The sequence below is a fragment of the Heloderma suspectum genome, chromosome 3 (genome assembly GCF_057233095.1).
Source record: "Heloderma suspectum isolate Gila_16-S chromosome 3, 16-S_ref, whole genome shotgun sequence".
NCBI lineage: Eukaryota > Metazoa > Chordata > Lepidosauria > Squamata > Helodermatidae > Heloderma > Heloderma suspectum.
The window spans coordinates 253,166,356-253,237,787 of NC_139460.1; the positions used below are offsets into that span (position 1 = coordinate 253,166,356).

At 44.7% G+C, this 71,432-nt stretch overlaps 1 protein-coding gene across 22 annotated transcripts; it reads left to right on the forward strand.

Annotated features, from left to right (window-relative positions):
- Positions 1-1,182: 1,182 nt before the first annotated feature.
- On the forward strand, positions 1,183-51,606 carry XPNPEP1 (X-prolyl aminopeptidase 1). 22 transcript variants are annotated; one of them, XM_084846365.1, is made up of 24 exons: positions 1,183-1,257; positions 6,011-6,101; positions 6,453-6,557; positions 7,726-7,791; positions 11,921-12,003; positions 13,012-13,132; positions 16,262-16,325; positions 19,403-19,507; positions 22,635-22,727; positions 24,863-25,006; positions 25,296-25,391; positions 28,369-28,450; positions 31,031-31,241; positions 33,168-33,257; positions 33,535-33,585; positions 36,110-36,168; positions 36,741-36,818; positions 38,975-39,046; positions 44,580-44,640; positions 45,962-46,031; positions 47,164-47,337; positions 48,492-48,568; positions 49,331-49,429; positions 50,347-51,600. In XM_084846365.1, the coding sequence occupies exons 6-24, from the start codon at positions 13,016-13,018 to the stop codon at positions 50,473-50,475; spliced, it is 1,872 nt and encodes a 623-aa protein (XP_084702491.1). In that variant the 5' UTR covers positions 1,183-1,257; positions 6,011-6,101; positions 6,453-6,557; positions 7,726-7,791; positions 11,921-12,003; positions 13,012-13,015; the 3' UTR covers positions 50,476-51,600. The 22 variants fall into 22 exon arrangements, with proteins under 22 accessions (XP_084702491.1, XP_084702477.1, XP_084702476.1 ...); XM_084846351.1 differs by lacking the exons at positions 6,011-6,101; positions 11,921-12,003 and adding an exon at positions 2,490-2,647 and having other exon boundaries at positions 50,347-50,500; positions 50,758-51,587; XM_084846350.1 differs by lacking the exons at positions 6,011-6,101; positions 11,921-12,003 and adding an exon at positions 2,490-2,647.
- Positions 51,607-71,432: the final 19,826 nt, after the last annotated feature.

A 71,432-nucleotide genomic window follows, 5' to 3' on the forward strand; every position in this document is an offset into this window, starting at 1 on the left:
ACAGGCATGCTGCCTGATTTACCTAATTATCTTCTCCAGGGGCAGCTTGCCATGCCATCCAAATCTGGCATGGGTGGGTGGCTGGGGTGGTTTGTTAACCACTCTAGTCACCACCCTTGCCGAATTCAGATGTCATGATAAACTACTCACAGCGTGGTTTATTAACCACCCTTGTGTCATGTAAACTGGGCCACTCCTTGGAGGCTCTGCTCTGAGTGACCCTACCTCCTGAGGTTTGGTTGGTGGGAACCAGGAGCAGGGCCTTTTCAATGGTGGTGCTTTGTCTCTGAAAGCCACACTCCTTAATCATTTAAGTGCCTCTATGATTTTTCAGCAGCAGGTAGAGATATTTTTTATTCTTTCCGGCCTTAAATATTTGACTTTTATGCTGTTCCCAATATGCTGTTTTATCTATTCAGTTGGGGGCAACATGCAGTCAGTGATGGAAAAAGCTTCCCATTTAAATCTCTACCCGTCACACAATCATCTTTAAAGAAACAGGAGGCTCGTGAGCCTTCCCCAACCTGGTGCCCTCCGGATGTGGACTGCAACACCCATCATTCCAACTCCACATGCCTAGTCCAACACATCAGGAAGGCACCAGGTTGGGGAAAGCTGCTGTGGCCTGTAAAAAGTTCAATTCTGCATTTTATATATAGGCTGAATGGGTAAAATCTAACGCAAGCCCTACTTAGTGTAGACCCATTGAAATGAATGGGCCTTAAGTTAGCCATCACTAACTTAAGTCAAATTCATTTCAGTGGGTCTACTCTACGTTGAAATGAATGGGTCTTACGTTAGGCATGACTAACGTTAAGTAAAATTCATTTCAGCGGTTCTACTCTGAGTAGCACTGAGGCTGGATTTTACCCAATCTCGCCTCCCCTCGCCCCCCTCTTTCTCCCTTCTTCATCTGTCTTGGATATATAACCTGCTAAGAACGTAACCAGAGCGCTTGAAGGAACAGGCAAAGCACCGGCACAGCGCAGCAGGCGGACACTGCGCAGGGTCCAGGCTTCGCAGCTGCCTCCGCCACCGCAGCCGCGAGGCGCCCGAGACGAATCCCAGCCCGCCTCTGCGGGGCGCACGAATGGGAGCCGCCGTGACGTCACTCGGCGGCGGAGCCTTTCGCGAGCTCTTCGCTTCGAGCAGGCCCCGCCCCCTTTCCGCTCTCGGTGGCTCACGGGGGCTGAGGCGTCAGCTGTGCATGGCAGCCTCCCGGAAGCGCTGAGGTGCGCGCGGGCAGGGAAGCGTCAGGTGAGGCGCCCAAGGGGTTCGAGCGCGGGGAGGCTGCTCGCACAAGCGGCGCGGCGCGGCGCGCCCGCGGAGAGGGGCGCGCTGGGCGGCCTCGGGTTGCCGGGGAGGGGGAGGAAGCACCACGTGGGGTGGGTTTCGGGGTGCTCACTAGACAATGGTAGCCGGGTGTGGTGTAGGGATAACTAAAATCAAGCACACTCAGAGTGGCCGGCCTGACGGATCCAGGCTAGTTAGTTAATAATATCCAGGAATCTAAAAAATGAATAAAATAAAAACCGTTGCAGCTCCCCGAGTTTGCAAAGAAATGGCAGAGCTTTAAGTTTCCTCTCTTAAGAGAGTCTGGCGTAGGTGTGTATTCAGAGCCCCATGTGGTGTGCATTGTGTGTGTTCATACAGAAGTAAATCTCGCTAGGTTTAGTTGGGCTTTTGCCCTACTGCATTTGCATAGGACTCTAGCTTTAAACAGATATGGATTGAACATTGTCTGTATAGGAGGGGGTTTCCGGAACCATTGCTCTCTCCTAGGGATGTCAGAGAATTCCGCCACGGATCTCGGTGAGGCCGAATGCCAGTGCATTTGGCCCCCCGAAATCCGTGGCAGAACGAAGCCCCCGGCCCCCCAACCCACAAAAGGCGCACAAAATGGAGCACTTACCTGCTGCCGTCCACGCTGACCGCTTCTTCATCATAGCTGTGATAGGCTACGTAAATACTTACATAGCCTATCACGGCTAACGCAGGGATGCCTTTTGCGTCTTTGCTGAGGCCGTGATAGGCTACGTAAGTATTTACATAGCCTATCATGGCAAGCCAAAAAAACCCAACAGCGTACGCAAATGGCGGCGGCTGCAGCGGCCGCCATTTGCGTTCCCTATTTTTAGCCGTTTTAGCCTACGTAAATACGTTGGCTATTACGGCGAAAAAAAGGGGAATGCAAATAGCGCAGTGGGGGCTATTTGCGTTCCTTTTTTTCCGCCGTAATAGCCTACGTAAATATTTACGTAGGCTAAAACGCAGGGGAAAAAAGGAACGCAAATGGTGCCCACTACGTTATTTGCGTTCCCCTTTTTTTCGCAGTAATAGCCTACGTAAGTATTTACGTAGGCTAAAACGGCTAAAAATAGGGAACGCAAATGGCGGCCGCCGTAGCCGCCGCCATTTGCGTACGCTATTGGGTTTTTTTGGCTTGCCATGATAGGCTACGTCAATACTTACGTAGCCTATCATGGCAGTTTTGCAGGACGCAAATGGCAGCCGCAGCAGCCCATCCGTGGCCGGAACTCTGGCAGCGGATGGCCCTGGCCAGCAGCTCTGCGGAGCCGGCCCAGGGCGGATTCCGGGGGGAGGGACGGAGCGCCTCCCCCCCACCACGAATCCAAGCTGCGAAAAGGTAAGTGACTTTCATACATCCCTACTCTCTCCTCTGCTGTTTTACTTCCATTTCTGGGAAAACTTTAGAAGCCTCAGATGGTGCTGAGAATAAATATGAGATTCTTTTTGAAAACACCACTGTCTTTTTAGTGAAGGTGAAACCACTTTGAGTAATGTAGAGCAAATGAGAAGATTTTTTTTTAAAATGAGCGATTAGTCCTTAAATATATGACGGGAGCTTTGGAGCAGCAACATGTTTTTGTTTATAGACACTTCAGATCAAAAATGTTAAAAAGATAGTTCTGTGCCGAGGCTATTGATAATGAATGTGTTTTGTTCCTTTTAAACAAATATACAGGAGTTTAGACTTATGGAAAAAGATCCCAGATGTGAATGGAGCTGAAAAGCAAACAGAACACAATCTATTCTTACATTGATTTAAAACCTTAAGGGCACAGTCATAAGCATGTTTAGACAGAACAGAGTCCTACAACTCCCAGCACCCCCCAGCCAGCTATGGTAGTTGTAAGACATTTTCTGTTTAAACATGGATAGGATTGCTCCCCAAGAAACCCTTCCACCAAGAAAGAGACTTGATTTGAACCTGTACTTCTTAACTTCAGGGCTTCAGGTACTTTACTGTGAAATAGAGAAACAGGAAAAACTGCACAACTTTAAATGACTGATTATCCAGTGGAAGGAGCTGTTCCATCAGTTCTACACCTCAGGTTGAAATCCTGTGTCTACCTATCTGGGAGTAAGCCATATTGAATATAGTGGGATTTACTTCTGAGTAAACATGCACAAGGGACCGTGGTGGCTTAGTGGTTAAGACGCTGAACTGCAGACTGGAAGGTCGGCAGGTCAGTTCGAGACCCGAGTGCTGCGTGACGGAGTGAGCTCCCGTCTTCAGTCCCAGCTCCTGCCAACCTAGCAGTTCGAAAGCAAGAAATTGCAAGTAGATAAATAGGTACCGCCTTGGCGGGAAAGGTAACAGCGTTCCGTGCACCTCGGTGTTCAGTCATGCCGGCCACGTGACCACGGAAGTGTCTTCGGACAGTGCTGGCTCTTCGGCTTAGAAACGGGGATGAGCACCGCACCCTAGAGTCGGACATGACTGGTTGGGGACACCTTTATCTTTACCTTTTAAACATGCACAAGACTGGACTGTAAAGTCATGACAAGGTGATCTGCCTCTCTTATTCCTATATTGCTCATATAGTAGCCATAGAGATACGTATATAGAGAAGCTATTTTACATAGTCTCCGTAATTCATGACGCATTCCCCTTCCCAGGGACTACTTTAAAGTCCTAGGATAGAAGCCAATGTTAGTCCTAAGTAGAGAGACTGATTGAAATGAATGGGACTTAAGCTAGTTGTGAGAAACTTAAGTCCCACTCATTTTAATGGGTCTACTCTGTGTAGGACTAATGTAGGATTCTACCTCTGGTGCCCTGAGGGAAGGCCAGGGAGCTCATGCCATCAGCTCCTGAAGATGCTCCCATTGGTCTGAGAACATAACTGCCATACTGGATCTGATCAAAGGCCTATCAAGTCTAGCATTCTTTTCCCTCCGTGGCCAACCAGATGCCTGTGGGAAGCCCACAATAGCACCCTGTTGCTCATGTTCCCCAGAAACTTGGTACTGAGAGGCATGCTGCCTCTGTTATGGAAGGTAATATAATGCCATCATGACTAGTTGATAACTGTATCCTCCATGAATTCCAAGTGAATTCCATAGTATAACTATGTGCTGTGTGAAGGAGTACTTCCTTTGTTTGGCCTAAATCGCCATTTAGCTTTATTGGATGACCCTGAGTTTGAATATTATGAAAGAGGGAGAAAAACATATCCCTACTCACCTCCACACCATGCATAATTTTATACATGCCTCTTATGTCCACTTGCCTTTTTCCTAAGCTAAAACCCCCCAATCTTGTAACCTTTCCTTATAAGGGCCTTGCTTTAGCTCCTTGATCAGTTTGATTGCCCTTTTCTGCACCCTTTCCTTTTTTCCTTTCCTATCCTTTTTAAGGTGCTCTTTTATTTTGTTGTTTCAACTTTTGAACTTTTATTTTTAATATTTTACGTTTGCAAACCACTTTGAATTGCTTGGCAAGAGGGCAGTATGCAGTAAGTAAATAATTTAAGTGACTTAGGGTGCAATCCTATGCATGTTTAGACAGAGAAATGGCCTACAACTCCTTGCAGGCTGGGGAATGCTGGGAGCTGTAGGCCTTTTCTCTGTCTAAACATGCATAGGATTGCACCCTTAATAATATTAGTGTGTTGCTTGTAGTGGTATTTTTTGCTAGTCTAGTCTAGTATATTTTTATGTTTTTTTACTGATTATGTGATCCTTCTGTCTTAGTTTTATTGTATTTTGTGTTTTTGTTGGAAGTTGCTTTGATTTTTTTTATTAGAAAAGCAGGGTATAAATATTAAATATGCTAAATTAGTATTGACCTCTTGTGGTTTAGTAGTTAGAGCAAGGGTGGGCAACTTGGGGGCCTCCAGATGTTTTGGCCTACAACTTCCTTCAGCCCTAGCTAGCATAACCAATAGTGAGGTCTGATGGGAGTTATAGGCTAAAAAATCTGGAGAGCCACAAGTTGCCCACCTCAGGGTTAGAATGTTTGACTGAGACTGGGGAGATCCAGGTTCGAGTCTCCATTTAGCTATGAAGCTCCTTTAGTAATACTGCTTTCTGTCCTGCCAGCCATTTTCTTTCAGCCTTCCCTACATCACAAGGCTGTTACGAGGATAAGAGCTGTAGCTCAATACTCAGGCACATGTTTTGCATGCAAAAGGTTCCAAGTTCAATTGTAGCCCTCAGAAAGGCTCCTGTCCGAAACCCTGGGGAATCACTGCCAATCAGCGTAGTCAGTACTGAGCTGGATGGGCCAATGGTCTAATTCAGGCAGCTTCCTATGAGGATAAAGTGTGTGTGTGGTGTCGTGTGAAGCTTGTAAGGTGTCCATAGCTCCATGGAAGAAGGATGGGATAAACATGTAATGAGAGAGAAGGGAAATAGCGTATCACAGGAAAAAAGGAGTTAGTTCTTTGTGATCATGTAGATGTGGCTATGGGGTGGGAGGCATGGGTGCAAGTGCTGCCCATGAACCATTTCTCAATTTTGGAGTTCCTCCCATGGGCAGTACTACATGGGACCACTGGTAAGTACTTTTTCCAGGAGCTGCAGCTGCTGAATGAGCAATTGAACTTCCTCTCTTTCTCCTAACAGCATTCATTCTCTCTCTCTCTCTCTCTCTCTCTCTCTCTCTCTCTCTCACACACACACACACACACACACACACGTGTTGCTCCCATAGAATGTACTTTGTCCCCCTTGAAGGTGTTTTTCTTTTCTTTTTTCCTAGTGTGTTTTCTAGTCTCTAGGCAGTCCACCATGAAAGTCTATGCCAGGGGCCATGCAGAAAGAGCCTGAGGGTTGCCCACCACTGGTCTGAGGTGACTATAAATGGTCTGGACCCATTCTGAAATGTATGATATTTCTACCCTTTCCTTAATGAATTCGGAGCAGCACTTATGTGGCAGTAGCTTGCTTATCGTACCTTACAGGGCTGACGTAAAGACAGACCAAGAGAGTTTGACATGCCCCCGGACCTCCTGGCGGAGGAGCGATTTTAGTCCAGGCCACCCTGTCTCCACTAGATCATACTGCTCTTTGTTCTGCTATTGCGAATTGGCACAGTCCTATTGCTACAACAATCATTACTTGCAATTAGCCTTTGTGGGAAGAGAGAGGTTATTGTGGCCAAAGTCTTTGTACCTTTGAAGTTTTGCCCTTTGCTTTTTCAGGCGCTGCCGAGTTAATGAAGAGCAAGAGGAGAGCAGAATAGTGCCTGTGCTATCCAAGGCTGGGAAATCTCATCTGGGATTCGGACGGAAGACTACCCAGGACAGGTAATGGGGGCAATGGTTCATGGTTTTGGAGACGCAAAGAGGAGTGCTTTAGAGCCTGCCTTTTGCACTGATGGGAAAATCCATTTAATTTCAGCGTTGTTTGGCTTTAAATACCAAAGGGGCAAATGATAGCAGGGGAGGTATCAAACCTACTGCCTGTTTATAATTAGTGCTGCTTAAGTACAGGAGGTAATCTGCACCCATGGGAACACAGTGGAATTGGACTAAATGACCACCCAAGGAAAATGGAAGGAAGAAAAAGGGCAGCCCTTTGCTAGAAGTTGAATAGTGCCATACCATAGGTCTTGGAGACACATAATTTGAAGTTCATGCTGGTATGGTCCTCTCAAGGCAGGAGTCAGGTGGAGGGCAGACAATATAAAGGAAATAATAATGGAAATGAGAGTGAATAAGTTGGAATTTTTTTTTACAAAATGGTACTTAGCCATCCATGAGAAAAATGAAACTGCTACAGCTTTATTCACAGCGTGTTTACTGTGAGATAAGTTTCCTCAGTTCAGTGGGACTTCTTATAAGAATGATTAGGATTGAAGCTGCAGTAGGGAACAAACTGTGAGTCTTTGTTACATTGGGCAGAAAAGTGGGAGAGACTCACAGGCATCTAGAACCCTGTTAGAAGCCCAAGGATCTAATCTTTAAAAAAAGAAGTATCTAGTTCTCATCGTTGGAGTGTTTTTAAAAAAACTTTTATACTAAGGGCTCTTTGACAGTAGAATGTTTCCTTCACAATAATGATATAAGGAACTGCTTTAGATCAGTGAGAGTAACAGTCCAGTTTTGTCAAAGGCTACTTCAGGATGTTTTGAGACAAAAGAGAGCACAATAATGGCCTATCTCATAGAGATGTTGTAAAGATGAGTAGACCTGAGGCCTATCTAGATGTTTGACATTGCAGTAGAAACAGCAAAATGGAGGTGAAGAAAATTGCATTGGGGTCACAGTGCTGGAGGAAGGGAGCGTTTCCTGATCTGAATTGCTTTGTCCAACCCTTTTTGCCCCTTGGGAAAAATATAGGTAGGAAAAAGCTGTGGGTGGTGGTAGTGGTGGTGGGGAAGGGTTAGCCTCCTTTCCTGGTGCTGAGGCCACAATCCTTTTCTTCCTCCCACCCCCTGTGTGGCTGCCTGTACCTCTGGGAAAAACCCCACAGGAGCTCTGATCACAGACCTTCCAATGTCACATTCAGTTTGGCTCTTAAAAATGAGCCACTCCATAGGTAAGTTTGCAACATTAATTACATTTCTGAAGTCTTGTAAATGGATGTATTAGCTGGTAAGAGCTATGTGTAGCCTGGTGGCACTTGCCCTTGATTTTTAATGGAATAATTAAAGCAAAGTTGCTTTAAAAAAAATCCACAAAAGTTAGAGCAGATTTGTGCACTGTTAAAACATCACCCTCTTTCCCCTGCAGCTTTGTAATACATGTATATGTTACAAACTTGTTCCAGAGGCTGCTGTGTTAGATCGCTGTATGATTCTTAAGCATATTCTTAAGGGCGCAACCCTATGGATATTCAGAAGAAAGAAGTCCTACAACTCCCAGCATTCCCCAGCCTGCCATGCTGACTGGGGAGTGCTGGGAGTTACAGGATTTTTTTCTGTCTAAACATCCATAGGACTGCACCCTAATTCTCCTTTCCAGCCAATGGAAGACAAATACCTCTCCCTGAAACTGTATTTCGGTCACATTTATTAGCAATGTTCTACTCTCTTGCAGAAGTTTGGTTAGTAGGTAGCATACCCCATTTTTTATATTGGTTTTTGCCTGCCAGAGGCACTTCCTACCCCATTAGCCGATCCATAGCCATGGTAGGGGGTGGAGGTGACTGGCACACAGCAAGTCCATCAGCAATTGAATGTCTGTCAGGCAGCAGTTGCTTCAATTGGCCTCATGCTTATCAATGCATAGCTGAATATTCAGATGGAATCCCTGGAGGAATACAGCAAAAGGGAACCCACAAGACGTTAGGTGCTTATATTCCAGGGCTTACACTTTAAGTAGTGTGAGGATGATAGAATTCCCTGGCTCAGTTTCTCTCATTGCACTGTTGGAGTAAACAACGGCATTTGCTGAATGCAGCAACCAGAAACATTGTCCCTTTCGGAATAAGGCTACTCTGACCGGATGATATGTTCCCAATGAGAAGAATGATCTTCTAGCTCTTGCATCGTGCTGAACAAAACTTGGTGGCAGCTTATTCAGGGCCAACTGCAATCTGATTTCGTTTATTATACATGCTCCCCCCCCCCCATTTCCGGCTTTCAGATGTTAATTGCTATGTATCACTCTTCCCCGACATGGTGCCTTCCAGATGTGTTGGACTGCAACTCCCATAATTCACCAGCATGGCCAGGGGAATTATGGGAGTTGCAGTCCACATCTGGAGGGCACCAGGTTAGGAAGAGCGACATATCTGAATGTACATGCACCATCCTTTATGAATGCCAAATTAATCATGCAGGTACGGCCATCGGTTGATCTGATTATGTGTCAGCATGATCGTGTAGAGCAGATGTTCTGGCTCATCACTTGCATACTGGAATGGTCCAATATGACATCAGTTTTCCAAGGAGTGAAGTTGTTCGGGAATGCACATTAGTGCCAAAGACTCCTGGTTATAATCCTGAGTTGTAGATGTGGAAACATTCCTTATGAGCACTAACCAAATTAGCCCCACAAAGAGCTACTTTAGAGCATTTGTTTTCAACTGGTGGGTCAGGACCCTCTGCTGGGTCACAGCCTGACCTAAGGTGGGTCACACCAGGAGCATACTGCCATACATACATATGGTAAAAAATTAAGAAATGGATCCCCAAATGCATGTTTGGCAAAAGATGGGCCCCGGTTTTGAAAACATTGAAGAGCACCGCTTTAGAGGAACTGGACTTTAAATTTTCAGATGACTCAGGTTTGTGTGTGCGAAAAGTGAATAATGACACTTGGTTATGTTCATCGCATAGCTGTGTTTCTTTTCTTTCTCTGCGGATCAGGTTAAGACTATCATTTCTAAATGGGATGCTAAAACACTGTTTGTTGGAAGACTAATAAGGGCATAAGTAGGATTGCCAGACATAAAATTAGGGTTTCTTTGCAATTGTGATATAATGGACTTCAGGCACAATCCTATGCATGTTTAGACAGAAAAAAGTCCTACATCTCCCAGCATTCCTGGGTTCCTTCAGTGCTGGGAGTTGTAGGACTTTTTCTGTCTAAACATGCATAGGATTGTGCTCTTAGTGTGTGCTTTCTAGAGTTGCGTTACAGAATAAAGAATGCATTACAACTATAAAGAGGACGTTTGCACCTTCCAGAGGGGAGGCACCCAGTGACAAGACATACATATTCCAGTGTTATGGTTCTTGAGCCAAACGGTTTGGGTACTACTGCTTAAGGGCACACTTTGAATTTGTACAGAACCCTGTGCCATTAAATTCTCTCCACCTTGAGTGTTCTAAAAACTGCCTGGGAACAATTCCCACTGAGCTCAGTGGGACTTATTCTGAGAAGGCATGCGTAGGGCTGCACTGTTAATTTCTTAACATCTCTTTCAATAAGATGGCGCCCCTGTGGGTTTCTGTGATCTGTGACATTTGAATTGCCAAAAGTATCTTTTACTTCTCTCTCCCACCCCCGATATTTACATTCCAGAAATCTTCTGTTGGTAACCTCTCACCTGTTTTAAACCAGAATGAGAATAACTTGTCAATTTTAGAGGTTTAATTTCTGCATGACACAGGTCCTCTGGAATCATAGAATAGTAGGGCTGGAAGGGGCCTACAAGACCATCAAGTCCAACCCCCTGCTCAGTGCAGGAATCCAAGTCAGAGCATCCCTGGCAGATGGCTGTCCAGCCTCATCCTGAATGCCTCCAGTGTGGGAGAGCCCACCACCGCCCTAGGCAATTGGTTCCATTCTCATATTGCTCTAACAGTCAGCAAGTTTTTCCTGATGTTCAGCTGGAATCTGGCTTCCTGTAACTTGAGCCCATTATTCCGTGTCCTGCAGTCTGGGATGATTGAGAAATGATCCTGGCCTTCCTCTCTGTGACAACCTTTCAAGTACTTGAAGAGCACTATCATAGCTCCCCTCAGTCTTCTTTTCTCAAAGCTAAACATGCCCAGTTCCCTCAGTCTCTCCTTATAGGGCTTTGTTTCCAGTCCCCTGATCATCTTTGTTGCCCTCCTCTGAACCCTCTCCAGTTTGTCTGCATCCTTCTTAAAGTGTGGTGCCCAGAACTGGACACAGTACTCCAGATGAGGTCTAACCAGTGCTGAGTAGAGGGGGACTAGTACTTCCTGGGATTTGGAAGCTATGCTTCTATTAATGCAGCCTAAAAGAGCATTTGCCTTTTTTGCAGCCGCATCACATTGTTGGCTCATATTCAGCTTGTGATCTACAACAATTCCAAGATTCTTCTCGCTTGTAGTGTTGTTGAGCCACGTACCCCCATCTTGTAACTGTGCATTTGATTTCTTTTTCCTAGGTGCAGAACTTGGGATTTATCCCTATTAAACGTCATTCTGTTTTCTGCCCAGCACTCCAGTCCATCAAGATCATTTTGAATTTTGTTTCTGTCTTCCAAAGTATTAACTATCCTGCCCAATTTTGTGTCATCTGCAAATTTGATCAGCATTCCCTGCACCTCCTCCTCCAAGTCATCAATAAGAATGTTGAAGAGCACTGGGCCCAGGACTGAGCCCTGCAGTACCCCGCTCGTTACCTCTCCCCAGTTTGAGAAGATCCCATTGATAAGCACTCTTTGAGTCCGATTCTGTAGCCAACTGTGGATGCACCGGATCGTAGTTTCATCTAGCCCACTTTTAGCTTGTTTTCTAATCAGGATATCATGGGGCACTTTGTCGAAAGCTTTGCTGAAGTCAAGGTATTTTATGTCCACAGCATTCCCACAGTCCACAAGCGAGGTTACCTGATCAAAAAATGAGATCAGATTCATCTGGCAGGATTTGTTCTTGACAAATCCATGTTGAAAGCACTGCATTGTATTCAAGGTGCTTACAGATGGATTGCTTTCTAATCTGCTCCAGAATTTTCCCAGGGATTTATGTCAGACTGACTGGTCTGTAGGTTTCAGGTTCCTCCTTTTTACCCTTTTTGAAGATAGGAACAACATTAGAGGAACATAACCTCTTAAGTAGAAAGGGTGAATCTGGAACCATTTGGCAGGCTCTGACTTATGCTTCAACTTAGTGCACATCTACATGTGGTGAAAAGCAGAATTGCATTGTTTTGAGGTCTGTTTGTTTTCTTTACTAATAGTTATGCTTAAAAAATCATATTGAGTTTTTTTCCTCAGCAGTGGTGTCTTCTGCTTTCTGTTAAAACAGGGCTGGGCAGCTTGCGGTCTTTCATATGTTTTGGCCTCTGAATTGTCCACCTCTGAAGTGTTAAAATAAATAAAACAAGTGAGGTATTTACTTATTTTTTTATATCCTGCTTTTCCTCCAAGGAGCTCAAGACCACATAAATAAGTTTGTCCCCATGTTTCATTTTTTCCTTACAGCAGCCTTGCGAGGTAGGTTAGCCTGAGAAATGGCAACTAGCTCAAGGTTACCCAGTGACCTTCGTGGCTGAATGGGGATTTGAACTTGGGCATTTCCAGGTCTTGTCCAACACTCTACACCACATTTCCTAGATTCTGGGAAGGGGATATGGAATGTGGCAAGGCTGGGCTTGCCAGATCCATACTTCAAAATGAACATGTTTTCTTTTTGGGACGGAAACAGTCATTGAAAAGTTGGGGGAAGACATACTGGCTGTTCCTGGCAAGAAGCTGCAATAAGGTAGAAGATAGGAAGCAGTGACTGGCTCCAGGAACATTCTCCATGACTGAAAGCACAAGCAGCAGCTTGTGAATGGCTTCCTTCCTGTTCTGTATCCTTGCCCTCCTTCCCTCATGCCTCGAAGCATCTGTTGCTCTTTATCTCCCAGTGCTTCCCTTACACAGTACTTCCTCCAATCTGCTATCCATGAGCCATCCCCTGCTGAACAATTCAAAATTAGAAATGCAAGGGCTGTAAGCGCTTGTCATGGAAGCCAGTGCAGAGCCAGCAGAAAGCCGATGGGAACCAAGATGCCCCGTATTAAGGTCCTCCTGTAGGATGAGGAATAGTGAGAGAGATGGCTCAAGCATGCTGAAGGTCCCAAGTTCGATCCCCGGCTTCTCCAGGTAGGGTGAGGAAAGAATCCTGCCTAAGACCCTGGAGAGCCGCTGCTAGTCAGTGTTGGCAATACTGGGCTAGATGGGCCAGTGGTCAGACTTGGTATAAGACAGCTTCCTGTGTTCCTATTACTCAAGCAATTTCATTTGCTGATTCTGGTCGTAGACTGTGGGATTTCTTTCTGGAATTTGAAATATTTGGGTACAAAATCTGCAGAATTGTAACTAAGACTTTTAATCTTTATTTATGTTGGATAGGAATATGGCTCCAAAGATGACTGCAGAGCTGCTTCGTCAGCTTCGGCAGGCAATGAAAAACACCAAATATGTTCCAGAGCCTATTCAGGCCTACATTGTGCCCTCAGGAGATGCACATCAGGTATGGGATTTGGTAGAACTGCTTTCTGCTAATGGAATGCCCCTTTCAAAAGAGCTAAAGCTTAAGGCTTTCCAGCCAGGAGTGTTTCATTTATCGAATATGAAAGGAAGCCAAAACAGCAAATTATAACCAAGAATGGTTTTATGTCAGGGATGTTGAACCTCTTTCAGCCTGAGGGCCAAACTGCATTTTGAGGAAGCTGGGGGGGGGGTGCATTCCAGTGGTGGGTGGGGTCAAAATCCCCAAATCCCAGCATATTTTAGCTTGAATGTGCAATCCTATGCATGTTTAGACAGAAAAAAATCCTACATCTCCCAGCATTCAGCAGCCAGCAATGGTGGCTGGGGGATGCTGGGAGTTGTAGGACTTTTTTTCTGGCTAAGCATGCATAGGATTGCACCCTAAAGCCCTTACTGCCAGTAACTAAGCCTTAGGAGAGACATTTCAAGCTTTTAGAATGGGGGAAAACCACAGAAAAGCTAGGAGACTACCAAATGATTGGTGGCTGAGGGAAAGGGGATGGGGCCAGGGAAAGGGGGTGTGGCCATTCGGGGAATCCCAGAGGGCTCGATCTGGGCCCCAAGAGGGCTGGCCTTAGTCCCTAGGCCTGCAGTTCTGCAACCCTGCTTTATACAAACAGGCATGTCTAGATGACAGCTTCCTATGCTTTGGGTGGGGGCACTGAATGGATGAGAAGCAAGTCAAGTAGATACATGATGACGCTTTTCATTGGAATGTTAGATTGGGTAGTGGAAGGGATATAGACATGTAAGACAAAAAGGGAATTGGAAATTGAGAACTGGGAACAGGAATGGGAAGAAACGGAATATTTTGTTTTATTTATTTACAGCATTTCTGTACTGCCCAATAGCCGAATAAGCAAATACTAAGTGTACGTGAATAAAGTTGCCACCACAGCCCTGTGTCGTGTCCTGAGAGCCACACAGCCACTTCAGTTTTTTAATTTTTCATCTGTTCTTTTATTGCAACCATGGCTACAAAACAGTTGGTGAAACAATTAGTACGCACTTTCTACTACATCCCAGCTTCTGTTTTAACACACAACTGCAGATGCTTAAAAAAGGTTTTGCTTATGGTAGAATGTTCAATTAGGAACATTCTAAATTAGAAGGTTAAGCCATGACTGCCCATGATGGAGAGCTTAGATGACCACATTGTCTTCTGGTTTCTTCTGGTGACCATAAAAGGCACCATGTATGGGGAAAGAAAGTTTCCCAAATGTACATTAAGTGAATTGGCCTTCAATGGGGCATTGATTCTTTCCTGTCTACTCGCTTGCACTCCACCCTGTCACTTGTCAGGGTAGAAAAAGCTGGTTTTTCATAGCATCTCTGCCCATGCAAAGGGTTGTATGCAAAGAACAAGAGTGATATCATTTGCCGGCACAAGCATTCATACTCACTTCCTCCACTCTCAGTTGCTCCTCAGTTGAGAGGTTTTTTTTTTTCTTTTGCAGCTGATACAGGTTCCTCTTTTCCTGCCTGAGGCTGCTTCTCTGTATCTCTGGTTCCACTTGCTAGACTTCTAAAATGTTCCTATGAATTCTGGAATATGACCTGCAAGATTCTTTATTGCTTTGTGTGTCTTTGGGGGAATGCAGTAATGCAAACACCTTACCTTATCCTTTTCCTGCTGGGCAAGTTTATCAAGTTATTTCTGTGCAGAGAGCTGAATGGACGTAAAACGTGCTTGTTATGTATCCACTAGGTTTACTACATAACATGACTTCAGCAAACCCTTGTCCCATATTTACAAGGTTTAAGCCATGATCCTTGTCATACCAGTGCAGGCTTTTGTTAGAGCCAGTGTGGTGTAGTGGATATATGGTGTCAGATTTTGACTAGGGACACCTAGTTCAAATCCTCACTTTGGCTGTGAAGCTCACTGGGAGACCTTGGACTAGTCACTATCTCTTGCCTAATCCACCTCACAGAATTATCGTAAGGATAAAAGAGTGGACTGATGATGTAGATCACTCTGAAGTCCTTGGAAGAAAAGTGAGATAAAAATGCAATAATGAAGTTAATAAATAAAAGGGATGAATAATCTATCTGATTTTCTTCCAACGGAGATTTTAACACTTTTGATTTAGAATTTTTATGGTAGCACTCATTCTGAGGCAAAGCTATCTATCTACCTACCTATCATCTATCATCTCATAACTTCTTTATGAGACTAGAAGGGAGCTGATGATCTAGTTCTGCCTTGTGCATTGAAAATTAAATCTGCACCAATGTGAACCATGGTTGATGATAACCAGAGCTTCCATCTTAACCAGGGTTTGAAGCTAGTTTGTAAGCTGGTTTGGTTATGGCTAACAGTGGAAGGGAGGAATGAATTCATGCCTGAGAGTAGAAAGGACACATGCAGTTCCAAGGCTGTCCACTGTTTGGAAACTATGGTTTGCATGGAGCCAGTATCATGTCTGCACGGGATCTGTGTTACCAAGTGTTTCCCTGTGAACACAGCAGTAAAGCTGCTGCTACTTTTTTTAAAGATAGATTTTGCCCTAGCAAATTACATTTTGACTTGCACAATGAAGGTTTCTAGGTCTCACCTAGCGTTTATAGAAAAGGCTGGAACAGCTCATTAATAGTGGCTGAAATTCTTAATGGGAAGCTTTCAGGGGATGGATGTTTTCAAGCACTACTTGTAAATCCCAGTTAGAGGATGTCTGTAAACCACTCAGAGTTTACAGATGGAAAACACCACAATTACAGCTTCAATGATCAGAAGATACTGAAGAAGAAAGGACTTTCTTCCGCCCATGTTGCCACATCAAAGGCCTGGCCTGTTTGGTATTGACTACGAGTATAGTAAACATCAGCACTTGGGAGAATGTTGGAGGAAAAAGTGCGGTAGATCTGAAATAAACAAATGAAGAATAATCATAGGGCTTTAAATGCCTTAGAATGCCTTAGAACTGCATTCTTAATGATATTAAGGACTTCTGGTGAAGAACATGTCAAGATTTTAAAGTATATTTCCCCCCCAGTCCTGCCGAGTAGAAGATCAAAGCTAATCTCGGTATGAGTTACGCAATGCTTTTGGTGCCTTTTTGCTGTTGTTCATCATTAGACTCACTTTTTAAAATCCTTTCTTCCCCAGAGTGAGTACATCGCACCTTGTGACTGCCGAAGGGAGTTCATCTGTGGGTTTGATGGCTCAGCAGGTATGTTTCCGGAACTGTGCTTGATCCATCGCATTTGACGCTACCTAAGCTTTGAATGCCAGGCCCTCCTCAGGGCCCCTAATGTGAACTACTACAGCTATGGAGACTTGCTGGATTGCTCTACAGCTTTGCTTTGTTTTACATCAGGTCTGGATATGCCTGTTTTAACGAACTATTTGTTACTTGCTGCACGGAGATTATCTCTGCATAGGTAGAAGTTTGTAGAGCATTGCTCACAAAAACACCACTAGATGAGCAGGAACCCCATGTGCTGTGTACCTTTTTCTGGTTTGGTACCATTTCAATCTGCAGGTGGGAGATCAAATGTTTCCATGCTCTCCAGATAAAATGCTCTTCACCAGCCTTACCCAGCCTAGTGCTTTCCAGATGTTTCGGCCTACAACTCCTATCATCCTTCAGGATTGGCTATGCTGGCTAGGGCTGATGGGATCTGTAGGTCAAACATCTGGAGAGCCACAAGTTGCCCACCCCTGAAGTAAACCCCATAAACGTCAGTGGGAGTTACTCCCAGGTAAATGTGTATAGGAATGCATCATTAGACTTAGTTTCCGCTTGGCCTCTGTGGTATTTGGTCCCCTTTAAAATAAATAAATAAATATATATATATATATATATATATATATATATATATATTCAGGGACAGATGCCAACCAAAAACCTGCTTCCTCATGCTGTAATATACTGCGGAGGGGAATTACCAGTCTAAACAACCTGACTGCTGCTGACGGTACCCTTTTATTGGAGTGAAGCCTGTGCCCTCCAGGTAGCATAAATAAATGGCTCAGCCACATTTAGTGCAGACTTGGGTTACTTCATAATACCTGCTCTGCCCGTAGGCCCATAGCAACATTTTGAATGAATTTTGCTGCTCTGTGTGTGCGTGTGCGTGAGAGAGAGAGAGAGAAAGAGAGAGAGAGAGAGTGTGTTAGGTCACTTCTGGAAAACTGTTTTGCTTTGCAATTTGCATGCTGGGTAGAAAGAGAAAGGTCTGAATTGTCCCTTCCCTATTCAGCAGCTACACCAGCTGGAATGGTGATGTAATACCAATGGAGTAAGGAGCTTTTGTCAACTCCCAGATGACCCTCCAATAAAGTAAAAATCCTGTTAACCATTTCGTACAGTGATCACAGCTCCCTTTCCTTTTTCCTCTCTGTGAGGCCAGTCAAAACAGATTGCTCGTTGTCTGGCAGATTGGGGATTAGCATTAAACAATGCAGGTTTAGCCAAGTTCAGTCTTCTTAAAAAATATTTTTTTGCAGCTGAAATGGCTGGGCATTGAAACTCCATTAATGGGTGTGTGCGCGCAGTGGAAACCCTTATCTTGCATGGAGACAACATGTTCTATTTGGCAGCAAGTCCTATGGCTTCAAACCCTGAAAAGCAGCCATGAGATCTAGATTTAATTTCAAGCTGTCCCACTGTTTAACAAGCAACATGAGCATGTCAAGTTACCTATTCTACGGAGCCCTGTTCGCCTCTTACTGTAAAATGAGGGTTCGCGCAAGCAGCCTGCTCCAGGTGTAAGCACCCAAGCGGTGTGAAAGCAATCCCCTGGGGTGGCCTAAGCACAAGGAGCCAAGTCCTGCTGTTAGTCCCCATGCCTTAATCATATGTGCCTGCCATGATGTCCCAAAATGGCATTTGTCCTTGTTTTGCTGAGGGATCCTGCTGTTGCCTCTTGTTCTGTTTTGATCTTCCGTGACTGCCTGGATCCTTTTGATCAGGTCCTTTGCTTCCTAGCCTGTGTATAATATACTGTGACTGCTGCGACGGACACGTAGGCTCTTATACGTTTGCTTTTCTTTTCAAGTATCCATTATTAAGAAACTAAGTTAAAGAAATTATTTCAGTAATTAAACTAAATGCAGGATAGACACATGGTAGAAGTTTTTAAACAACAATATTTGCAGTTTAATTTTTTGGATGAGAGAAATAAGACCATTTAACCTAGTGACAAATGTTATCATGCAGGGGTGAAAGAGGTTTGGTTGGCACCTCTATCTCTTGCTTGCACTAAAACCTATTGTAACATTTGATGCATTAACAGCATGAGAATGTTGCGAAAGCTGCTGTGTTCCTTGTTAGGGAATGGGCCAGGAAGACAGGTCATGACCCAGTTCACACGTTGTGACGATTTCTGGGTTGTTTAACCCAGGAATTATTGGGGCTGAGTGGCAGCAAGCAAGTGCGCTGCCTTGTGCGCGTTCATCACTTCCGCTCTCAACCAACAACTGAGGAGCACCCACGTCTGATCCCAGGAACTCTGGGTTGTTTAGGGAGTAAACAACCCAGAATTAACCAGATAGTTGCCCAACGTTTGTTGTTGTGATGTGTGAACTGGGTCTGTGTTACCCTGAGTGACATCCTCTGGAAATGGAGGCATGATGTAGGCCAGACTTCCCCAACCTTGTGTCCACCAGATGTGTTGGACTGCAACTCCCATAATTCCATGCTGGCACCAGGTTGGGGAAGGCTGGCCTACGTGATGCTTAACATGGTTCAGGATGGTTAGCTGGGCACCGAGATCAGGCCAGCTGAAGGATGTTGAGCTTTTGGTAACATGTTGGAGCAGGGGTGGGCAACTTGTGACTCTCCAGATGTTTTGGCCTAAAGCTCCCCTCACCTTTCACCCTTGGCTATTGTGGCTAGGGCTGATGGGAGTATTAGGCCAAAACATCTGGAGGGCCACAAGTTGCCCACTCCTGCGTTAGATAATAGGAATCTTCCAAATGTATACAGATGGTACAGATGGTTTAAAGGGCAAGGAGCAGTTTGAAATGGAGAAGAGGAAGCAAAAGCAACTGTAGGTACTACAGTTGATGAGAACTGTTCCCCTTCACAGGGGAACAGGTGGTGAATGGCTTAGGGGGCAAACAGAGGTAGTTTACTCCTGCTCAGGCCTTTTCAAGGGGAGGTTTGGCCTGGGCCTGAGATGATTAAAGCAAACAAATTCCCATCTGCTTAACCCTTTCCCCCCCTTGTATTTCTTCCAGTGACAACACTGACCATTTGTGAATAGGGCCATTACCTTGTCTGTCTTTGATGCTGCCTTTCAGGAACTGCCATTGTAACTGAGCAAGATGCAGCTATGTGGACAGATGGACGCTATTTTCTCCAGGCTGCCCAACAAATGGATACCAACTGGACACTCATGAAGATGGGTACGTGTGACTCCAGACTAGTAGATCTTTAGTTCCCTTCAGCTGTACAGTTACTTTAGTTGAGCAGTTGTGCTTCTTTATACATTGGCCTGCTCATATTCCTGTTGTAAAATGGAGGATGTTACTTTTTAAAGAGGATCTGCACCGGTCATTGAATGCTATTCTGTAAGATTTGAGAATGCTGCAGGATAGAGCCTGCTGTTTTACCTTCTCAGCATGCCTTTGTCCACCATAGAGAGTGCAATTATTTGCTGGTAGGGAGCAAAGCAAAGAATAACCTTACACTAGTATGTACACTTCACTGAATGTGATCCTTATGTGGAAAATCATAGCATTATATACACATTTTTCTTAAAACTTTGGAGAATAGTACAAGTGTAAGTCACACCTTCCTGTATGATCCCTGCAGAAGTATCTAGTGGTCTTCACTTGAATGCAGCCTGACTGATGATTGACGGCCACCCCGTAAAGGTGTTGTGGAAGTTTTGTGACTTCCTGCTGTAATGACCTTTTCAAAAGGAAAGGCTCTTTTGTGTAGAGTTAGGTCTGAGGAGTTCCAGACTGACCTCAGGGTGGAGCTGAGGTCCTGTGAACTCTGCACCCAACATTCCAAAAGCCACCCTAAAGAGAGCTGTGTCATGTATGTGGGAAGACCAGATTGGATAACTGAAAATTAGGAAAACTTTAAATATATATATTTGGTATCATTCTAGTTGCAGAAATTTCCATTTATATCAGAGGGGGTATGTAGGGAAAGGTTGAAGATCTGAAAGTGGGAGTGGTGGAGGCATCAAATGCTGAAATTAGTGCTATTGTTTTCAGCTTATTCTGAGTCAGATGTTTTGGGCTACTGGAGGCAGCAGGATGCCTATCTAGAATGTAGGATCCCCTATTCACTTCCATGAATTGGATTCACCTAACAATTAGCTTCCTTGACTCACCACCACTTCCTCTAGCACTGTAGGTTCCTCAGCTTGCTGCTACCATTTGAAGTTGCAATATGCAGGTTGTTACTTAGCTCATCTCATGGTCGCTTGCTCTCATTCTGCAAAAGTGGAATGGCCAATGCGGGAAGGGAGCTAGGAGGAGAGGCATCTGAGCCATGACAAGAGCTCACTTGACCACCCCTTCTCCATTTTCAGTTGTTCTGGAGTTGGTGGAGGCCAGCAAGGCAGGGGACATGCTCTAATCGCCTGATTCCTAGATGCTTTGCTCTTGAGGATAGTAGTAGTCATGTGCTTTGTATACAGCAGTGTATTCAGCAGTGGAGCATGTGCTTTGTATATGGAAGCTAGGTTCAAGAATGTTGGTGAGTAAAGCTGGCAAAGATCTGAGAACGTGAGGAGTCACTGCTAGTCAAGACTAGGTAATATTGGTCCATCAAGCCCAGTGGCCTGACTCTGTATGTGGCAGGTTTATATGTTCAGAAATGGGTGGCTCATGCACTCGTTTCCCATACAAAATAGTAGGATGTAGACAGGGCTATTTGGAGTGGCACCGTACCAAGATGAGAGACATTCAGTTTTGCTGAAAATCTGTTTCGTTTTCAGGAGTGAGAGAAGGAGACTGCCAGTGGCATTTGGTTTTGTAGCAATGGGAGCAGCTGGCTGGGGAATGCCAGGAGTTGTAGGACTTTTTTCTGTCTAAACATGCATAGGATTGCGCCCTTGGAGGCTTTCTGTGATATTGAAAGGGTGAGTCAATGTGGAGTCATGGTTTTAGAACATCTCTTCTGAGGGTTTTCTGTATGGTTGGTTCCCCCCTCCCCAAATAGGACCATATTCCAGTCCTGGCACTGCAGGCTAGCTTTGAGTTTCAGCGTTTCAAAGAGGCAGAGGAACTAGAGATCAAATTGCCAACATTCGCTGGATCATGGAGAAAGCACGAGAATTCCAGAAAAACGTCTATTTCTGCTTCATTGACTACGCTAAAGCCTTTGATTGTGTGGATCACAACAAACTGTGGCAAATTCTGAAAGAGATGGGAGTACCAGACCACCTTACCTGTCTCCTGAGAAACCTGTACGAGGGTCAAGAAGCAACAGTAAGAACCGGACATGGAACAACCGATTGGTTCAAAATTGGGAAAGGAGTATGACAAGGCTGTATATTGTCGCCCTGCTTATTTAATTTATATGCAGAGTACATCATGAGAAACTCTGGGTTGGATGAATCACAGGTCGGAATTAAGATTGCCGGGAGAATTATCAACAACCTCAGATACGCAGACGATACCACCCTAATGGCAGAAAGTGAAGAGGATCTAAAGAGCCTCTTGTTGAGGGTGAAAGAGGAGAGTGCAAAAGCTGGTTTGGTCAACATTAAAAAAACGAAGATCATGGCATCTGGCCCCATCACTTCCTGGCATATAGAAGGGGAAGAAATGGAAGCAGTGACAGATTTTATTTTTTTGGGCTGCAAGATCACAGCAGATGGTGACTGTAGCCATGAAATTAAAAGACGCTTGCTCCTTGGGAGGAAAGCTATGGCCAACCTAGACAGCATAGTAAGAAGCAGAGACATCACCTTGCCGACAAAGGTTCGTATAATCAAAGCTATGGTTTTCCCAGTAGCAACATATGGCTGTGAGAGCTGGACTATAAGGAAGGCTGAGCGCTGAAGAATTGATGCTTTCGAATTGTGGTGCTGGAGAAGACTCTTACGAGTCCCCTGGACTGCAATTAGGTCAAATCAGTCCATCCTAAAGGAAATCAACCCTGAGTACTCATTGGAAGGACAGATCCTGAAGCTGAAGCTCAAATATTTTGGCCACCTAATGCGAAGAGAAAACTCCCTGGAAAAAACCTTGATGCTGGGAAAGATTGAAGGCAAAAGGAGAAGGGGACGGCAGAGGATGAGGTGGCTAGATAGCATCACCGATGCAATGAATATGAACTTGAGCACACTCTGGGAGAAAGCGGAGGACAGGAAGGCCTGGCGTGCTATGGTCCATGGGGTCACGAAGAGTTGGGCATGACTGAACGACTGAACAACAACATGTTCCCTGCACTCTGTGTTGATACTGTAACTGATACCTGTCCTGTCTAATTCACTTTCCTATCAATGTCTCCATTCTTCTGTCCCTTTCTTTAATCTTTGCCATCTCTCTTATATTTGCTTTCCTTCAGGTCTAAAGGACACTCCCACGCAGGAGGACTGGCTTGTGAGTGTACTCCCTGAGGGTTCCAGAGTTGGAGTAGATCCATTTATCATTCCAGCAGGTTAGTTTGTTTCTCTGCTTCCTTCTTTGTGTGAACAGTTAGACTGGACTTCCCCAACCTGATTGCCTCCAGATGTTTTGGACCACAACTCCTGTCAGCCCCAGCCAGCATGGCCAATGATCTGGGATGATGGGAGTTGTAGTCTAAAACATCTGGAGAGCACCAGGCTGGCTTAGTTTCTTCTGACCGGCATTGCACCGCCATTCAGCCTGTTGGAGCAGTACCGGGGGTGGGATCCAGACCAAGTGAGTTGAGCTTTGTTGCCATTGAAATCAGTGGGACTGAAGTAATTACTAACTTCTCCCATTGATTTCTGTGGGACCCAAGTTGAACTAACTTAGGCTGCAATCCTATAGACAGTTACGTAGGCGTACTCCCCATTGTACTCAGCAGGGCTTTCTTTTGAGTAAACCTGTCTAGAATGTGCTGTCACTCTGGATCTAGCCCAGGGTATCCAGAATTGGACACTAAAACAACTCCTACATTCTACAGCTTCAAAATATAATTCTGCAATGCAACTTCCTTATACAGATTGGCCAAGTTTGCTTAGACTTGCTTTTATTTAGCCATTGGGGGATGGAGCTGTTGAGTGTATCCCAGTCCTTGTGACTAGCGCTGCCAGCAGGTGGGACGAAGCAAATTTTGGAGGCACAGTTAAAGGGCAGAAAATCCTCCGTTATTTAGCTTGTGTATTTACCACTATGGAAAAGTCTCATTAAAACCACTCACCACCACAAAGTATCTCAGCAGCTGGGGTGGGGAAGAGGCTAGAAATCATGGTCAACAGGAATGAGCACTTACCAGAAAGGAGACAAAGCAGTTATCTTAGCCAGCTACATCTGCAAATGAATCCAGCAGTCATGCATGGCCTGTTCAGATGGAATCAGAGGAAGTTCATGGGAATCTGTTTTCCCCGAATCTAATTGGTATGATCTGTTTTACAACTCTTTCCCCACTCTACAACCCTATTGTGGTTTGTGAGCTGTTGGCAAAAGCTGCCCATTCATCTCTAGTTTTTTCTCCAAAACTGAGCGATAAACAGACATGTTTTTTTTTTAAACGGAAAGCTATAATTGTCACAACTGATGCGGAAACCTGAGACCCTCCACATGTTGTTGGACTGCAACTCCCATCAACCCTCACTGTTGGCTATTTTGCCTAGGGCTGATGGGAGTTGTAGTCTATCAGCATCTGGAGGGCCATACATTGCTCACCTGTCCTGCAATAGGACCGACTACTACTCTCAGCCTGTATGTTTAGATGATACCATGTACTTGGTTACTCAGACTACTTGTTTTTGGTTCTATTTATAGCAGCCTTTCCAGATCTGTTCTGTTTATAAGTCCCTCCTTTATAGGTTCCTCCCAACCTTTTGGACTACAGTGGCCATCATCCCTGACCATTGGCTGTGCTGGCTAGGGCTGATAGGAATCGGAGTCCAAAATATCTGCGGGGACCCAGTTTGTGGAGTCCCAGAGGGATAGCTAGCAGGTTGGGGCTCTCAATAGCATCCTAGACAGGAGTGGGCAGCAGGTAGATCTGGATCCACTGGTAGATCTCTGGGTAACTGGCTAGGATTTCTGACTCCCAATTATTTACAAACAGCAGGAACAAAATTACTCCCCCAGCCCTGTCTTAAATTATGTTGTTGAAATGAAGAAAGCTTGGGAGTGGATTTTTGTGTGGAAGGATTGTGAACTCTGTTCAGTTCTGGTGCTCAAAAAAAATTTCTGAGTTCAGAATTCTTTAATTCTCCAGTTCCACATAGCGTCCAGTGAAGTGGGGTTGTACCCCACAAAAGCTCATGCAAATTTATTAAAACATCTGAACAACTAAGGGGCAATCCTATGCATGTTTAGACAGAAAAAGGTCCTGCAACTCCCAGCATTCCTCAGCCTGCCATGCTGGCTGGGACATGCTGGGACTTGTAGGACTTCTTTTCTGTCTAAACATGCATAGGATTGCACCCTAAAACAGTCTATATGTGTGCTGCACATACTCCTTAACTTTACGTTCAGGTCTTTTGGACTGGCTCTGCTTGGTGGATCTTGGGGCTCTAATAAAAAACAAAGTAGATCCCGCAAGCCTGAGAATTGCCCACCACTGGCCTAAGGTTCTGTCTCTGTCTTTCTCAGATCAGTGGAAGAGGATGTCCAAAGTTCTGAAAAGTGCTGGCCATGCTCTTGTGCCAGTCAAAAACAATCTGATCGATGCCGTGTGGGTGGATCGACTGCCACGGCCTTGCAAACCCCTGATGGCACTGGGCCTGAACTACACAGGTGAGCAAGATCCCACTCCTGTCTGTAGGTATACTGTTGAGAATGAACTGACAGCCTCGTCAGGCTCCCTGTTTGGTTTTGTATCGGCCAGAGCTATGGGAGAGAAAGTGGGGAAGTGTGAATATTACTGAAATTGTAGTAATTTCTTAGTATTTGTAAAAGTGTATAAAATCTATTAGGCATTCTATGTTAAATGAAAGTCAATAGCCCCTGTGTGGAGAGAACTGCTTTGTTACATCTGGCTGCAGAGTATTCAGATTGTGCTCTTAATTTTCATTGCATGTCCCAGGGATCAGCTGGAAAGACAAGATCACCGCTCTGCGGGGGAAGATGGTTGAGAGGAAGGCTGTCTGGTTTGTGGTGACAGCCTTGGACGAAGTGGCTTGTGAGTTCCCACTATCAGTCTGGTTTCTTTCAGCATTGTTCTGTTGCCACATTCACTCTCCGGTCCATGATCTCTGTGCAGAAGGAAATAAGAAACCCAGTAGCCTCTTAAGAGGATGTGTCCATTCTGCAGTAGAAGCCTACGTTGGCGTCCTCTTTCAGATGCAGAGATTACAGGAGTTGGCTGTTGACTAGCAACCCTGGACCATTTCAGTGAAGGCAGGAATGCTGGTGGGCCCAAGATCTCTAACTACCACGTTCTTTGCACGAGGGTGGGTGGAAAAACTACTCACTACCATGTGTTGTGGGCAACCATTGCCAGCTTATGATCTGCCACTATTCAGGTCCCAAGTATTATACCGTTAGCTTCCAATCTGCCACCACTTAGCTCCATGTATGTTACAGTACCAAGTGGCGAACGGTATGTCTGCCTAAAGCAGAGGTGTTGAACCTCAGGCCATGAGCCAAATCCAGGCCACCTAGGGTCCCAGTCCAGCCCTGCAGGGTTCCCCAGATGGCCATGCCTCTTTCCCCTGGTCCCACCCTCCTTCCTTCAACTGCAGATCATTTTGTAGTTTCCCAGCTTTTGCACAGTTCCTTTCCCCCATTCTTGACGGTTGCAGTGCCTCTCCTATGGCTTAATTACTGCCAATAAGAACTTTAAGCTACAATATTCTGGTATTTTTTTTGTACTTTGGGCCCTGCCCCTTTTTGCCTTTGTCCCCACCCACCGCTGAAAAGTGGCCCCTGAGAGCTTCTTTGAAATGGGATTTGGCCCTTGGGCTGAAAGAGGTTCAACCTCCTTGGCTAAATGGAGCCACCGTGTGGCCCACATGTATTGGATTTGATCTGGTGAATGCCTGCTGAGCAGAGGCCTCAGCCAGTGACCTTTAGCAGATTGCACCCTTTTAGCTTCAATTATCAGTCTGTAAAATGGCCCTCATTAGAAGGAGTCATAAAAGTAGATGCTAGTTTTTGATCTTGGGCATGCTGATTAGTGAAGGGATTGCCTGCTTTGTGTAGCCTGGCTCTTGGGGCCACCTCTTTTTTTTCTTCTTCCTCCAGGGAGATTCATTCCTGCACAGATAAGGCAGTTGCTCTATCTGCTGCCCATTTCCTGTTCCTATGGCAGAGGCCCCCCCCCCCCCCCCCAATCCTGCATGTGATGTCCTTCATCAGTTACAAAGTACACAGCTCTTCCTAGACCGGGAGAAGAAAGTTAATCGTTATGTAGACAATCTTCATTTATGAACTGGCCCTGACAGCCAAGCTCCGTGGGAAGCTGGGTTCTCAAATCCAAAGCTCAGTATCTTGCCCCTGACTTGTGTTCTTCCTCAGTTCCCTTGTTTGTCAGAAGAGCACTTGGATTTTGTTTTTCTTCTCTAAGAGAAGGATGACTTCCTGTCATCCTAGATAGGCAGGTTTTCTTTTAGTCCTTGCCATTCTAGTCTTCCTGCATTTCCAAGAAGATTCAATGTCTAGAATCCCCTGGGTCAGGGGGCAGGGCCTGCAAAAGAAGCTGGCGGGCTGGATGGGAAACCTCTATGGGCTGTATTTGGCCCATGGTCCGGAGTTTCCCCGGTACTGTGTTAAGGTTATAGCCTTCAGTGTTTTTGGTTCCACATATTTTGGCACAAATAGTGGTCTCACAAATTGAGAAGTTTACAGCAGGTAAAGAAAAGACTTGCCTATTCTACAGACCAGTACAGACATGGATTTTTCTTTCCACACAATGGTGGTTGTGATTGTGTGGCGTAAGGTAACTTGTACACTGTTATTACATAGATCTTACTTGTATACACTTGGCAACCAGAACTGTCACTTGAGGCACAGGTGAACTCAGTGGCACAGAGCACTTTTTATCTGCTTAGGCTGGTATACCAACTACGCCCTTATCTGGACAGAGATAGCCTAGCTACAGTTATCTATGCTCTGATAACTTCTCATCTGGATTACTGCAATGCGTTATACGTGGGGCTGCCTTTGAAAACGGTCCAGAAACTTCAGCTGGTCCAAAATAGGGCAGCAAGATTGTTAACAGGAACTGGCCAACGAGCTCATATTATGCCAGGACTTTTCCAGCTGCAGTGGCTGCCAGTCCATTTCTGGGCCTGATTCAAAGTGCTGGTATTAACATCCAAAGCCCTTTACAGCTTGGGGCCAGGTTACCTGAAGGATCACCTCCTCCCATATGTGCCTGCCCAGACCTCAAGATCATCCTCGGCGGCCCTTCTCCGTGAGCCCCTGCCAAAGGAAGTGAGGCGGGTGGCTACTAGGAGGAGGGCTTTTTCTGCTGTGGCACCCCGGCTCTGGAATGAGCTCCCTAGTGCCTGGCACCTACATTGTATTCTTTCTGGTGCCAGGTGAAGACCTTTTTATTTTCTTTGCTGTTTTAAATCTGTATTTTAAATCCCTGCATTGCTGCTAGGTTTTATTCTGGTTGTATTGTTATACTGTAGTTTTAATGTTTTATATATTTTATATTGTTCTGTTGTGTGCTCTCTGGTTTTAATTTTTGTGAACCACCCAGAGAGCTTCAGCTATTGGGCGGTATAGAAGTAAATAAATAAACTATTTTAGAAATCGCAGCTGCTTTTTGGAGATGCCGCAGTCATGCATTTCAGTAATATGTGTATCCACATAGTTCTCATGGACCACTGGTTCGCCGTTAACTTATTCTTACCTTATTCTTTGTGATCACGTGCACAAGGGCATGTTTTAGTGATTGTGTGGAGAAACAAAGCAGAGCAACTGTACGTGAGCCAGCCCTGCAATTGAAAGATGTTCCACCTCATCTTTTGTAGCCCGGGCTTCAAGCACCATCTTGTGGTAAAAGTCCTCATTGCCCAGTTAAGTGATATAACCTCACTAGATTGCATTGCAGCTGGATGAGGATGTCTCCCGGCCCTCCCTCGGCCTTAAAAGTAATGTTGAATTGTAATTAGGGTTGTAATACTGGGTTTTTCATTATTTTATAGGGCTCTTTAATCTCAGAGGCTCTGATGTTGAATACAATCCAGTGTTTTTTGCATATGCCATCATAGGGACCAATACGATCAGGTAATGTGAACTATGACTTTCTTGTGGTTTTGCTAACATTTGCTCTGATGGTTGTCATGTATGCATTTTTCTTTCAGAAACTGATATTCAGGGATGTTGGGGGTCTTTAAAGCCCGTTAGGCAGGAGTAGTTCTGTAGGTTTTTTGTTTTTGAAATTCTTGATTTATTTCCCACGACAGTTTCCGCTTCTCGTACCAATTTTCCTGCTACTGACTACAGTCAGTGGCAGGAAAAAAAATGGAAGGGGAGGGATGATTTAGGTCCAAGCTCTGCAAAATATCTTTTACTCTTCTGTGCTTCGGTTTTCCTGAGGAAAACTCAAATATCATAGATTTATAAGACATGCTACAAACTTTGTCTAACTGGTTGCAGGGCTGGATTAACTAATATATTTGCTATGCTGCATCTGAAAAAATGATATGTATGAGGGCGCAAAACCTTAGGGATGTCTTCGTACTTTTTTAACATAAGAGGTTGGGAATTCTGGTGGTATTTCTTCTTTCCTGCCTTCTTCTTTTGCATTTATTAGGGCCGGTTGAAATGTTCTTGCTGGGGAGGGACAGATCACTCTATTTCTGGTCTCTGTCAGTTTTGTTCATAAGTCTGTAAGTCTCTTCTGTCCTATTTCCACATTAATCTGCAAGTGAAAAAAAATCTGCACAAAAATTTGTATTTAAATACATATTTTAATGTATTCTTCACAAAATACGCATGTTTAAACATGTTTTCCCACAAAGTACACACTTCTGCATGTGTTTTATCCTAAAATACACATTTCGATATGATTTTTGAGCTGAGAACTGCATCGCAAAATTTGGGAAACGTGACAGATAACTTCGTAGCACAGGAGATGCTGATCAGCTTCGTTTGCTTCAAAGTGCGGACCAAACAAAATCCTTGGGCGTTGCTCAGTTGCATCCCTTGGTGACAACCTGCTGGAGGGGAGGAGCTGCTACACATGGTTTCAGTGCACACAATCCTGTGACTTTCTGGTGCTGGAACAGACGGTTTCCAAGGGGCTGAACCATTTTAGTTAGTAGTTTTCAAATGTTTCTATCCCTGCTCTGAGAGATTGTTGGCAGCCTCCACATGGAGTCCATAACGTCCAGAATTTTACCACTTAAACATTGTCAGGATGATTTTTGCCCATAACTTTTCCATGATGAGAATGCAGTCTCTTCCCTCTGCCTCTCTGTCATCCACACAGTATGCTCTGATATTTATTCCATTTGTTTGATTAAAACACTGCATTCATCATATGCAGTGCTTACAAGTTTTTAACTGCTGCTGGTTTTAATGAATGGGGTTTGAAGTGTGATTTTCTTGTATTTGTGTTTTGGATGTTTTCTGTGTTCTAACTCTGTGTAATTTGCCTTCTGAGGACAATGTGTACCCTAAAAGGCAGGTTTGAAATTCAAGAAATAAATAATAAATCAATTAAATACACCTGAAGTAATGTAGCTTCCATTACCTGAGGCTTGACACAACTCTCTAAAGTGTACTCCAGTCTTTGATGGAAGATTGCCTTGCTGCTGCATTATCACCTCCCTAATACACATTCTTTCCTAGGGCATGATAAATTCTGGAACACACAAGGTAGGGCTCCTTAGGGGTTAATGATGGGTTAAAGTCTTCTCAATTATCTTTCTATAACCAAAACAAATGTGGAAGTCTAGTCATAGAAAAGGGGTTGCTACCTCCTTGTTTCTAGGTCCCATCATAGTGGGTCCAGTGTAAGATTGGGTTGTATTCAGTAGTGTAGTGGTAACTTTTGAAGTGTAGGCGCCATGGCCATGCCCTGAAGGAGAGTCCAAAAATTCAGCCTGCTGTATTGACCCATATCAACAAACCAGTTCTAGCAGTTTTCATCTCCACCAGGAGCAGGGCTTTTGTAAAGTTAACGGTCTTAATTGCCCATTCAACACCAGGCCACCCCAAAATACTTTGCATTACAGCAGGGAACAATGTATTGTTGCTGGAAAAATTCATTCCCTCTCTCCGCCAGCTCTTGTGAGGATTGCAGCTAAGCTCAGAGGGAACAGGGAAGTCTGAGGGGCTTGACCGATTACATCGGTATCCCTGCTAATAAAAAAAAGCGTCTGCATCCCTGCAAGCCCTGGCTCCACTACACCACTGGTTGTATCCAGTGGTGTTAAAGATTAGGTGGCCTGCCTTGTATTCGTGGCAGTGCTTTCTGCCAGCACAAAGCCACCGTTGGGTACAGCCCAATATGTTTTTTGACTGTTAAGTTGGTCTTGGTCCAAATATAGTATCTAATGTTAGTCCAATGTTAAGAGTAGACCCATAGAAAGAATGGGGCTTAAGTTAGTCAGGACTAACTTAAGTCTCATTCATTTCAATAGGTCTACTTCGCATAGGACTAATGCTGGCTACTCCCCAAAGTGCCAGTAACCTGCCGCTCTGAGCTGCTCCTTGAAGGCCCTTGTTCAGTCATGATCCGCTCTTCATTCTCTGGGCCTAGGAAACCCTACCAGCCTCATCCTTCCTTCCTTCCTTCCTTCCTTTCTTTCTTTCTTTCTTTCTTTCTTTCTTTCTTTCTTTCTTTCTGGATTCCTCCAGGCTGTTTATCGAAGGTGATCGCATGGCAGACCCTGCAGTGAGAGCGCATCTGTTGCTGGATTCTGCTCAGGACGCCGAGTCGAGCATCCAAGTGCTGCCATACGACTCCATCCTGATGGTTCTGAAGTCCATCTGTGACACGCTGTCTCCTCAAGAGAAAGTTTGGCTCAGTGACAAAGCCAGCTATGCCTTGACCCAGGCCGTCCCCAAGGTTTGTACCCTTGGGCAGGGTGGTGAGCTTTCCTTAGCTCAGCTTCACCTGGGGACCATTTTCGCCTGGTCTGGACGCTTCTGGGTTTCTTTCCATGTGGAGGCCTTGCCCTCTGCTGGAAATCCAAGCCAGACTCCTCTCTCTCTGGGTTGTTCGTGATCAGCACAAGCTGGAGGAGATGACTAGCTCTTGGAAAGGATTTGATTTAAAAGATGGTCAGATTAGAATAAGGCAAGAATTTGAGCAAATTGGAAACATTTTGGTGTGGATAAGCCTGGGAGATGTTCTAGTGCAGAGAAATAAAATGACTTTGTTCTTACAGTTGTGAGAGGGAAGAAACACAGCATTCCCTTCTGGTATTCTGTGGGGAGGGTGTGACTTGTTATATGTGTGAGCTCCCCCCACTTTCATTTGCTGCAACTATATTGTGAATGTAAAACCTACATTAGCTAGGCCAGCCTTCCCCAACTTGGCATCTTCCAGATATGCTGGACTGCAAGTCCCATCATCCCCAGCCAGCACGGCCCTTAGCACCAACTTGGGTGGCTTTAAAGGGGGACTAGACAAATCCATGGAAGATAAGGCTAATCAGCAGCTACAAGTCATGATGGTTATATGTTATCTCCAATATTGGAGGCAGTATGCCCCTGTATGCCAGTTGCTGGGCAACGTGAGCAGGAGGTGCTGTTGCATTCATATCCTGCTTGTAGCCTCCTGTTGGGGTTGGCTGCTGTGGGAACAGATTGCTGGGCTAGATAGGCCTTTGGTCTGATCTAGCAAGGCTTTTCTTCTGCTCTTTCATCTGGAGGGTGCAAGGCTGGGAAGGGCTTTTCTAGAGCATATATTTGCTTTTAAGCATCTCAGGTGACAATGCTTTGGACGGTCTTGGAAGGTGTTTGAAACCAGCTTCGGTGCTGCTTCAGACATGTTGCTTCCTGCTTGCAAGATGGCTGGCACAGACTTGGAAACCTTCCAGATGGCACCAGTCATTTTGGTTAGATTCAAGTGGACCGTCTCCTGGAGCTTTCCTGCTTTGGAGAGTCAAGGGAAAGAACTGGAAAAGGTGCAGGAAAGGGTATGCACAGTTGTTGGGGTGGGGTGGGGTGGGGGAAGAGGCTGGAGCGTCTCCCCTGCAAGGAATGGCACTGCCATTCCGTCTTTCCAGACAGATTATACAGGAGGCTCTTGAGCACGGAGGAGGGAAAGAGATGCTCTCTCATGAACTGATGTAGCGTATTTCAAACAGTGTTCTACAGTGTCCTCCTGGTGTTCATTGGAAGCTTACTAGGAGTTCTTCAGTGGGAAGATCAGTCACCATGAGCTCCCTGGAAAGACAGCTTGCCCACTACTACCAATCCTGCCCACCACACACACTGCCTGTTGGGTCTGTCCTTGGATGCTCGGCTGGGGGATGCAGAGCAATGGTGAGGTCCAACAGGCTTGACCAGCCCTCCGTGTCAACTGAGGCTGCACCCTAGGACATGTAGAATCATCAGGGTTCCCCCAGGGTTCCCCATTGATGGTAGAGCCTGCCAGCGTGATAGTGGTGGACTTGGATGTGGGGGAAGCACAGATTCAAATTCTGGCTTGGTCACAAAGGCTTTGGATGGCTTGGACAAACCTATTTCAAGCTAACCAACCTCATAGGGTTGTTCTGAAATTAAAAGTTGGATAACACTGGAAGTCTGCCCTGAGCTTCTTTCAAGAAGAACAGGGTTCAAATGTGATAAAGGAGTGCAATCTGGGGATGGATAAACTATCAGCCTTCTAAGCCATTTGTATTGCGTGAAGCCTTTCTTTCTGACCCAGGAGGCTTGGAAGGATCTGAAAATGTAACCAACTTCCTTGGTATAGTGGCTAGACATCTCCAGGCCCAGCAGGTTGTTTGGCTTCTTGGCAAAATCTGTTTTTTCCCCCTTGCCTTAGGATCACCGCTACCTCACCCCTTACACTCCCATCTGTATTGCAAAAGCTGTGAAGAATGCGTCGGAGGCGGAAGGCATGCGGAAGGCTCATGTAAGTGACTTGCTGAGTTTAGTGAAGTGATTGCCTTCCACTTGAGGAGCTGCAGCTTATGAGCTTTGCTGATCTCTTACAAGCCTGGCTGGTGAAGTGGAGAAGTTTCTGGTTGTGGGGAGAGATGTTTTCATTAACCTTTGCTACCAGTGGTTGATGTATTTCCACCTTTAAATATTTGTGGCCAAATTTTCAAGACTGCCAGATGGATAATGCCAAAGGTGTATATTCTGATACCCCTTTTACCTTGTTTTCTCTCTTCTCATTTTAAGAACAGATTAAGGATGCTGTTGCTCTGTGTGAACTATTTAATTGGCTGGAGAAGGAGGTATGGCTTTATAGAGTGTTATTAAAAGAGAGAGAAGCGCTTGTTCCTGTATAGTGAAAGTCTGCATGAATATAAGGCTAATAGCAGTCACAAATATTTTGTTACAGCAGTATGTGTTGGAGGAGTAGCAGGCAGGAAGAAAAAAGCAACTGAGTCTTTTTTCAGTTTTTTCAGGGTATGTGTGGGTACAGCTCTGTTCTCACGTATCATATGTGATCAAAGGAGGAATGGTGAACTATTGGTAAATGTGAGAAGAAAGACAGCAGAAATTGTCACGGTGTGGTGCTGTTCAGGGAACACTGAATTTCCATTTGTCATGTGTCATAATAGTCTCATTCAGACATAATGCTAAACCATAGTTTAGTGTTAATGTAAACAAGCCTAGGTGAACCTTGGGCTTGCACAGGCCCCCTTCTCCATTCAGGCAAGGACAAAAAGAGGAGTTCGGAATCTTTTGCTTCCATTTTTAACCATTGTTTAGTGTTATGTCCAATCCTGGACAAAATATAGTCAGTCTTAACTAGGGTTTACTAAAATCTGCCAACACTAAACCTTTTTTTTTATAAAGCTGGCATGTTTCAATAAACCATAGTTAAGATTAACCACAGTTTGGGGTTCAGACGTAACACTAAACTGGGGCTAATTGAAAATTGAAGGAAAAGTTTCCACTCTCCTTGTTCCTGCGCTAGAGGAATCAGGTGGGGGTATGGAGGAGCATGCGAGCCTGAAGCTTGCCCAAGCATATTAATGGAACACTAAAGATCAAGTTTTGTGAAACAACCACCATGACATGACGTTTTCCCTTTGTGTGTCTATGGTTTTTTTCCCCTAATACCGCCCCTTGGTGAAAGTGAGATATAACTGCAGGCACTGAAAAGTAACATTGTGTTTCCTGTGGTTATTTTCATGCAGGGGACAGGAGATACAAATTCATAAGGGGAGTAAAGGGGAAATATCATCCTATAGTCACCTTTCTTCTTTTAAAAATGTGCTGTGCAAATATGGACTGCAAGAAATTGCAGCTGGGGCAGCAGGGTCGGATGGTGTGCTCCTCATCTGTCTTGCTGCTTTCCCTCCTCCCAGCCCATTAGAGCTCTGTGAAGCAGGGGAAGTAAAGGTGGAGAGGGTTCTCTTGCCCAGTGTTCCCCTGGAGATGAGGGGCAAAAGGATCCAGAGGGCCACAAGTTTCTTGGCATTAGCCAACATACTTTCCTCATCCTCCTCATTCCCCCTGCTGCTGCAGATATTCCATGCATAAAGCCTTACTTCTGGCAGGCTTTGGGGATGGGAGCCAGAAGGGAATAATCGCAACCCTCCTCTATATTTCTGCAAGGGAGGCAGGGTCTCTACCCTTGATGGAAACCCTCACCCACTCTGCAGAATCGCCTACTCTCCCCCCGCCCCCACCGCCTGATGATGCAGGTCAGTACACGGATAAGAGAGTTTTAATATATACCAAATATACAATCATGATACACTTAGGATGCTTATGGATTCCAAGAGTGACCATGTAACATTACATGATTTTGTCACTGCTTAGTAAGGCTTTCCATTGTTGTGGTTAAAGGCTGAGGAAAGCTTCCAGCTAACAGAAAAAAGTAAGGATTGCTAATGTGAAGAAGCACACAAATTAGCGATAGCTGATAAGGATATGTAAAGGTAGCATGGAGGGATGAGAAGCCAATAGTAGTCTAAAAGGGAAAAGATAGGTCAAGGGCAGGGGTGGACAACAGGCAGCATGCACCCCACAACGCCCCCCAAATTCTGTGAAACTTTCTTTAAAAGCCTCCATAGCAGCTACAAATCACCAAAAGGTTGCAATATTAGCTTGTTTGCAAGTTAATTTTGACCTGTTTAGTGCTCCATAGCCACTACAGATGCCATTTAAATTTGTTTAATTGTTTGTTTATTTTTTGGCACCTGCAGAGGGGTTACGGCCCGTTGCGGGGTGGGTTCGGTGGATGAAAATGGCCCCAGGACCTCCCGCAATTGCCCCTCCGGTCTAGGAGAATAAAATAGGCCTGATTAGGGAGGGGCTTATAAAATTTGCATAAAGTAAATATTGGGTGAGCTTGCATGTATAAATAAGCCAGCCTTCCATGGGCTTAGCATTTACGAGGAGTGTTCTAGTGTACACTGCTTGATCGGAGGGCTAAACAAACCATGGACCTTCCATCTGTGGTTTGTTTCTGGGATGTACAAACCTGGAGCTCTGGTTTGTCTCTCCCCCAACAAGCTAGAGTCCTAACACATGGTTTGTTGTTGGGTTAAAACTCTGGCATGTTGGGGAGAGACAAGCCAGAGTTCTGGGCTTGCAAGTCATGGTCAGCACACCACAGATGGAAGGTCCGTGGTTTAGCTGCTCCAGCCTGCAGCAGGAGCAATTGGGTAGTGTGCACCAACATGCTGCCTCGTTCATGATGCACTGGAATTCTTTAGTATTCCAGCTTATGTGTGCGAAGGCCATTGTGTTATGTTTTCATTACTCTTTACCACGCTAACTTAATGCAACTTTGTATGTCAGGTTTCCAAAGGCAATATTACTGAAATAACAGCTGCAGATAAAGCAGAGGAGTTCCGTAGGTAAGAGAAAAAGACCAAAGTGGAGGGTTTGTGGGTCATTGTAGTTATTTCTGTTTTATACAAACCTATGGTTTTTCCATAGGTTCACATGTGCATTTGTTTTCCGGGGACACTACCGAAAGCATGGTTCTCTCTTCAGAGGCTGGCAATTTAGAGAGGAGAAAACCTTTCTCTGCTGATTGCCTTGTCTTCTCCCTGTTTATTTTGCCTGGTTGATCTCTTACCTGTCTGTCAAACAAGGCTGAGAACAAGAAGACAAGGTTGTTGGTCTTCACACATGGCAGTTACATAATATTCTATGTGACCCACTCTTCGACTCTACTTCCAAGACAAGATTGATAAACTTGGCTGGAGAATCTATTAAGCATGCTATTATGTATGACCGGTGTACTAGAGACTGGATGCCTCCTTGTTACAGAGGACCGTAATGTTGCAAAACCTACCCAGCTGAGATCTAGCATCCTAGGCTGTGGAGAAGAGAATGGCCAGACAGGGTCCAGATCAGGAGAAGACTGGTAGGCTGCTTCTGGTGACTCAAGTGCTCTTCTTTATGAAATCTCTCTTTCTTTCAGCCAGCAAGAGAACTTCGTTGACTTGAGCTTTGCTACCATTTCAAGCACGGGCCCAAATGGTGCTATCATTCACTACAAGTAAGACCAACAAGAGCCCTTGCACTTAGCTGCTGGCTTTAGAAGGCAGGGACTGTAGCTCAGCGGCAGAGCACCTGCTTGGCATGCAGAAAGTCTCGGGTCCAATCCCTACCATGTCCAGATAGGGCTAGAAAGGAATCCTTCCTGAAAGCCTGGAGAGGTGCTACTAAGTCAGTGTCGACAGTACTGGGCTAGATGGACCAACGGTCTGACTCGGTATAAGGCGACTTCCTACGTTCCTAGAAGAGCCTCTAGCATTAACGGAGTAGTGCCTAGCTGCTTAGTCCAGATCAGGAAAGAAAACAAAACACTACTGTAAGTCAGTTTCTATGAGAAAACCTTTGCCTGAGGGTCCCAGTGCATCAGATATGTTCCCCATGCTATTTGAGGCTTACTAGAACTTAAAATGGCCATCGGAATTGACGGTGAGCATTATTCCATACTTCTGGCTATATTCCCTGTGTGGCGATAGGAAGAGAATTGGCTTAGGTCTTTTCTGACATGTTTGGGGTGGAAGCAGCAGAGAAAAAGATTTCCTGCTCCATGACCACCTACAGGTGGACGTTCTAATAACTCCAGTGGGTAGCTTCGCTAGGATTAGTTGTCCCTATTCTCCTAGCTTCCTGGCTTTTCAAACCTATTAATGAGGACAGTGCCAGGGATGGAGTCCTCGTGGGAAGAGTGGGGTTACGTGTTGCCACAGAACACAGATACAGGACTCGAGCTTATCTCGTTCAGGATTTTCTTAGGGGTTGCATGTTTCTGAGTCTGGAAAACTGCCCACATGGAAGACTCTTTAAAAAAATGCCCTGCTTGTTCACTGATTGTTCAGTGAACAACTGAACCTTGTTCAAAGTGCACGTCTCAGTGCAAAACCTGGAAAGCACACAAATTTGGCACAGCCCTAGTTTAAATGACAGTTACACGTTAAGGAAGAGGAACTACCGTGTCTAAGCAGCTTACTTTTATATATGGATTTCTTTGAGGTGTTGCATACTTGCCAGTTGCCCAGAGACCTAGTTCCTGTGTTACATGTCTTCACAGATAATGAAGCATTTTAACATGGAAAGATCAACAGGGCTGCTCACCTGGTGTGGGAGGTATATATATAGAGAGAGAAAGAGAGAGAGTGTGCAGGAGGGAGTGGGCACGTCCCTCCTCCCCCTCCCCACCATTGCACATATAAGGCAACTCATGTAAGGGCTAGAAATGCATGGTAGTTCTTTTGGAGGAAGTAAAGACATCACTAACTAGGTCTGTATGCATGCTGAGGTCTGTGTATAGCATACCTATATATAAGTATAGTACTTTGAACTGGGCCCAGAAATGGACCGGCAGCCAGTACAGATCATACAGCATGCATGGGAGACATGCCTCAGGAACGGGATTCCTCATGAGCCACCCCTGTGTGTACTTATTATTTATTTATTTATCACACTTATTTCCCGCCTTTTTTCCTCTTCAAGGAACCTAAGGTGGTGTACATAATCCTCCTCCATTTTATCCTCACAACAACCCTGTGAGGTGGGTTGGCCTAAGAGTCTGTGACTGGCCCAAAGTCACCCAGTGAGCTTCCATGGCCGAGTGGGGACTAGAACCCGGATCTCCTGACTCCCAGTCCAACACTCTAGCCACTACACCACACTGGCTCTCTACTTGTGAGTCAGTCATGAGTATGCTGATGTAGGTCAGCCTTCCCCAAATGTGGTTCCCTCTAGATGTTTTGGGTTACAGTTCACAGCATTCCTGATCATTGGCCATGCTGGTTGGGCCAGATGGGAGTTGAAGTCTAAAAGATCTGGGCAGGCCCCAGGTTGGGGAAGGCTGATGTAGACAATAAGCCCTCCCAGTGTTCTGGTGTTTGCTGTAATGTGCTTCCACCAACAGACATTGGGATGCCATGCAAAACTCAACATGCTTTAATGTAGTAAACACACATCTGTCAGGCACATGATATTAATTTAATTGGGCTGTTGATTTGATCTCGCGCACGAACATTTATTACAGACAAATGCACTCAGCCCAAAGTTAATAATCTAATTACATAATTTAAGCAGTGCCTTGCTAAGGTGTTTTGTTTTCACTTTGTTTTCACTTATTGGTTGCAGTGCAAAGGTGGTACAATACTGAGGCAATAACTTTGTTTTATTGAATAGGCCTGCCCCTGAGACAAACAGGACTTTGTCCCTGAATGAGGTCTACCTCCTGGATTCTGGAGCTCAGTACAAGTAAGTGGCCAATTACTCCTACAGTTTACGTGCTGCTTCAAATCAGTAAACCTGTGCTAAATTAAATCCCACCTTGGATCTGTATGTCAGGAGCGCCCTTGCTGCCTTCTGAAATCCTCAAGTAGCCAGAATCAACACGCAGACGATAGGGCTCTTTTCCAAGGCTTCATTTCCATTCAACCTAATGACGCTTACAGATGCTAATTGCCTAAGCCTAATGAGGGAAACTTAAGAGAACTGCCTACCAGGGTTTTCTAGCCTTAATGAATCAGTAGGTCTCCGTTTGGAGGGAAAAGGCGGGAAGCCTCTGAACTTAAGGGCTAGGAGGCAAAAGTTCACCCCTTTCCTGTGGGGCATCGGGGCACAGCTGTTGACGTTGCGCCAAGTGGGCTGAGCGCCTCCTCTCGGCACCCTCCATCTCCTGCTTGTCCCTGCGCTGGTGCCTAGCATCCCGAAGCTCCAGTCGTCCCTCCCCCTGCCTGCCAGGGTCGCTGCCACTCTCAGGAATGTGAGCAGGGAGGGGCTGTCCCTCCGGTGGCACCCCTGAACAGCGTGCGGGTTCCTCTCCCATGGTTTCTATCTCTTCCTCAGAATCAGAACTGCTTTGGGGCTCTATGGGCTCCGATCCAACCCTGACACTGTACTAGACATGGAGAAACATGTAGTTAGCCATGGGTTTGTTGGCATGGCATGGAGAAAATGATGAGTCGTTACAATGTTTTCCTGTCAGGGGGTGAAGAAGTAGTTGTTCTCACCTTGAACCAATGGTTGATTATTTCCCATTCAGTGCCATTTTGATTTCTTGGTGATAAGGATGCTGGACTCAAGTGCTTACGGTCGAGGCAGCTAGACAGCTGGTTATTTATTTATTTATTTATTTATTTCTATACCGCCCAATAGCCGAAGCTCTCTGGGCGGTTCACAAAAACTAAAACCAAACAACACACAATAAAACAATTTAAAATATATAGAACATTAAAACCACAATATAACAATACAACCACAATAAAACCTAGCAGCAGTACAGGAGTTTAAAATACAGATTTAAAACAACAAAGATAAAAATTTAGAAAGCTAAAATGCCTGGGAAAATAAAAAGGTCTTCACCTGGCGCCGAAAGGAGTACAATGTAGGCGCCAGGCGAACCTCACTAGGGAGCTCATTCCAGAGCCGGGGTGCCACAACAGAAAAAGCCCTCCTCCTAGTAGCCACCCGCCTCACTTCCTTTGGCAGGGGCTCACGGAGAAGTGGGTATTTCACAGAAGAGGTTCAGCAGTGAGAGCTGAAGGTCCTGGTTTGTGACCTGCTGCAGTCTTGCCACAGCAGCGTTGCATCCAACTAGCAAAAGAGCCCCGTTTCTGGACTGTGCGCGTCTCGCAGGCAAGGAGTGCTTAAGGTAATTGCAACAGCCTGTAAGGGGCAAGGCTGTAGAGTGCCATCATCATTGCCCCACTTAAGGGGTAGAAGGGTTCAAACACTGTTTAACCCTAAACAACCCAGAATGCTGAGTTTGCACATCATACTGTGTTTAGTAAAGTGGAAGTGGGCAAGCAGGCGGGAGCCAGTACGCCTACTCGCACGTGCTCACAAGCAATCCATGATTTGTTAACCATGGGTCATTTGATCGTGCAAACCACATCTCTGAGGCAGAGCCTTGGTCCTGTTAATTGTTGACACTGATTGTAAGCAGATCTCCAGGATTTCAGGCAGGAATTTTTCCAGCCCTACCTGGAGATGCCGGGGATTGAAGTTGGGACCTTCTGCATGCAAAGCAGGTGCTCTGCCACTGGGCTACAGCCCCTCCCTGAGCTTTATGTGAAGTTCAGAGGACTTCGCATGAATTATCTAGTCATAACTCCATAAGGTAAATCGGTATTGTTATCCCCCATATTTCAGGAGGCAGGGGGAGGAGACTGAGGCTGAGAGAGTGTGGCTTGGCTGACGTTGGCTAGTGAGTTCATGGCAGAGGTGAGATTTGAACCGGGGATGGCCAGATTTGCAGCTCAGGCTCTTACCCACTATGCTTCACCAGGGTTCAGATTAAAAGCATTTTGTTCAGCAAGGAATGTAGCAGACCTGATCTGCCCTTTTGAGGGGAATTGTTTCTTCAGAGATTTCTGTTAGCCAGCATTCGTAAAAGGCCCTTTGAATGTGAATTGTGTGAACGTTCTTTGATAAGACTTGTACAATGAGATCCTTCTTCCCGGGCAGCCTAATTATCAGCTTCCTCCGTGTCACAATGAGAAGCAGCCACTTAAGTATAATGAGTTAGCCATCCGTGATATTTTCCAGACTTGTGGGGACAGCGGGGCTGAATTGGCTGATGTTGCAAAGTTAATTTGAGTGCTTTTAATGTCGTGTGCTAGGGCAGAGTGCCTGGACTTTAGAGGAAAGACTGTGCTTATAATCTGCCTGGGAAGTTCTTCTGCTCTTGCCCAACTTCCGTTAGCGTGCAAAATTATGCATGGTGTGGGAAACGTGGACAGGGTTATACTAGAACCCATGAGTCATCCCATGAAGCTGATTGGTAAGAGATTCAGGACAGATAAAAAGAAGTACTTCTTCACACGGTGCTTAGCTAAACTATGGAGTTCACTACCACAAGATGTAGTGATGGCCCACCAACTTGGGTGGCTTTAAAAGGGGATTGGACAAATTCATGGAGGACAAAGCTATCAGTGGCTACTAGTCATGATAGCTATGGCTGTATGCTGCTTCCAGTGTTGGTGGCAGTATGCCTCTGTGTGCCAGTTGCTGGGGAACATGAGTGTGTGTGTGGGGGTGCTATTGTATTCATGTTGTACTTGTGGGCTTCCCAAAGACATCTGGTTGACCACTGTGTGAACAGAATGCTAGAGTAGATAGGGTTTTGGTCTGATCCAGCATGACTCTTACGTTCTTAATGTCAGTGGAGCTTCTGAGTCTATTGTGTTTTTTATTTTCAGAAGCATGGAATAATTTGGGGACTTGCACAATATCCAGATCCCTCAATTTTTCACCAGATGGAGCATAAGCTGAACTCAGTGGAGCTTACTTCTAAGTACACAGACAGATTGCACTGTCAGTGGGCACAAACAGTGCCTCAACTCCATCTTAAAATCTTTGAGTGTTTACCCCACTGGAATCAGCTTTCCTTCTTCCTCCTCCACCCCTCTTTTGTTGTTTTGCTTAACATCCAGCCTGAAGAATTTTGGAGAACTCGAATGTTTGCTTACCACTTTGTGACATGGGAGGGGGCTGGGGTTATACAGGAGTGCTGATGGCCCCCTCCCTCTATGGATCAGTAGAAATACTACTTGGCTATTCCCTGGTTTCAGAGACTTCACCAGGCATTGCCAACAATCCTCTTGATCCAGCCTTCACCACTGGTAACACCACCACTGTTATAACACCACCACTGTTATACTGGGAATGTTGAGTTCTGTGCTTGTGCTGCTTGCACAGAATTGCACATTGCCCTGGCTTTTTTTTCTGGACTGACAGGATCTCTTTCTCCCGTGTCTGTTGGTTCAACATAAGGAAACCTCCCTATTCTGCTTTTCTCATCCTCTAGAAAATCCTCCTTCCAAGTAATGTATCCTTTCTGAAATATAACATTCTAGAGAGTCTCACATTCCTTGAGTCTCTCATACAAAGACTTGATTGCATATGACTGCAGAGCCAGTGGGGAGTTGAAGGTCACTATGCACAATCTCTTGCATCGAAGCCAGATCCATTATACCTAAACTTTCTGAGCAGCCTGGCCTGGGCAGTAACAAAATGCAGACGGTTATCCAGATTGGAATGTTCCACAAGCAGAGAGCAGGAGGAACGCAGGGACACCGATGCCAGAAACGCCAGAGGGATGCCGAATAGATTTGTTCAAATAGAGTTCATTTCCTTTGAAGTGCAGTTCCCAGTTCTACTTGATTTTGCTCCGGTGGCCTTGCAGTCTGTGAAAGCTTACTTGAGCATGCAAGTCTAGAATAGGAATGCAGCCAGATTTTGGAAGTTGTAATATTAAAAAGCTGAACTCCTAAACATGTTTAAACTTGATTAGCAAAAATTATTTCTATATCAATGTCTGGCAGGAAATAACCTGTTTTGGGTACTTGTTTGGTAGTCTGTAGTCCAGCTGATACCTTAGCTCTGAAGGGTGGTAAAACAATGTGCGTAAAGGGTGGTAAAACAGGGACTTAGGGAGTCTTAGTCTGGAGATCTCTTTTTAACATGTTTGGAAGGGCACAGCTCCCACAACCACTTTCCCTTATCCTGCTACTCCACCCTCTGTATCAGGCTTCCTCAATGTGGGGCCCTCCAGAGGTTTTGGGCTACAACTCCCAGCATTCCTGACCATTGTTCATGCTGGCTGGGGCTGATGGGAATTGAAGTTCGAAACATCTGGAGGGTACCACATTGCAGAAGGCTGCTATATATTAGGATTAGGGTTATGATTATGATTATTGGGCAAACATTCCACTTCGTTCTAGAGCTTACTTTCCTCCCCCAAATCAAAACAAGCTTAAAAAAACTAAATACAGTGTACAACTAAAAAAGAGGCATCACATATATACGTCCCAATTAACATCTTTAAATAATCAAATTAATATTATATATTGCAGATAAGATTCTCTCTCTCTCTCTCCATATATCCTTCTTCCAACTTCCTCCCTTTTAAAAAAAATTGGCGTAGATCATCCTAGACAACTTAACCCATTTTCTTTGCATAACCTGTTTTACACTAATCCTGACAACTCACAAGCTTGCACCTTATAATGAACTTTGTTGTTGCAAAACATAACAAAAATGGCCCATTTGCCCATAAAACTTGTTTCCTTGTCCACCTTCCCATTTCTTCAATTAAAATATTTTCTACTACCCATCAACAAAGTCCTCTGGGCAGCGGACAAGAGTTATGGATGGATAAAATATAAACATATACTTAAAGTAACTTCAAAACAAATATTAAAGTAGTATCAATACAAACAGTGTAAAATAATCAGAAACCAGCATAAAAGCACCACAAAATCAGCTTCCCAGTGAACTATTACTTCATCTGCCCGTTGAATTTCTGTCAATCAATAACATTTTCTGCACTTTGGGTTCCAAAAGAAGGGGGATGTCCAGAGTTCCTTGCTGTGTTAAGTGGTGGAACCTTCCCCAAACTCAAAGGAAGGCACAAAGGTCTCTGTGTGTCTCCATGAGATAATCTTCTTGCCCAGTACTCTTTCTCAGCAATGTAAAGGCAACCCTATAGGGACGCTGGAGGTACTTGTAGTTCTTGTTTAGTCTTATCTGCTGCATAACACTGTTTGAGGAAGTTTGCAAAGTATCTCCTTTCATTGAGCTAGACCAGGGCTGGGCAATCTGTGGCTATCCAGATGTTGTTGAAAACACTACAACTCCTATCAGCCCTAGCCAGTGGTCAAAGATGATGGAGGCTGCAGTCCAACAATATATCTGGACGGCCACAGGTTGCAAGCAGAGCATACCTTGAAACATATGTTTACCTTTTTGATGTTTTCACCTTCTCATCTCTTTCTTTCTCCCTAAGGGATGGAACCACAGATGTGACAAGGACTATGCATTTTGGCACCCCATCAGCTTATGAAAAGGTATGCAAGAATTCATACCTTTAGAGAGGACAGCTTTTGAAAGAAGCAATAAGTGCTGTAGGTGGGTGTGTTTGCAGATTGCACTTGATGTAGCAGGCTGTGAGACGATCAAGTATCCCACCCCTGGGCACATGGAACCACTTGCCCTCATTATGGAAGCCAGCCACAAGAGGAGAGGAGCAGTTCCTTGAGAGGTGGCTGCAGCTCTGTGGCCGAAGGAGGCCATTGGACTGGAAAGCTGTCTCTGGAACCCTGGGGAAAGCTGCAAGTAGCTGAAGGTGGCTGTTTCCAACATCCATCTTGTAACTACCAAGCCCCGCTGCAGATGCCTCCTGGCACAGCATCTTGCTCGCTCTGAGTGTGTCTTTTCCCAGTTCATGTGGGGATTGCAAGTACCGTAGGACTGCCTAAAGTTTTAAGCCAGCATTTATGTATCAGCCCAAGCCTAGCTGTGCATTCATCTGATCCGGGTGGTTATGCTGTAGTAGAGCCAACAGGCCCCTGGAGTTGTAGTGCCTGACAGGAACAGTCCTTATTTTAAGCTGTGATATTCTGGACCATTGTGGAACGTAATCTATGCCTGGACTATTCCTGGTACCATTTTGGTTTTAATCTGTTTAGCCTTCAAGATAATTTCAGTGCAGTGGGTGTGATTTTAATTTTTTTTCATAAATTCCTTTTGATAATTGAGTTGGTCTGAACCTGTCTGGAATTTGTAGCTGAACAAATGTAGTTGAACAAATGTAGCTGAACGAAGAGGAATAAAAAAGAGAGAAAGATTCCGCTTCCTCCATGATAAAGCCACACTTTTGGCCAGGAAAAAATAGTATTCTAAAACAAAACTCAGACATGTTAACCAGTTTCTTGTTTCTGTCCAATGGACTGTTTTGGCAGTTAGTTGTAAAGAGGTCACACTGTGCTTCCTTGGGGCATGATCTCCACATTATTTTGTTTGTTTTGTTAATAAAGCTATCCTAATATTTCTTTGTTATAGCTGCACCATTTTCTCCTGGCTTGGGTACAAATGCTCTGAATGCAGATGTGTACTGGGGCAAATGGAAACCTGGTGCAGTCCATATAGAGGCTGAATGCAGAAGGCATGGGTGCTGCTAGAAATTGCTCTTTATTGTCTCCAACCTTTTTGGAGATTTGCTGAGACACTGGTCACCTTTTTACCTTCAAAATGAGCTGCAATTTCAAACAATTTAGCAGATTGCAGCCCAGAAATTTATATGAACTTATTCTGGGCTGCGAGTGACCTCTGGGCTGCCATACGTTCCCATCCCTTCTCTGTTTTATTCAGTGTTGCATTTCTTTTCAGGAGTGTTTTACCTATGTGCTGAAGGGCCACATAGCTGTCAGTGCAGCTGTATTTCCCAATGGAACCAAAGGTTGGTTGCTTTAACTTCCCTTGTCTTCTGTTGAAGTGACCATTGAAAATAATGGCGTAACAACCTCTGCTGTTCACTTTTTGCCCCTTCTACGGTGATCATCACTGGGTGGATTTTTTTGGATGTGAACTGCAGAATAATAAACCACATTTCTTTTCTTCGCGAGCTTTCTCAGCCATCATCATGTGCAGGGAGGAGGGAGGAGACCCCCTTGCACATCTGAAAATGTGTCCCAGGCTGTTTAATAAAGATTGTGAACTGGTCAGCATCAGGCAAAAGAGAAGAGAGCCAGAGGAAGGAGCAATGGCTTCTCAGTTGACCTAAGCTTAGAGTGTTACTGAGAAACTCTTAAAAATACCCGATATGGAACAGCTTTGTGTCAAAATACCAAATACATTACCCCCAATTATTATTCATTCAGATGAATAATATCCATTTCCAGGGTAAGGTGGGAGATGGATTAGTCTTAGGGCAAGCTCCCTCCCCACCTGCCCCTTTTGAATCCCATGTTACTATATGACAGCCTTCCCCAACCTGGTGCCCTCCAGATGTGTTGGACCACAACTCCCATAATTTCTAGCCATTGCAGTGCAACACATCTGGAAGCCACCAGGTTGGGGAAGCCTGCCATATGGGGTCTGTCAGGCCCCATCATTACAGGATTTTAGGAAAGCTCTGAAGACCCATTTATTTTCTTTGGCTTTTTCTTGTCATTGGGTTTTAGCTTCAGCTATAGTTTGCTCGCTGTTATCATTGGTATTTAAATATTTTTTAAAAAAGTTTTATCGTATTGGATTTTATTATATAAGCCACCTGAAAGGCAGCCTAAAATAGTTAATAATAATTAAATAAGTAGGACAAGTTGGTCACAACTATTTAACTTAAGTGTGGGTATGTTTCTCAGGGTTGAGGGTCATTGTATTAGGGGATTTGGGGAGTACAGGGAAGAAAGCTTTTTTAAGTGAAAGAGGGTTTGTATTTTCAGTCTCCCATTTTAGAACCTGTAGCATTTGTCTCTTCCTTGTTGTTTCACTTTGTTGGTTGTGGTGTAGTAAGTACTCAGATACATCAAAGATGGTCTCTGTTCAGGTTAACCTGTTGTGCATCTGTGCCCTCCTCTTGTGACTTGTAGGTCACCTCCTGGACTCCTTTGCCCGGTCTGCACTGTGGGATCAAGGCTTAGATTATCTGCATGGCACAGGACATGGTGTTGGTGCTTTCCTAAATGTCCATGAAGGGCCATGTGGCATTAGCTATAAAACCTTTGCAGATGAACCTCTGGAAGCTGGAATGATTGTTTCTGATGGTAACCTATTTGTCCTTTTGACTGTTACTGAAATGATCTCCACACTAGTGTATGTGATGGTCTCCTGCCTCTTTTTGAAGTCTGGAATATTTCTAGATACACAAACTTTAGGCACTGCGATACTTTTGGCTCCATCTGCTTTATAGGCAAGGACAGGAAGCTCAGTACTACTTCCCCAATAATTAAATATCAGTAATATAATTATGGCAAAAGGAGAAGGGGACGGCAGAGGATGAGATGGCTAGATGGCATCACGGATGCAATGAATATGAACTTGAGCACGCTCCGGGAGAGAGCGCAGGACAGGAAGGCCTGGCGTGCTATGGTCCATGGGGTCACGAAGAGTCGGACACGACTGAACGACTGAACAACAACAACAACAATATAATTATAATAATACTTCACATATATAGAGTGCTTATGAGTGTTCAAAGTGCTTTGCACACATTATCTCAGTGATCCTTGTAACAGCCCTGTAAGGCACCTCTGTATTTTTGTCACATTGCAGATGAGAAGCTAAGTCAGAGATGGTGCTTAACATCACTTAGGGCACAGTCCTGTTGAGATAGTCGGCAGCCTCAAAAGTTGGAGGCTGCCAAGTATCTAATGCAGGGTGGCCACAGCACAGAGGCAATCTTTGTCTCCATGCTCCAGCCACCCTGCATTTTTGGCTAGATGGCCGATTTTGGCTGTTTAGCCATGGCTTTGGGGAGAGGGAGGGAAGGAGGCCACGTGGCGCATGGGAAGCTGCATAATATGGCTTCCGTGGTCCTCTCCCCTCCCCAGCCCCTGGACCACCCTCCTTTACCCATCTCCACACTCTGTTTCTGAGTGCGGAGATGTAGCCGGTGCAGTGAGAACTGCGCCGGCTACAAGAGGGAGCGGGTGGGGAGTGCAGTTTTTGGGAACTGCGTTCAGAGCCCTGGCTACGATCTTGGTTCCCAGAAATCGAAAAATCCTATGGCCCTCTAGACGGTGTCTAGTGGCCATAGGATTTCTCCCTCAGTCAGTTTGTGGTGGATGAGAATTGAAACGGGCTGTCAACCAGTAAAGCTAGACTTTGCCACACATTTCCTAAGGTTGTGTTAAGAAATTTGCTTTTTGTGTGGGGGATATTTTTCTGGATGTGTTTCCTGATCGCTTTGTCTCTGCAGAGCCTGGTTATTATGAGGATGGTTCTTTTGGGATCCGAATAGAAAACGTTGTCATTGTCATTCCTGCTAAAACGAAGGTGAGCTCTTCCTTGGCCTGCCCACAAAGAGCAGTGCTGCCACCTTCTGTTGATCTTGAGTGTGACATCTTTGAAATGGTGCATTTGAAAGCAAACCAAAAGAATGGTCATAGCACAGGATGTGAAAAGTAACTCAGTCAGAACTTTTTGTTCAGGGAGGAACTAGTTTCTTTCTCCTGAGGAGCTCTCCATTGTCCTTGGATCTGAGTGGGTACAGGCCATGCTTGTTGCATCTAAACAGAATGTAAAAGGCCTCATTCTAGCAGGAATGCCTTTATGGCACGAAGGTTTCTTGTTCTTAGCATGTAGATAAGCTTCATTTCCAGACATTCCTGTACTCTCCCAGACAGCACATGGCAGATGTTGCTGTTTCTTTGGAGATGATACAGCTTTGGAAAGAATATTTTAATCTTCTCATTAGCTTACGTGGTTGCAGACAAAAGGAACTTTTATGCGTGGACTTAACAAAAACTCGAAACATTCACACAATATGTCCGAAATGCCACCGCACCCTAATCAACCTATTTCCCTACTTACATGTTGGTTTACTCACCTGGGAATGTTTTATTTAAAGGTGGGAAGGGGAATTCTAAATTATTTCTTATTCCCCAAGGGCAATTCTATAAAAGAACGAATACGCATCCAGATTTGCTTAATAAACCTCTCCCGAAATGTACCCTTCATGTGAAGTTGTAGGAAAAAAGCTTTCTCATTCAGCTACACGCTGTCTCCAATGACCACGATACTTTCTCGCCCCCACAGTATAACTTCAGCAACAGAGGGAGTTTGACTTTCGAACCTTTGACCCTGGTTCCGATCCAGACCAAAATGATACATGTTCCTTTCCTGACTCAAAAAGAGGTAAGAGGGATGATAAATGGCACTGTGTCTTATTCAGGCCTTTACCACAGAGTTTGAAATCCAGAATGCTTGGTTTTCTTCCACTCATTTCATTTCATTTATTACATTTCTATACCACCCAATAGCCAAAGTTCTCCAGACAGGATCCATCTCAGCATTTATTTACAGCCAGATCTGCCATAGTTGTGTTTGTTCTCAAACTTGGCTGGAAGGTAGTGCAAGTAACAGTGGTTATTTGGGGGTAGAGTACAAGGTGGATGGACAGGAGAACGTCCAGATTTACAGACCTTTCAGGAATTGAATACATGGCAGGTGGAATTCTGGAGGTTTAGCCACTGAAGTGGTTGTGTAGTAATTCATTTATAGGTTCCAGCCATCTCATCCAAGGCATGAAATGGCTTATGGCAGGCCATGAAGTGGCATATGGTTACAGGAGTCTGTACAGGAACACAGACGCCTGTAACCATCAGTGCTGACATCCCTGTGTTTTAAGTAACTGATGTTGATTTGTGGAAAGGCCATTTTTAGAAATTCTTTGAAACAGCAGCAACACATGCCTCTCGATACTTCGCTGAAAAACCTGTCACGGAGCATGGCTGGTTGACTGGCTGGAACGGAAGTAGTCTACACCACAACATTTTGTTGCAGGTCCCACTTGTCTTTCAGCATGCCATTGGGCCTGGCCCAGTGATGCCCCAAGACTGTTGTCCCCGGCTGCTTTTGAATGCACCCCTTCACTGACAACATATAACAAAGGCCCCAAGTGTTTCGTCTGTACTTTGGCTGTTTGAGCTTTCTAGAAGGCCACTGCAGGATGTGACGTATACCACTTTTCCTTTCCAAGTGACATTTGTGGTGGCTGGAGATGAAGGTGCATTCCTTTTTCTTCCTTTCCCTTTTCTCTCCAACCCCTTTAGTGCGACTGGGTAAATGACTACCACAGAAAATGTAGAGAGGTGATCGGGGCAGAACTCGAACGACAAGGACGACATGAGGCTCTCCAGTGGCTCATTAGGGAAACGGAGGCAATCTCCAGAATGCATTAACAGCAGTGTTTGGATGTCTTTTTAAGTAATTCCTTTTTAAAATTGCAAGCACAGGACTGGTTCAGCTTTACAATAATATACTTGGTGCCACCATGCCTGAGGATGTGGGGGGAGGATGTAAAAAACCTTTCATAATCATCAGGAGAAATGGAAAGCAGGGGCAGGGTAGAAGGTTTTGGGGTGGGGGGGATTTCTGCCCTTGGGATTCTTTCTCTCTCTCTCTCTCTCTCTCTCTAATGTACAAAAAATAAAACCAGAGGTACAAAATCTGCATCTTTACAGCAGCCTTCTCCAACCTGGTGTCCTCCAGATGTTTTGGACTACAGCTCCCATCAGCCCCAGCCAGCATGGCCAAGTTGGGGGAAGCTGCTTTATGGAGAGAGGATGAGTCATTTCAGAAGAACACCTGGTCACTGTGCAAACTCATTGATTCAGGTGACTGGATTCCATTGTTTTATGCAAACTCCACGCCTCACCAACCTAGCTGGGAGTGAGGGAACCTGTCACGATATAAATTGGATCATCTGTGACAATCGTGCCAAGTGATAAAGGAAGATTATTACTATACATGGGGTGGAGATGTGTGGTAAAATAGGTGTATGGAATGTAGGTGTCCTGAGAAAAATGGTGTCCATCATGATGATCCGTTGATAGGTTTTGAAGCCTTGCTTTTATGCATGTCACTCTTTCAAGAAATGCAGCTAAGAATGAGTTCACACGGGCATGTTTATTACTTAGTGACAGCAACATCCAGTGATACCTTGCATCTCTGAAACATCCATCACTTCTCAAACACCATACGGCACCATCCCGCGCATATCTACTCTGAAGTAAGCCCCACTGTGTTCAATGGGTCTTACTCCCAGTAGGATTGCAGCCACAGCCAAGAACATTCAGATTGCCTTATGTCATCTCCACTTTTCACCTTGAACAAAATTATTTTCAGTGGATGCACTTCACAAGTGCGGCTGCGTGTCAACAAGCAATGAGTCACAGAAAGAGGTACTTGCTTCTGTGCACTGGCCCTGACTTAACAGACTTCATAACTCGCTCCTTGTGAAACTGTTTTGGAATGTATGTATGAATACCTGATTTATTAAAGTGTGCAATGTAACACCACAGGAGCCCCTCAAGGGTGCGTTTGTGTGTTTTTCCCCTCAGCTCTTAAGGGGGTGGGCTTCTGGATGTGTGTGTTAAGCAAACATGAGTGCTGGTGTTGGGGGGGAAAATGTAATGTATGAAGGGGATTTGAACATTTGCGTGAATCTTTTACATAGCTTGGCCCATGTTTTTCCCCGTTTTTGGTTTTCACATAAGCAAGAGCTCCAAGTGCAAATAAATACACTTCTGTGTTCAGTCCCAGAAATTCTCTGATAAGGGAGGGGTGGGGGAAAACCACCCCAAATCCCTACAGTTGGAGCAGGCTATGGCATTTTTGCCAAATTAGAATACATTCTGTCTGCAAAATTGGGGCGGTGGGGAAGACTTTTTTTAAATGATGCATGGGATGGTGTGTAGGTATATATGGGAAAAGAAGTCTCTTTAGAAGTCTCTCGTAATTATAAGAGTAATTATGGCTGAAATCCTATGCACATTTACCTGGGACAGATGGGCCTCATAGCTACCATTTTAGACGGTTCAAAGGGAGGGGCATATCCCCCCCTCCTCTATTGAATGCAATGGGACACTGACTTCTGAGCAAACATCATAGGATGGTGTTGTTGAACAGTAAGTGCAGGCCTGCAGCCTCAGTTATCACAGTTCAGCATCAGCCTCCCGCCCTCCTCCCCCGGGGTCTCCATTTTTCACAAGTCAGGGAACATAAGCCTAATGCCAGACAATCCCTGTATCCTCTTCCAGTGCCAGGTGTGTAAGTGCTTTCTCGCCAGTAACCCTATAATTCCTGCCAAGTAGGTAAAGTAGGTAGCATGGTGCTGACTAGCAGGCAGTGTACTGTAGTGGGGCTACCCAAACACAAAAGGGGTGAGGGTCTGTGTACTCTAGGGCATGGGTCTCTAGTATTGGGCCCGTGGGCATCCATATACCCCAGGATACCTCTCTTGACATCCATCAGGTTCCCCGCCCTCTTGGTTTTTATTTTATTCCTGAAGATATTTTTCATTAAAAAAATTAACTGGGAGGCTGGTATGCTGCAAAGGGAAGTATTGCCCTTCAGTGCCAGCTTTATTTGGGTTCAGTAGAGTGTTTCTGTGTTTTGGAGCTCAGACCTCACCTCTGCCTTGTACTTAGGCTCTTGAACAAGTTTTTTTTGTCTCACTGGTTTGCTTTCTGGGAAATAAGTGTTTTGTGACCAACCATGGCAGTCATTTCATGGATGGGCAAACCTCTCTCCATGGTAGCCATTTTGTGAGAGCACCCATAGCACTCTCTCAAAATTCCAAATGTGCCCACCAACCCAAAAATGCTGACGTCTCCTGCCCTAGGGTGTCAGGGTAGAAACTGAGCCGATAGAACCCCAGAGCAGTTCTGATTCTGAGGAGGATCAGCAATCCGTGGGAGAGGAGCCAGCTCATCCCTCACAGGCACAGCAGCTGGTAGAGATTCCTCCTGCCAGCATTCCCGAGATAGATAGTGACCCTGGCAGTGAGAAAGTGCAGGATGGGGGCTTGCTAGACGCTCGATGCAGATGCAGGGAGCGATGAGCGATGGAGGGCACGGAAAGGAGGCATAGCACCCGTTTGGCACGCAAGCAATGGCCGCGTCCCGTGGACCCAAGGGAAAGAGGGAGGATCTCTCCCTAGCCTATAAGTTCAGGATCTTCAAGTAATTCTCCTTCAAACGGGGACCAACTGCCTACCCGGAGCATAGGCTACTCTGCTGTTCATTGCTTAGTCGCTGGTGATTAGCATCTGAAAGAGTCATTAAGTTGTAAAAGGATTAAAAAGAATCCTTTTGTCTGTGTCTTGAGTTGGCTATTGGAGTCTACTGAAAGAGGCCGCTAGGGCACTCCTGACATAGGGAACCTGTAGGTCATCTTTGTAAATAAGCCCTCGTAAGTTACTAGCCTGCTAGGAGGCTAGTAGCATGTATTTCTGTGCTGGCTGCGAAGGAGAGGAAGCACAGAAGCACAGACTATTACTACTAAGTAGCCTAGTTAAAAAAACACCATTGCCTTCTACCAAGCAGACTGTTGGAGGAAGGACAGTGCAACTGGCCTCCTGCCAGCCCACTGTGTTTTCATGCTGGTGGAGGAAGAGACTTTTCTTCTGCAGCTAGCACTGAAACCAAGCAGGCTGGCAGAGGAGGGTTGGAGTGACCCGACTTTCCTCCAGCAGCTCACTCACTTTGCATTGAATTCCTGGCCGTCTGTGGCATCAGGTAAGTTTTTAAATCTAAGGCCATTCCAGGAATGTATAACAATGCTAGTTTGTAATTTTTAAAAATGGTGGGGTGGTTGGGAATTGGCCAACAAAGGCCGTACGTCTTTATCAGCTTTGAGGAGGCACAGAATGCTCGGGACAGACAAGCATAAATAGAAAAGAAGAAAACAAGAGGCTGAACTGAGCTTCCTCTAATCAAAATTAACCTTCCTATAAAGGTACCTTTATGCTGTGAAAGGGCCAGAGCCCCTAACAGCTTATAGTGTCTTGGAGGGTGGAGAAATAAGGGTTAGGGTACTGCTTGTTTCCCAACCTTAATCCCATTTTCCATTAGGAGCACAGGAAGCTGCTGTATACTACCAGGTCAGACTATTTTGGACCTTCAGTTCTGACTAGTAGTGGCTTTCCAGAGTCTCTGGCATAGGCCTTCGCCATCAGGAGAGCCATCTGTCAGGGATGCTCTGACTTGGATTCCTACATTGAGCAGGGGGTTGGACTCGATGGCCTTGTAGGTCCCTTCCAACCCTACTATTCTATGATCACCTGCTACTTGCTTCTTTTCATGGGAGATGCCAGGGCCTGAACCAGGGGAGCCTCTGCATATAAAACATGAACACTACTACTGAACTGTGGTCTTTCCTCCTAATTCCAGGAAGGTATATGCTGCAAGGGCTCTGTCCCTTTGCAGCACAAAGAATCCTTAGGGGAGGGGATTGGTCAAGATCAGAGGAAAACAGCTATCCTGACCCTAATTAATCACACCTTCTCCTGGGACTCTCAGCTGGGAGAAGAGGGCAGAGTCCTTAACTGTAAAATAATCTGAAGTGGATGTGTGGGAAATTAGGTTTGGGGGAGTATGCATTGTCAGTGTACATCTCACCTCAATTTCTCTTGAACTCATACAGGGCAGGGGGGAAGTAAAAACAACATCCTCCCCACGCTGTACCCTAAACCTTCCTATACAGTCTGTGGGAACTCCATTCTTGTGTCATTAATAAAGATTAGGGGCTTGCTGTGCAATGGCAGAAAGACCCAAATCTGAGCAGAGTGAGTGTGTGTGTGTCTAGAATTTGTAGCAGTTGAAGTGGAAGAGAGGCCCATCAAACTATAATACTCAAAACACACTGCTTCAGCTGTAATACCAAATAGAGGTGGTGATAGTGGTGACTCATTCTCTTTCTGTTTTCCTGAAATGGGGTGTGGAGATTCAATTCGTGCACATATTGTTGCTTGAAAATGAATCTCTTCTATCCTCTTTGAAACAGTTCTTGAACCTCCCATGGACATGGTCTGGCAGATGCTCAGATGTCTGAAGACGGGGACAGAAGAGGGGCACATTGCTTCTGAGGCCGGCCAGCCCCTTTCTTCCCATTCCAGATTACTAATAGCTGCACATGTTTTTCTGCATGCCGGCCCAAATAGTAAATTAATTCTGACAGATTTTTTGAGGGGTGGGGTGGGAGTTCAGAGATTGAAGGCTTCACTGTACATCCACTCCAGTACCTATATGTATCTGCCATAAATCTGGTGGGCTTCCCAGAAACAACCAGCTAGCTGCTGTTGGGAACATGATGCAGGACTACGAGGACTCCTGGTTTGATCCAGCAGGGTTCTTAGGGAGATGTTTCTTGCAGGAACAACCTCTGCAGCCCTTTCCTTCACCCATCGAATACTTCCATCAAGCACATAGAGAATGTGGATGTGGTGGGAAGGAATCAGCCAGGGTGGCTCAGCTGAGGTTTTATGACTGGATATCTCTTACTGGTACAACAGGCACAGATAGATTTCCTCTTCAGCTGTGGCTCTTGGCATTCCACATTTACTGGAAAAATGTTAATAATAAGAAAAAGTGTTTTAATCTCTGAATAGATACACAAATACAGCACACACAGATTTGTATAAGTAATAGTGTAATAAGATAACTAGGGGCAAATGCATCCGGATAAGCCTAACTAAACTATAGCCCTATTTTCTCTAGATCTCTTTCCAGCAATATCTTACTTTTATAGTTCCAGTATCTCTGGTTCCAGCAGTTCTCTTTCTTTCCTCAAGGACTGTGGGCTTTTTCTGTGTTCTTCCTGATTTTCTATTCTGATCTTTCTGATCCTCCCCTCTCTGAATTTCTGCCCTTCTGCCTCAGGCTTTTATATCTTAAAAATAGCCTGTTCCCTCCCCTCTTCAACCAATACCATAAATTCCTATCCCTGAGTCCTTCATCTGACCTGCTGAACCTCCTGCAACCCTAGTTATTTTTCCTTCTGCAGACATTCTGACTCCTATATCCAAGTAAAACATTTTTCCAACTTATCTCATTTGGCCTTCTGTTGAATCCCCTGCCTACTTCCTTATCTTCTCTCCTTCTGCAGACATCCTGGCTGTGTGAGCTTTCTGCGAATGTTTGGTTTTCTGAGCCAACATCATGACTTAATCTTTAACTAAATTTTTGACCTTTTGTCTAGGAATGGCCAGAATACATACAGAAAAAGATTCAACCCCATAATATAACCCCCCATTCCAAACCTAAAATGCATATACAAAAATGTATGACAGCTGTTCCTTCAGTCATGATTATACCCCCTTCTCCAAAGAGGTTGGGTGGCTGTCTTCCTCCATTTTATCCTTATTCTGTGAGGGATGTTAGGGTGAGATAGAGTGGCAGACCCAAGGTCACCCATCTAGTGAGCTGCTCGCCTGAGTGGGGATTTGAACCCAGGTTTCCCTTGTCCGAGCCTGACATTCTAACCAGTATACCAGACTGCCCCCTTTGTACTCCATCTGGCCCTGTCTTTCCTACATTATTGAGCCAGCCTTGAATCCAAGTATCCCTCTTCTTTCAACCAAGCAATATTTTTCATGAGAATGTAATAAAACATGTATCTAATATAAGACTTCCCAGATAAACTACCCAAGGAAACACTTCCTAAGGTTCAGTGTCATTAATCAAAAATAGAAAAGGCTATAGCAGTCATTAAGAAGTTATCTCTTGCTATATCTTGTCCCATTTTTGTCCTTGGAAATAAGCTTAATTGCCCCTGGTGGTGGTAACACGTTAGTGATCTTTAAACAGAAAGGAATAATAGTTCTCCTGAAAGAGTAATGCCCATATTGGTTTACACTAATATTAAGCCCATCACTTTCCAACGCAGGAGATTGACAGAATCCAGGGTTGTGGAATATGAAAGCAGAGTTGCCACACGATTAAAAAATGCCTTGCTAAGAAGGGCTCAGTCACTTTGTGTGAAGAAAGGTCATAATCGGACTGAGACAGGCACTTGAAGGCAGATGGCTTTAGGGTGCTTCCGAACAAGGCCATTGCCCTGCCTCATTCCTGGAATTTTACACGGGGGTCCAGATGACATGGTACTCCATTTGTAACCCCCCCCCCATGGGTTACTGGAGGGTGGTTTCCCGCTCCGGCAAGCCATATCATCAAGCTGTTTGGATGACATGACAAGCTGTGCCTGGGTGGTGATTATGGAAATCATGCCTGGCACACACCACAATGACTTATTTTGATTCTATGAACTGGCCCAATGTTTTTTGCTCAGTAGTGTTAGGAGCCCTCCATCTGGAAGCAGCTTTAGTGTACATTTGTAACCATCTCAGGTGGTGATAGCAATGTAATTCTTATTGGAAAAACACATGAAGTGAATCTCATCCATTACCCTCTATGTGAGAAAGTAAAGGAGGATGAAATGAGGGACAACGCTGAAGTAGGGCAGAATCTGCCTTCAAACACTGGGGTCACCAGTGGCAGGATTTATTCCTACCTCAGTGTGTCTGTGACTGAACATCCTCTGCTTTTCCCCATAGGTGGGAGTGATTCAGATAAGAGACATTGTCTGATCCTCACTGTTTCTGTGGGAGGGGGGCAGGTGTTCCTTCTCAGTGGTATCACTTAGTATAGCACCTTAGAAACCAGTAGAAGCCAATAATTTTAATGGGAGAAAGAAGAGAGTTTCATCTATAAGCATAAGTTTTGGGGAGACTTTTGGGCCCAATATAGTAGCAATAAGATAAAAACATAATAGGAGCCTTCACAGGATATGAAAGGAACTGTGTTGGCATTTTAATTAACTTGCCTTTTTAATGGTTGTGTACTAGCTTGGAAGAATTTTAATACAACAATTAAAACTAGGGCCTATCTCCTCACTATTCTATGTCCTTTGGGGATTTCCAGAGGCACTGAAAGCAGCTCAGACTGAAAAATTCACTTTGTTTTTCTTCTCTCATTAAAAGTTTTTAAAATTTGAGTTGTTGCAACTGATGCATACTGATATAATGGGAAGGAGGTGAAGATGGAGGTGGAAGGACTTTCTTTTTGCTAATTTATCATATGGACTTGTATACAAAAGAACGATAGAAGTGCTATAAATAATATTGGCTTATTTATTTTATAATTGCATAGTTGAGGTTGGTATGCATAACCTTGGCTCAGCTGACATTCTTCTTGTTCTGAATCTATGAGAATACGTCTGTCCATGCAACAGGAAGAACCTTCTGGAAGTTTAGAGTCACTGCCTCTTTTCTTCACCCATGCATTCTGACAGACACTGACAGAGTATTTAACCCACAATGAGCCATGGCACCTGCAGGTACCAGGTTGCATATGCAACCCCCACTTGGGGGTTGTCATGTCATGAGAACACAGCAAGTGTGGGTTATCCAAGGGTTCAGCATGGTATGTTTTAGGGTTATGTGAGGGTTGTTTAACCCTCAACCCGTGCTGGCCAGGTTCAGATGACATGGCAACCCTCAAGCAGGGGTTGCACATTCAAAATGGTGGCTGCACACACCGCAGCCCCATGGTGGGCTGTTATGTCATGCCCCACTGGGTCAATGGGATGTAGTACCTTCCTCTTTAATTATTTTCTGACCACCACAAAAAGGAGTAGCAAGAAAGGATCTTCCCATCATGAAAGACCATGAGATGCTCTTTATTATTTACATTTCTGTTTGAAAAACATTAGGCTTCGACTTGACATAATTTGTATAGCAAATAAAGCCCTATTCTAAAGATACATTGAATGTAAAAGTAACATCCTGGAATCTGTCACAATTTCTTTCTCTCTCCCATTTGTTTCATAGTTAAAATGGATTTGGAAAAAAAGATGATCTCCTTTCATTGTCCTTTTGAATTCAAGGTATACTTTTACAGATTTAACAAAAAAGGATTTCCCCTCTATTTTGTGTGCCTTTTCCCACTCTTTTTTCTTTGTCTGTCATTTTCAAAACCTCACCCCCACCCCGTATGTGGAACAATGTGGTGGGGACAGCCCTAGGCTAACATTGCTTCTAGTGGTATGGAGAGACTCATTTGACCTCCTCAGCAGAGAAACAGAGAGTGGGACAAATCTAGGCTGAAAAACAGCTCAGTGGCCCTGGACCACAGAGTTTGGATTTGCATCAAAGTGAATCTGATATGGATCTGAATGTCAGAGTACAGTTGGTGCAGAGGAACCCTAAGATGCTTTGCAGTTATTTGTAATTTCATTTTGCCCTTACTCATATAGGCCCCCTCTCTTTAGTGGGCCTTGAGAGAGCCAGAGTGCATTCTGCACTGCAGTTTTGATATTGAAACCTTGCTTTGGCTAAAGCATTGTTGCTGTGTTTGTGATTTGAATAAATAATCCAGTCAGCATTTGGAAAGATCTCCCTTTGTTCAGTGCACAAAGCTATCTTGGAATAGCTTTGAACAGCTCATCCAGCAAGCACGAGTCTCAATCTATCCAGGCATTTGGGCTAAGTGCAAAGTTGAATGAAGTATCCTCTCTTCTTGTATATTATTAATATTTAGGGTCTTCTATCAATGATTCATTTCTCCAGGGTATGTTTTCCTCATTTCAGTGCCATCAGCTTAACTTGCACAACTTCCCTGGGCACTGAGATAAGAACTTCACTTCTTATGTCTGCCAAATTTTAGTTCAGAGAGAAACGTCTGCTTGAGTACTGAGTGATGACAGGGATTTTTTTTTACTCTGGTGCCCATACAACAAATCATGGCTTTAAAGCTGTGATCCTAATTGCACTTGTGTGTTAGTAAGTCAGGTTGTAATTGGCAAGATTTACTTCTGAGAAAACTTTAAAAGGGAGTTAATTCATGGTGGAGAAAGCTATTGATGGCTACTGATTATGATGGCTAAGCAGTACCTCCAGGACCATGGGCAGCATGTCTCTCAATAACAGCTGCTGGGAACAACAGCAGGAGAAGGCTGTGTCTCGCATGTTCTGCTTGTGGGCTTCCCGCAGGCAACTGGCTGTCCAGTGTGGGGAATAGGATGCTGGACTAGGTAGGTCTTTTGGTCTGATCAAACAGGGCTGTCCTAATGTTCTTAAAACATGGTTAGCACAAGATTGTATGAGTTCCAGATCCTTCCATTGGGAAGAATATTGGCCTGTCCTGAGCAAGCTATTAGGTCTCTTTTGCAGTACTGGAAGGAGGAACACCCCTCTGTTACAGATGTAATTGAACTGGGCCTTCAGTGAAGGTGTGGGAGAATTGGCATCTTTTGGATCTGGTTCTTAAATACCTCACTCCTGTTGACCAGGATGTGTGCTTCATACAGCCTGATTGCTGGTGTTAAAAGTAGTTGCATGGCCAAGCAACAATAGACAGGAAAGTTTTTAAAGTATCACATTCCTTTTGTATTCTGTATTGCTTTCAATAAGGGCTCCATTAGACCTTGAAGTTCTAATATGAGGGAGCTCCTTTCCACCGCATTTCTCTCAGGGAAAACATTGCCAGGTGTTTTTTGTTTTGTTTTAAACACCCTCTTCAGTTGATCTGGGAGCCATGACACTTTTCAAGGATTTGTAGAGCTGTTTAGTCTTTTCTTGGGAGTTTACTCTCGTTCATTTTCCTAAGAGTATGCTTTCAAAGGAATGAAAGAAATGAAACAACTCCCTTTGATCAGGTACTGTGCTGTATATGAAATCTAGATCAGATGTTCTGAGTATTGTCTGACTGTAATCCAAAACAAGACAAAACCAATTACTGGAACATGGGAACAATGATATGCATGACCCCATTCCATCTAGCACTTAGAACACTGTCTGAGGAAAGAAACTCAAGTCAAGTTCACCTCCAGCCTGTGGAGAGATTCAACTGGGTAAAAACTAAACCCAAGTCAGAATGGCCATTGGTAAGGCGATCTGTACACCAGGAATAGGCAACCTAGTGACCTCCAGGTGTTTTGGACTACAACTCACATGTGGCAGAATGGGGAACTGTTGTTTTTATTAAAGTTCAGATGGTTTTTATTGCTAGGATTAGCTGTACTGATGGTGGAACTTTATGATAATTGAACATTTCTGGGCTGGGTTTGGTCCATGGGTTTCTGAGAGGCTTTTGATAGTTCAAGGGGAGAGAGAGATGGGTATGACAGTTAGAAGCTGAAGTGTTGGGCTGAAAATTGGGCTGGAAGCTGAAGTAAAAGGAGTTCCATATCTTTGTGCTGGTTTGATTATTTTACTCAGCTCTGGAAGAACATGAATTGTTACTGTTACTTTATAAGAAAATAAAAAATTGTTATTTATCCAGTGTGACTTAGTGGAGGTCAATACCCATGTGAACTGGAGCTGGCAGTTTATATAGCAGCAACATAGTTGCCCTGGTATACCTGAGGGTACAGGGTAATGGAAGAGAAATACTTCAAGTGGTGGCAATTCCAGCATTAGACTTCTCACTTCCACAGGGTGAGGCATCATACCCATAATTCCTGACCATTGCTGGCTGGTGCTGATTTGTAGTCCAAGACATCTGGAGGTCCCTAGGTCCTCTACCCCTTCTGTACAGGAAGTAGAAGTTCTAATAGTATTTTAATCACTCTAAGAAAGCGCCAGTCCAGTCTATACACGAACACCTTGCACAGCCGCAGTCACATCAGATATCTACATATCTGGCTAAATGAAATCTGCAAGCATGTTAAGGAATGAGCTGCTTCATTCATTGCAATAAAGAGTCCAGTAGCTCACAAGGAATCTATGTGGTTTATGGTCCAAGCGGTGGCTGTAACACGTGAACAGAGCAGGGTTTATTGGAAGCTACTGTGCTTCCATATCCCTTATGATATCCCTTAGTTAGGATATGGCTGAAATGGCTACAGATTGCTCAAATTGTAACATCACAATTACAGAATCATACCATTGTACCCCACATGCATTAATTTGGGAGAACTAACCGCTCTCCCCTCATTTGGAATACGCAATTGCTAAAGTGGATTAGAAGAATCCATAAGCATGCAGTGAAAGGGATGGAAACAGTGTACCATTTCACAACCCCATGTGAAATTCATTAAAGGGTATTAAGAAAAGTAAAAAAAGCTTTTGTTAAGCCATCTGAAGTCTGTGCTTTGGTAAGGGGGAAATAACACTGCACTGTTCCTAAGGGGGCATCAGAGATAGTTCGTAGTGAATTTTCTCAGACAGAAAAGTGAAGTGTGCAGTCAACTTGCATGTCTCTATCAACATCACAATATGTAAAAGCTTGTTATGTGTATGAGCTAGGAATAGACCGAGTAAGTGGTGGCGATTGCTATTTGCGCATGCCAAGCCAGTTAGATATAGGGGAGTATAGGGTCTCATCCCTATGGGAACACTGGATCCCAAGTGGAAACATGGGAGCCAGCCTTATTTCAATGTCTAGCAATCTGTTCAAGGCCTTAGTCTAAATCATCAAGCAGAACTTTCTAATTTTCAAGGAACCAAGCTGGCAAGTGTAAATTGAATGGCTCATAAGATATGCCAGTGCCTCAGTCCCCACAGCAGGGCTTGAATGCTGTTAAAATTCAATCCCCCTCTCCAGGCTTCCTGCTCATTCGAGTGCAGATCTTGAGTGTTTGTACCTTGTGTTGGGTACCCGGGACAGACTGGGGATTCTGTTGGTGTACCGCCCACCCCGCTGCCCATCAGACTCCCTGCCTGAGCTGACGGAGGTGGTCTCGGACTTGGTGTTGAGGACCCCTAGGATGATGGTCCTGGGGGATCTCAACTTCCATGCCGAGGCCGCTGTATCCGGGGCGGCTCAGGACTTCATGGCCGCCATGACAACCATGGGGCTGTCCCAACATGTCATCGGCCCAACGCATACAAAAGGACACACGCTTGATCTGGTTTTCTCGACTGGGCAGGAGGATGGTGATCTGAAAGTGGAGGAATTAACATCTGTCCCTTTGTCATGGTCAGATCACTTCCTGCTGAGGTTTAGACTCCTGGCGGCCTTTCCCCTCTGCAAGGGTGGGGGACCTATTAAAATGGTCCGCCCCCAGAGATTAATGGATTCCGATGGGGGCTCTGGGGGATTTTCCTGCTGGTATGGCTGGTGCTCCTGTCGAAGCCCAGGTCTCTCTGTGGAATGCAGAGATGACTCGGGCGGTTGACACGATCGCGCCCAAGCACCCTCTCCCTCTGAGCAGAGCCCGGCCAGCTCCTTGGTACACACCTGAGCTGAGGGCAATGAAGCAAGAGGGGAGACGGCTAGAACGCAGGTGGAGGAAAACTTGTGCTGAGTCTGACCGAACACAGGTAAGAGCCCACTATCGAGCCTACTCTGTGGCGGTGAGGGTGGCAAAGAGGCAGTTCTTTTCCACCAGCATTGCATCTTCTCAGTGTCGTCCAGCGGAGCTTTTCCGAGTGGTTTGCGGCCTGTTACATTCTGGGCCAGGGAGAGAGATGGTGGAACCCTCGGTAGCACGCTGTGACAAGTTTGCGTGGCACTTTGAGGATAAAGTCGCTCAGATTCGTCATGAATTGGACACCACCATTAATGCAGTTCCATTGCTAGAGGCGTTCAGAGCACCGTCTGGTCCAGTTTTATTGGATGAGTTTCAGTTACTGAGGCCTGAGGATGCGGACAAGGTGCTTGGCCAAGTCCGATCGACCACTTGTGTGCTTGACCCTTGCCCTTCATGGCTTATTAAATCAAACAAGGAGGGGTTGTCTGGCTGGGTCCAGGAGGTTGTAAATTCCTCCTTGAGAGAGGGAGTGGTGCCTGCCACTTTAAAAGAGGCGGTAATTAGACCACTCCTGAAAAAGTCTAACCTGGACCCAGAGGATGTTAACAATTATAGGCCAGTGGCCAACATCCCCTTCCTGGGCAAGGTGCTTGAGCGGGTGGTTGTAGGACAGCTCCAGGCACTCTTGAAAGAAACGGATTATCTAGATCCATTTCAATCGGGCTTCAGGCCTGGTTTTGGAATGGAAACTGCCTTGGTCGCCCTGTGGGATGACCTTTGTCGGGAGAGGGACAGGGGGAGTGCGACCCTGTTGATTCTCCTGGACCTCCCAGCGGTTTTCGATACCATCGACCATGGTATCCTTCTGGATAGGTTGTCTGGGTTGGGAGTTGGAGGCACTGCACTACAGTGGTTCCGCTCCTACTTGGATGGCCGATTCCAGAAGGTGGTGTTGGGGGATTATTGCTCTGTGCCATGGCAAATGTGCCACGGGGTTCCACAGAGCTCTATTTTATCCCCCATGCTGTTTAACATCTACATGAAACCGCTGGGGGAGGTTATCCAGAGGTGTGGGCTGAGGTGCCATCAATATGCAGATGACACCCAGCTCTACCTCTCTTTCTCATCAAAACCAGGTGAGGCAGTGGCTGTTCTGAACCAGTGCCTGGGCACGGTAATGGACTGGATGAGGGCTAATAAACTGAAACTCAATCCAGACAAGACGGAGGTACTGTTAGCGGGTGGTTCGTCTGCCCGGCTAGGTGATATTCAACCTGTTCTGGAGGGGGTTGCACTCCCCCTAAAGGATCAGGTTCGTAGTTTGGGGGTGCTCTTGGATCCAGAACTGTCACTTGAGGCACAGGTGAACTCAGTGGCACGGAGCACTTTTTATCAGCTTAGCCTGGTATACCAACTACGCCCTTATCTGGACAGAGATAGCCTAGCTACAGTTATCCATGCTCTGATAACTTCTCGTCTGGATTACGGCAATGCGTTATATGTGGGGCTGCCTTCGAAAACGGTCCGGAAACTTCAGCTGGTCCAAAATAGGCAGCAAGATTGTTAACAGGGACTGGCCTGCGAGCTCATATTACGCCAGTACTTTTCCAGCTGCACTGGCTGCCAGTCCATTTCCGGGCCCTATTCAAAGTGCTGGTGTTAACATTTAAAGCCCTTAACGGCTTGGGGCCAGGTTACCTGAAGGATCGCCTCCTCCCATATGTGCCTGCCCGGACCTTAAGATCATCATCAGCGGCCCTTCTCCGTGAGCCCCTGCCAAAGGAAGTGAGGTGGGTGGCTACTAGGAGGAGGGCTTTTTCTGTTGTGGCACCCAGGCTCTGGAATGAGCTCCCTAGTGAGGTTCGCCTGGCGCCTACATTGTACTCCTTTCGGTGCCAGGTGAAGACCTTTTTATTTTCCCAGGCATTTTAGCATTTTAGCTTTCTAAATTTTTATCTTTGCTGTTTTAAATCTGTATTTTAAACTCCTGTACTGCTGCTAGGTTTTATTGTGGTTGTATTGTTATATTGTGGTTTTAATGTTCTATATATTTTAAATTGTTTTATTGTGTGTTGTTTCGTTTTAATTTTTGTGAACCACCCAGAGAGCTTCGGCTATTGGGTGGTATAGAAATGAAATAAATAAAATAATAAATAAATTAAAAGCAAGATGGAAGCCTGGTGCCGTTTTAATGTAAAGGAAGTGCATCAAATAGCAGCTTATTTTTTATTTTTAATGTTACAGTTCTCCCCCCCTCACCTCTCCCCAGTGTAAAAATAGTGGAAGAAATAAACAGGCCCTAAATGCAACCAAATCAACAAGGCAGCTAGAAGACCGTTATACATATATTCTATTTAGATATGCAGTGACTAGCAAGACTGCAAAGAAAAAAAGGGGAGCTTTCTGTAATCATAGTACTTATTAATGGTTTGTGGAAAGAGAGAGATTGTTTACAATAGAAGTGAAGTTGCTGTGTATGTCCTAAAGAGAGAAAATATTCAATGAAGGCTGAGTAACGGGAGAAAAACTTTAAAAAAGAATGCCTCACTGATAACATGGAAATAATACAGCACATTCCTCTTTCTCTGGACACATTGGTATGATCTCATTAGTTCTAGGATTAAAGGAATCAGATACAAGTATTCATCCCAACCAGCAAGGGAGTTCCACGCAGACAGCTGAAGTAGATGTGCATCAACATGTTAATCTGGCCCTCATTGAACTTGATGGTTGCATCTGTGCAGATTGGGACGTGAATCTCTATCTCAGTCCAGTAATAGCATGCGTGAGTAGGACTAGATTGGGGCATGTAGCTTTAGGGCTTGTTCATAATCCTGGTTTATCCCTCAGCAGCAATATCCATGACACTTCAGCTGATGCAGAGGTAGTCTTCTAGGACATGCAAGATAATGCATCCAGTTCCCCACTTTGATTCTCAGGAGGTTGATGGACCACAAGTTACGTGCCATTATTTTATCAATAAAATACTCCTGCCTCATAAATCATATCAAAATGTACCCCTAGTCTTCAGGGAGGTGCAAGCATGAGGTAACATCGATCCTGGAACTGGATGATAGAGCTTCGGAAGTATGGATATTTAGATCCATCTTTTGTTTCATTGTCCATGGTATGTGATAATGTCCTTTCCTATATTTCAGTTGTCAGCAGATAAGACCTCAGCCTTTAGACAGTATTGATGGCTTTATTGATATTTTGAGCATGTTGTTATAGGATATTTATCCGTTGTGATTAGATAATGTAGTTTAATTTTCATGTGCACATGCTTATCTCTCCCATATAACATATTATCCTGTTTGCATATCTCTTCTAAGGCTGCAGTCCTATACACCCTTAGGGTGGGACTAGGCAGCACCGAGCACAGTGGGGCTTGAATCTGATTAAACATACATTGTGCTGCTGGTAGTTTTTTTTTTATCATAGCCATCCAGTTAATAATTTAAAGGGACGTTCTGCTGTTATATCTCTAATTTTAAAAAAATCTTCACCCCATGACTAGAAGCTGTTTTTCTAGCATGTAGTCATTCATTTTTTTCTTTTTAACCACAAGGGGTCCTTCTTCTACCAGTGACTGATGTGCTGTTTCTTTCTGTCCTGTCCCATCAGTATTCTGTAGGCGTCTTTAAACCGTGGCATATGTGAGCTATGCTTATAAGAGATGCATTTTATTTATTAATTTCAAGTTATATTTCCCTCTGTCCCATAGGTTCAGGGCTGGCCTATATTTTCATAGTACCTCCCATTTCACCTAAATCTGCTGCTTCATGTAAATATTCTCCCCTCCTGTCTGCAGCGCCACCCCTCCTTGAGCCTCAAGGAGATATAGATATAGATACACACACACTGTACAGAACATAATTTCAAAACAGTGCAAAGTATTCAGTTTAGGACATAATGCGGGGCATGGGGGCGGGTGGTTTTATTAAAATGAGATAATGTTGCGACTATGGCCCAAACTATGTTACATATTACATAGGAGATCTGTGATCAGATTTCCTGATGTTTTAATATGGGGGTCTCTAAAATTTGATTGCAGCAGTGGTGCAATTTTAAATGGGGAAAGAACAAGACAGAATAATTTCCTTTTGAATCACAAGAGCCTTATGGCCGGCAACAATGAACCAGAGTCAAAGAACTGTATTATAGACAGTGGATGCACTAGCCACAGTACATTTTCCAGTGAATTTTTTTTTGATAAATTTAGTGAAAGTGATTATGGAAAAGTCCAAACAGCAAATGGGAAAACTGTGAAGATTCAAGGCATAGGGAGTGGAGTATTACAATGCCAATTGCCTGCTAAAAATGTTGCAGACATAGCAAATGATGTATTGTTCATTCCTGAGTTGAACTCAACCCATTAAGTGAGTCTGCATTAGACAAAAGAGGTTTTGCAATACACTTTGAAGACCAAAAATGTTTTATATACACAACCATTTGAAGATGGAGTTTTTAGGTCAGCAAGCAAACATGGCCCAAGTGCGTGGAACTGAAAGCAGCCTGCACTTCTGGCACAGAAGACTTGGACACTTGGTGCCCAAGTCATTTTGTTTGAAACAACCTAAATCATTTGATCAAATACTTTTGTTTTAACCACCCTAATAATTTGAGTGAACCCTCTGAACCATTATTGTATTCCTCCTCCAGCGCCACTTTAAATAAACAAAAAACTTTTTGTTAATGATCTTTAAGGATCATTTTCAAAATGGCAGGTGTTAGCAGTATATTGCACTTATAATGCTGGATTCAGCTTAGACTTCTTTTCTAAGAACTTGGGATCTGAAAGGAGGAATGTATGTGCCTGGCAATCATTAACTGCAAGTGCATACATGAATCAAGCGATTCAAAATTGTTTCCAGTTATTGTTTTTTAAAAGGATTTGTTTTCATGCTTCGGTTTTTGGAATGTCCTGAAACATACAATGAACTTTATGGAAAGGCTGTCTAGAAATGCGCATAATTATAGTTTTGTACACACCCCATTTCCCTAAGCAGTAAGACTTTCAGGATAACTTTACAGCATCAGTTTATATTTGGGTGAGAGTGTACAAGATATGCATGTAATTTGTAATGCTCTGATTTACAGATGTACTATTGAACATGTTATTTGGTGGCTCAGAAGCACACAGAATGCCATCCACTTCAAAAGCTACTTATGTAAGTTAGAAACCTCTTGGAAACTGTTAAGATAGTTTCAAAAAAAAAACTGTTTTCTTCTTCAGATATCTTAGACCACAACCCAGGCTGGCAAGCCAGTTCAGACTGGGAACCCAGGGCCGATCTACATTGCGCCCGCCATCGCAATGAATTCGGTGTCCTGTCAGGTTAAATGCTCTCGCATTAAAACATGATTATCCACACTCAGCCATTTTCCCCATTGCAGTGCTTCATCGAATGCGCGAGCTCAGTTCACACTTGAGAGCCATGCTGTTTTCCTGCTCTTAAAGACAGTGGCTCTCATTGGAGGATCAGAAACTCCTGTTTCTGCTGATTCCACGCCCACCGCGCAGCAGTGGCGTGGGAGAGGCTTGTCATTTTCTGCATGTTTTCCTGGCCTTGGGGAAAATGACCAGCTTGTCCCTTGCCACCACTGCTGTAGCAGGTGGGGGTGGATGGAAGAAGGAGGCACCTATCCTCTTCTCCCCCCCCACCTGCTGGATGCCAGGGTGAGTAGCTGGGGGGTGTCTGCCAATGCTCTTTCCCCCATGCCAGCCCTTGACAGCCAGTGCGAGGAAGAGGGACAATGGCGGTGGCACCCAGCGCTCAAGTTTGGGGGGGGCTGCTGGCATCTTCGAAGATTTGAAGCTTCATGTCAGCTCGGTCAGTAGTTGGATGGCGACCGGCTGGGAATCGGGCTTCCTGCATGAGCAAGGGGTTGTTCTATCCCTTCAAATGAGACTAAGTTTTACTCCCTTCTATCCCCTGCTTTGGCCTTTTTTTTTAAAATTAAGGTGTTATCTTCGAAGAATCGTGGCTTCCCCGCAATTTTTTTTTCTAATTCAGGCATGATCTTTGAAGATTCAAAAATTTGAAGATGTGAAGCTTCACATCTTCGAAACTTCAAAGATCATGCCTGAATTAGAAAAAAAAATCATGGAGAAGCCACGATTCTTCGAAGATAACGCTTTAATTTTTTTTAAAAGAAAAAGATGAAGTGGGGGATAGAAGGGGGTAAAAGTTAGACTCATTTGAAGGGATAGAACAACCCCTTCCTCATGCAGGAAGCCTGATTCCCAGGCGTTCCCCCATCCAACTACTGACCGGGGCCGAGCCTGCTTAGCTTCTGAGATTAGACAAGCATGTGCACATCCAGCCCTTTGCTTGTTGCTGAGAAAAAATTGAGTGCTGAGAAAGGTATGCGATCAGTAGCCGGAAGACAACATGGGGCCAGCGAGAGCTGTGACTGGACAGGAGGGAAATACAAACACCGCCGTATATGGACAGGCAGGGGAGGGGACTACGACCAGATATGGTAGCGAAGGTGGAAAATCTAAGGATGTACGAAACAACTTACCTGTTTTGTTTCATACATCCATGGTGTGGGGAGGGAGGCGCTCTGTCCCTCCCCCCGAAATCCTCGTCGGCCGGCTCCACTCCGCGGTGACTCCATGGAGCCGCCAGCCGGGGCAGCCCGCAGCGACATCTGGCTGCTGCTGGGCTGCGCAGGGACACAAATGGCAGCTGCCATAGCCACCATTTGCGTTCCCTTTTTTAGCCATGATAGGCTATGTAAATATTTATGTAGCCTATCACGGCAAAAAAAAAAAAGGGAACGCAAATGGCCGCCGTAGCCATGGCCATTTGCGTCCTTGTCTTTTGCCGTGATAGGCTATGTAAATATTTATGTAGCCTATCACCACCTCCGCAGGGACACAAAAGGTGTCCCTGCGTTAGCCGTGGTAAGCTATGTAAGTATTTACGTAGACTATCATGGCTAAAATGGTGAAGTGAATGGCAGACGCAGATGCAGCCGCCATTCGCAGAGCAGCGCGAACAGCAGCAGGTGAGTGCTCCATTTCGCTTGCCTTTTGCAGGGTGGGGGTGGGCACACTGGCATTCGGCCTCATCGAGATCCGTGGCAGAATTCTCCGCCACCCCTAGGAAAATCAAACCACATTAAGGGGAAATACCGGGATATCAGGGTATTGAAAGTGGGAGCACGGAAGTGGTAAATTCTGGTTCCAATTCAAGGCAGATACTGCATAGTGTGAAAGATGGGCAGTCAAACCTCACTGGAAGCAGAAAAACCTGTAAGTGTAGATCGGCCCCCGGTTTCACTGCCTAATCCCACAATTCTACAGTCACTTAGCTGAAATAAATCCCATTAAACTCAAAGGAACATACTTTGGAGTAGACATGAACATTATTTATTAAAATATTTTAAACCAGGCCTCATCCTTCCAGATGCCAAGTATATGTGACTGAATTGGTCATACCACAATAAAATACAGTAATACAGTAATACTAATAATTAATAAACAATTGAGTGTAAAGGTTGTGCTATAAGGCTGAAATCCTATGCATGCTTACTTGGGAATAAGACCCATTGAACACAGTGGCACTTCTCAGAAAATCTGCATGAGATTATTGTGTTGTAAACTAAATCTTTCACTTTCCCATTGTCCTCCTCCTTCCTGGCCTCCCTCACTACCAGGCTGGGCAAACCACAGCCTGGGGGTCCAGTTCAGCTCATCTCAAATGTCCCTGGGTGATCTGCTAGACTGAATGATTAATAATTAGCCTTCATTATTACTGGCCAAAGCATGCCAAAGCTAAAACAAAGCCTTAAATAATAGGATGCCATGAATGCTGTGGTTAAGTATTAATGCAATGTTGATATGCCTCTTAGTATATTTTCCCAGAGAAGAGGTAAGTACATGTAACAGCTGGAGGCATTCATCAGGAAGGACCAGATTTGAGACTAGTAAAATTTCAGTTGAGTTAAGCTCATCCCTACCTTTGACAGATCTTATCAAGTTAATTCTTTGCTGATGTTTCTGTAACAAATCTTTCTCTAAATGAGTTTTCCCTGAAAGTGTTTTAATCAAAGATAGTGCTGAAAAAAATCAACCACTATAATCATTCTTCTCTCTCTTTCTGTTTTAAGCAGCAAAGATAAAAATTCATTTCATCACTTTGCTTTAAACTCA

Excerpts from the sequence above, each read along its gene's own strand:
- XPNPEP1 (XM_084846371.1), top strand. The coding sequence starts at position 2,505 with ATGGCAGCCGCAGCAGCCCATCCGTGGCCGGAACTCTGGCAGCGGATG. Across the intron at positions 28,451-31,030 it reads ATAGGGACCAATACGATCAG|GCTGTTTATCGAAGGTGATC; the intron begins GTAATGTGAACT and ends GGATTCCTCCAG. Across the intron at positions 31,242-33,167 it reads TGACCCAGGCCGTCCCCAAG|GATCACCGCTACCTCACCCC; the intron begins GTTTGTACCCTT and ends CCCTTGCCTTAG.